The following is a 72,089-nucleotide window of genomic DNA, read 5'->3' as shown; positions in this document are numbered from 1 at the left end:
CCTTTTAACCAAAAAGGAAATAATCAAAAATTCCGCAACCAATTCAATTAATTTATCCAAGATTTAGGAAAGAAATTTTTGTCTAATTACTAAAAGTATGGAACTAATAACAGGACGGCTCGAAAATTAAGTACCGATTACTAACTATTAACTCCATAAATTTAGATTACCTAAAAGAGTGCAATCGTGAGCCGATTTGGGTTATGCTCATTCAACCTTTCAAATTTTTGGCGAGTATTCACTTTCCGGAGCGACGGGCTCTGGAGTTCCTATTTTTAAATTTTTATTTTATTTACATGTCGGTGGCATTAAAATTAGTTAATAGTTGCGTAACATTCAACATTTACCTATAGCTGCAATTAATTATAAATTTAAGTTCATAGTTAACTTGAACATGGCCGATCAAACCAAACTTCTCGCGTAGAGGTTTGGTGGTAGACGAATCAAACCTAAAATTGGCATATTCCCACAAACTAATACAATTGAGAAATATTTAATTGGCCCACAGATTTATAGGTATAGGTATTATATAACTCGTCAGTCATATTCCAAGTGGCTGTCGAGCAGATGCCGACAGGAACACTAAACTCGGCGGCAAATACGGCATAATTTTTTTGCAGCGTGGTCAAACATGGTTTTAAAGGCATGATAGTTTTTCCAACAAATATCCTTTAATACAGAACAGAAACCTCAACCTTCCACACCAATTAGTAGACATTATTTTCCACACAAACAAGCCATATACATTCTCAAATCGAATTATTAGTTTTCACAACAATGTTGCAACTCTTATACATTTTTAATCACATATTTATATAATTTAGTGATAAGAAATTGATAATTGAAGTTCGTTGACATTAAAAATGTTTTTGTAAGAACAACCAAACTAAAAATATGAGCGGGGAACAATATAGGGATAGATCGAATGTCAAGCCACAAAACATTAAACAGGAAGGCTACAAAAAGTTGCTGCCAAGATGAAAAACAAAATGACAACGCGTCAGAACGTATTTCGTTTTGAAATCAATATCGTTACTGACTGATTTATATTGCAGACAATGTGTCTTAATATTGTAGAAAGTACTTAGCTCTATGAATGAACCATAAAATCAGTTAACAATAATAAATGTACATAGTAAATCCGTAACCTTTGTATTAATCCTTTTCTAATTGTTTGTTGCAATATCAGTCGCCTTGACACCACAATGGGTTATTTTAAGACAATAACTATTCCTTTTAGATAATTTATGTATTTGTATATTATCGTTTTCTTATTAATTTACGATTAATCTTTACGCAAACATACGATGCAAATGAACCGCTTCTTCCAAATTTCACCACCACCTGGTTTCACAAATGATAATTTAATGTTAAATAAATTAAGATATTAGAATGTTAGATTATCATTGATTATTACAGGGTAAAACGAAATCCTAGAGTCAGTCTCTTCGTGTTCTTTTCGGTTTGAGCATACGTTCAGCGTGAACTGGGTTTATATGATAAAAAATTGCAGAATTAACCGCCTATTAAATAGCAGCCTGTCTTAGTATACGAAAAACAAAGGATAATAACATCAACGTCCTATTGTTTACAATCTGTTGCACTGATAAAATTTGGTTAACCACTAGGATAAATAAAATAAATAATATGGTTTCATTTCCAAATAGACACGGAGAGAAAAAAGGACGGCACACCAAAAAGACCCGGTTTGATTTGGTTTACTAAATTAATGAATTCATGATTTCATATTTATTAACCCTGCAGCTGCAGCAGTTGAGAGGTGGACGTTCACTAAGGGTAACTTTCGAAAATCTACACGTTAGGATCTAGGATAGTATTTAGGCTTATAAATTTTGTAAATTTAAGTCAACATTTTAACGAAGTTATTTTTATAACAATTATGCGTATTTGGACTCATAAGTAAGGTTGCGGAATGGAAATATATGCTCCAGTTGGCGGTTGCTTACAAGCACGAATGAGAAAAGAATCCAATTCGATTTCTTTAGTTATTTTCACACACTGAGTGGATAATGCTTATATACACATGGTGGTGCAAAAACAACGCATGTATTTCAGTAGCGTAGTGTAACCTGGGTTCCCAATAAAGTGAAGGAAAGTGGTGTTATTTTATGGGTCATAGCGACCAGAGCGTCCAGTTTCGCCAACAATGGCGCAGTGGTCCATAGATGGCTTCGTATTTTTGCTGTTGAGCAGTTTTCCACAATCAGCTAAGGCCCGCCGGGTTCACCAGATCTATTGGGTTATGTCTCTTTTGTATGGGGATATTTGAAACCCAAAGTTTACTATCGCAATTCTCATTCATTTAACGATCTCAACGTTGCAATAAGTGAGTAAGTTGCTGCTGTTCCGCATCAGATAAAAGCAATCCAAAATTGTGAAGAGCGATATTTAATGTGTATGCTCGAAGAAGCGGCTCTTTATCTTATCTTTATCTAATTTTCAAGGCTTAAATTCTGAAATTGAGTTAGGTACTTAGGAAAAAGTGTTGCTGTAAATAAATTTGTTAGCTTGAAATTCATGCGGTCTTTTTGCGCTACCCGGTATATGTTGTTCGATTTGGGTTAGTGTGTCTGTGGGTCTCTTTCTCTGTATGCTATAAACCTTCGTTTCTACAACACCATTTCAACTTTGTTGTTGGAAGGCGCGCTTTTGGCCACTTCATTCGTCCGTCGGTCCGAGCGCGTTAACTACTCCTGCAGTTTTAAAGATATTTAGTTCGTTCTTTTTGCATTCGGTAGCTTATAGTTCTGGCACCTCAACCAAGAACAATCTTGACGATTTATGTGCGCATGCGTAAACTGAGCAATGTGAACGTTCTTATGTACTTAAAGTGTGCACAATACCATCTTTCTTATTTATGGAGATATTTCTTTGAAATTTTAACCACAGATGCTTCTATATAGTAAAGACAGGCATATCGCATAAACTGCGCAATGTCAACTTTCTTATTTATAGACTAAATTAAAGACGCAAGGTTAAACCTAAAGCGATTGATTTATTCGCGATTACCTTTGCTCTCAGCACCTATACATATTGTGATGGAACCGAATTTGCCCGCTAAAATTCGATTTAAATATTCCCGAAACCGACCCTGGCGCGACGAAAAAAAGTCAAGATTGCGCTTTGTTTCGTTTCCGAGGAACACGTGTTTTGTTTTCTTCTCTATATAATTTACAATAAAAGTGTCAAATATTACGCTATGCGAGGGGACTTAATGATCCCTATCGACCCGGTCTCGGAGCACCGTCGATATTAACAATTTTCGTCTAGGATTTGTTTAAAAAGAAGACATTGCGGCAGAGGTATTTGTGCTTTTGTTGAGGGCAGAGGGCAGAAGTAATTTTCCCGTTGTGAATAGTGGGTGCAGCTTCGACAATTACAAAGGTGATGTACTGGTTTTTGTGTCTCTACGTCAATTGCATCCATCTAATAAATAATAATGATATGATCGTGTTCGATTATTTGCCAATTTAATGTTACTCTCGTACAGCATGATTATTGCCATTTATAACGCATTCTAGATACAAATTGCAATTTTAATTATACTGGTCATACTTTGAATTAAATGCATAGAGATTCTACATAAATATGTTGTTGTCCAATTTACAGTACTCCTTTGTTCCAAGCGCTGGCAACATGAATTACTAACCGATTTACGAGTTTTTATTTATATTTAGATACAGTATGTTCCCTTAGGCCTTAGGGCGATAGTCAATACAAGTATGCAGAACTACCTTTTAATTTATAATTGAATTTATTGCAGCACATTTCGCTTTTGTTTGCATGAATATGTTACTGTTTATTTACAGGGTGCTTCATCTGGGGGCGAGTGACGTACGTTAGGTGGTTTATTGTTACATATTGCACTTGGCATTGTGAATTAATTACTTGATACTAATGTTTGCCACGACATGTTCCTTTGTTTTGTAGTACCTAATGTAATAAGTAACGTTATGTTACCTACTATCTATTTGAACCGGGTGATTATGATTAGTAATATTTGGCGGAGTGACTTGTTTCGAATATGTACTGTGTTATATTTGATATTGATATTTGATACCGATATTTAATATTTCGATTTGACGTAGCAGAGGCTGGCTAAAGTTCAGAACTGACATACGCAGAGATATACATTTTAAGTGCTGTTTTTTTTTGTGTTTTTGAAAAGAGCCATCTTGCCGATATTACTAATCAATCCGATTAGTCGATCCCTGACATGTAGTGACCAAATGGTAGAGAGCCTGCAGTTTGGTCATTTATAACCCGGCACTTTATAACTAGTGGGTTGGACTGGCAGAGATGTGTGAATGAAGCCCGGCCTCACTTGCGAAGGGATCCGCTAAAAGCGTGCGGCGTGTTCTCGTTGTGACCTTTTGTTTGTGTTATCAATTATCCTTCCTATGTGAAAGGCTCTTCTGAGAGGCCAACTCCTAGCGGTTTCATACAATGTTGACATGTCATGACCAGAGCAACTAAAGACTACTCGGTGTGGGATTTGGACTGGCCATCCAATATTCAAACCTATTATAGGAATTTATTGTAATGTTTTTAATGATTGTTTTTTGTTATGTGTGTGAAATATTGATTCTTTAGGAATTCCAGTGGAGCCTGGAATTCGACATTGTATTGATGTACTTGACAACATGCATTTATGCCATTACAGACAACTAATTTTGCTATAAAGTTCAATATTAATTTGTTGGCTGGGTTTTTTCTTGGTCAGTTCTTTTTTCCCAGCCTATTGTTATATTTGTACTCGGTGAACTACCATTTTCTAGATTTAATCTTGCAATGGGAATTATTTGGATTAAATCTCCGTTTTTTTAAAGCATGTACTTGTTTTATTTGTATTCCTTACTTGATCCTTACTCCGATGAGCAACACATATCTTGTAGCGACTCTTAAAAACACAACGTAGTAAGTGGTCCTATTATTTTGTTATTCAGGTTAGGTAGCCTTGTCTAGACGATCACGTGCCATGGGGTTCAGTTAGTTTGGGAGGGAAAGTTTTGAATTTAAATCTTGAGTTGCGCAGTCTCTCGGGGCTGGCCTGGGTACATTACAATATATACCGATCTTTTAGTGAAATCCGCCATTTCATGAAACGTCTAGTCATTTAGTAAATCCATAGATTAAATTGTTTTTTTAATATATGGTAAAACTGTGCCAGAATGTACTTTCTAGGGGTAAGCGATCGGGTTCTCTTCCCCTTCGATAGCGATAAATGGCATCCCTTATCAATCTAGAAAGGAAAGGGAAACTACCCCACACGTCAAATCGTCGACGTTTCACTAAATTAATAGGCCTTTCCTGAAATGAAGGATTTCACTAAAAGACTACGATATATAATCCGCCAAAACGAACTCCGCCGAAACATCCACTAGCCGAAACGCCTGAAAAATCCGTGCCCGCCTTTGAGAAATCTCGTTTTCTTTGTCATGCAGTCGGTTTCTGTCGCCTCACCTCGCACATCCGCCGAACTTCACATCGATTTATTAGGATCCTCAGATCCTTTATAGTTTTGTATTGTCGTCCGTCCGTCCGTCCGTGCTCTAACTCTTTTTAAAAGTGGCCGATTGGGTTGAAATTTGGCGTACGGGTACTATGGACATTAAGGACGGACGCTATTGATTTTCAGGAAGCTGGTTCAACAGGAACAAAAGTTATAGGACTTTGAGTGAATCGGGAACAGAAAACACTGCGGGCTCAATATAACAGAAATCAACATCTTTCATTCCCTAGGTCATGTATCGAGTTCGGACTCGCTAGATTATTGCCTATGACTCTTAGATGTGGAACAATTCAATATAACTTCTCTGTTGTCAAGGTCAAAAGTTTTAGAGCAAAATGTATCCAAAATTATTCTTTACATACGAATTTGGAGTTGTAAAAACGTTCAAACGCATTATCTTGATGCTGAAAGAGTACATCACGTGCACATTTGATAACCGCATGTGTGTGATTCAAAGATGTTAAATTATTTTTCTGATCTCACATGGATTTTGATCAAAATATGTCAAAATCATTATTTATGCACCAAGATCGTTGGGAAAAAGACTAGAGGCTTTATCTCAATGCCCAAGATATGAATTTGATGCATTTTTGGCGACCACGTGGATTTTGATCATGTCAAAATCGTTGTTCTTGCACTGATATCGTTGGAGACAAGATTAAGAGCATTATTCAATGACCAAGACATGTATTTGATGTATTTTTGGAAACTATAAAATGTATATTAAAATAAATTGTCGTTAAAAGTGATTGCAATACTGAGGATCTTTCGATATTTCGTTGTATCGGTTTATTGATATAGAAATCTTCGCGAGCATACGTCCAACTATTTCCCAAAAGTTTCATCGCAATCGGATAAACATAAGTCATGCATATACGTATTCCTTTTATTTATATGTATAGATAATTATAACAAAATTCATTAGTCATTATTCAGTTTTTCAGTACGACATTGTATGTTCGCGTTGCAAAAATGGGGAATGTCTTCGGTCTCTTAGAATTTCACCAAAATAGTACCTCAGATTGGTTTGACTATCTTTAGAATTCTCCCGATTTTCAGGCACTCTTCTCGCATACATTGGAATTTCCATTCACTCTCGTCGTTTGGACACGAGACAATTCCTGCGATTTAAACCGTCGATCCTAAAATAACATTAGAGAAGAAAGTTTTCAAATATCATCCGTTATGTTTTAAAATCTCTCAGTTGGTTTTCAACATAAAGTTGGCGAAATTAAAGGAAAGAATAATCGGAAATTTTTTTAATCCTTGGAGGACATTTGCTCAAAACTTTGGGTGGAATAGGAAGAGATCAACCAAAAATAAATAGACAAGAAACTTGAAATGCTGGTACAGAAGTTGTTTAAAATATATTAAAAGCCTCCGTCATCACTTCGTTATGTTCTACTTTAAAGAAGCAAAGGTCCGTCAGTCAGTCAGATTGATAACTAGCAATTTTTATAAAGTAGACACCACCACCATCCTTCATTTATTAAAAACAGCACTGGCGGTTCGATTTTTCAGAATTTTTGAATTTTTCACCACACTTATAATTTATGTATTTTTTCAATTTTTCATATCCTCCTGTTTTTTAAATTTGAATTTTTACGTAATCATTTTATGATTTATTCCCCAAATTTTTGCAATTATTTGATGATCGCTTATTAAAAAATATGCGATTTTCTTCTAGGGTTCCATGCTAATCTTCTTTATTATTTTGTCTGCCATTTAAATTACTACCTAGATTAACGTTTTAGCTTGTTGTATGTACCTGATCTACCAGGTTCTCAATTTTCTAAATTGGCATTCGTGCATAGGCGACACAAAATTCAAATAAGTATGTAAGTGATTTAAAAAAATGTAAATTATTTTCTGTTGTATCCATTCATTCCTTATGAATTACAACACGTGAATTAAAATTTGCGATATATACATCTAAGAACTACTTATTTCATTGTAAGAAGAGGGAATCTTTTGAAGTTCGACCATATTCAGGTTAAGAACTTCTGTCAGAGATGTTTGAACTTATTTCCATAATGTAAGGTTATTTTAAATGCAAAGACAACATCCTTGCATAAATAATTGAGAAATTTCTGAAGTGTAACAAAAAGATGCGAAGGTTAACGAGAAACGGCAACGGCTGAATAGTAAATAGGTACACACATAGTTAGCATATACGCACCCCAAGACACATCAACTACATTTGCAAAATTTTATTCAAGATACCTTCATTTATTTCAAATCACATCAAAGTGAATCAGCCGTTTTGTGTATATTAAATGTAATAAAACGATCACAATAATTGAGTATCGTAATACAATACAGATTGTTTTTAAAACGTAAAGGAAAGGAAGGTAGGGACTGAAATTCTGCGATGCCTGGGTGAATCCAAACAAAATAGTGGTGAAATGAATTTCATTAGCTGTAATTACATCAGCTTTGAGAACAATAAACGCACTTCTATACGAAATGACGCTCATGCAATTGTAGGAGTGTTTTACAGGTTTTTCATGCCAGCGCATGTTAGTAGTGGTCGCTAAAGAACCATAACATTTTACGGATAGCAAAATTAAAACAATCCATAATCATCATCGTTTTATCGTGATATCTAAGCAGGTATCTAAGGGATGATGGAAATACAAAGTGTGTGCAAATAACTTTATCCACAATACGAATTTTTAAGCCAAAATGACGTGTTACCAAATGAATGCAGTTGTTATAATATTTACGGTTTACGTGCCCATTTCATGCTGCATTACAACTTCGACATACATTAAGCGGATTAGGGACATCGACCTCAGTGTGGTATTACGCCAACTCCATTTGCCATTTTTAGATTATTTCCGAGCAATTATAAAAACTAAATAAATATTTATGCATACATATTTCAATATAGTAGGTAAAGCGAAGTAAATTACCACTAGGTACATTGTAGTTTACGATTATACGTCTACAACCGACCATGTGATAATGGCAGGGTTGTACCTAATATACGAGAGTGGAGAGATGCCGCATATGCGATGAATCGATGATGAATGATAAATTATGACACATTGAATAAATTACACATAGTAATACAATTGGTGTTAGCCTTGTAATAGTTTTAAAATTGTTCGACGTGCTGAGGCCATCAATCGCGAGGAAGTTTGGGAGACCATAACGTAAGTAAGTGATAACCAAAAACATGAGCATTCATATTTCACTTGTAGAATACAAACACATAATGCAGTCATATCGCCATTAATAATGTATTGCTGTCTGCTTTCCACCGTCTGCGTCCTACTTCGCGAGAAAAGGAAACTATATAACAATACGAATGTAAGCGACAAAGATGCGCCCGCACTTATATAAGATTGGTTGCGATCAATGAACTACAACTACTCCATCCATTTACATTGTAGTTTGTTGTTTCCATTTTTGGGTCTAAGGTGCGGTTGCAATTTATTTCTCGTCGATCTCGTTTTTAGGCGGTCCGGACCAAAAATTTTGCCAACAAAGAATTTCCCTTCTGCAACTGAACTTTTCGCGAACAAAAACGTACGGGAGCACAAAAACATCTAGATCTAGACCGATAAAAACTAAACCTTTTAATCACGGACAATATATATTGAGAATTTTTTAGCGCACGAGTTTTATACAAATAGTAAATCACTGTCTTTATCTATTATATTTTAAACGAGTAATAGGTTTCAGATGGAGATTATCGATAATAAACCACAAGTTACTTCCCAACATTACTGATGACTTCGTGATTATTCCATTAAGCTTTTTAATGAGGTTTATTATTTTCTTACAACAGAATTGATTTGAATGGAACATAATTTTATATTTTCTATGGATTTACTTTTTCAGGCATATTATTTGTGCACCCAGACAGCAAACGCCCATTAAGATAAAGGTCACCGCTATTCCGAAAACCTACCCTTAGGGTACCGTTCTGGTTCGAATCCGGTGTTCTGGCGTGGATTGAGTTGTGCGTTTGTAGAATCTTGGTTTAAACCACGTCCATTTAAAAATACATACAGGGTGTTTCTAAATATGAAGTACATACGGAAGGGACTAAAGCTCGAAACCCACTAGCACCATCCAACGCCACGCCATGCTACATGACGCGAGACGATGTCAACTGGATCTAAGATGTCCAGACTTGCCCTACGCGCGAAAGAGCGGGTTGACCCTGCCCAGTTCCCGAAACAGTCCACCAAGTTGTGTGTGTGTGTCAAATTTGCTGCTGTACGTAGATCGCATATGTGCAGTAACTTATTAATTAAAAAAGTACGCTGGTACGAATTTGATTGACGAAACATGAATTCGTTTGGAATTAGGCTAACTCAAATGAGACATTTGCAGGGTCAAACTTGGTTTCCACCATCCTGGATCTTCTCAACAAAATTCCAAAGAGGAAGAAAATTATACAATGACATCACTTTGTTTAAAAAGATTGTGTTGCTAGTGGGTTTCGAGCTGAATTATTTCACTTACTTTACGACTAAAAATTCACATAAACAGTTCGTAAATGCTTCGTTAACGTTATACAGTGTGTTATAATTTCACTATTACCTACATATGCAAACACAAGATACAATTTCAAATGCGAACTGTCAAAAAAAATAAAAACAAGAGATTATTCAAATAAAGCCGGGGCTTACTGGACCGCTTTAAAAATTTTACTTTCATATAGCGGACTACCGACAATTGGTTTTTGCTTTTTTTCTCAATAACGGTCGCAGATACAACCAAAAAGTTTTTAAACAAACCAGATAGTTAATTTCTTATTTTGCAATCTACCAGCGGCGCACCGAAAAAAAGTTCAGGGGTAGCAAATGGAACATGGCCCCTTAAAAAACATCACCCTGTAGATTCGCACTATCATGACAAATCATGTAAGCATTTCAGCGTAAGTAATATTCCAAATTTGAATTAAATATTCAAAAACTGAATTTAGGATATAAAGTATAAGAAAAATACAAAAAATTTCAAAAAATTAGCCCCATCCGTATGTACATCATATTTAGGAACACCCTGTAAAGAATAAAAAAATAAAAATTTTGATAATTTAGCTTGCACTTGCTTGCCCATTACACAACGAATGCAACTTTCATAATGACAATAATATGAACAAATAAATGTGAGTACTTATACTAAATATTTTTTTTTGTGTTTTGACCACTTTAGAGTTAACTATCTTATGCACTGCTTTTGAAAATACAAAAATTGCATTTTTTTTAATCGATACCCCCTTTGTCTCTTTGGACCAATAGACAAAAATAAACACCGTTTGTAATTAAATCTCTATATCTAAAATGAACCATTTTTTTCAGAAAGCAGAAAGAATTTGAAACTTTTTTAAATTATAATTTATTATAGACCACGGTTGTCTTGGAACGTTGCAACAAACAACCACCTAGGAATTTGGGCATTGATTTTTTTCGCTGCCAAGAGGAATGTACTTGTTCATTTGATCAGATATAAATTGATGTAGTATAGAAGCTCAATTTAAACTATCCCGGACCATGAGGACCTTCTTTCAGTGGATAACAAGGGTGTACATTTGAAAGTAACACATTTGCGTTTTGCGTTTTTTCCAAAAACTATTTCCTTACGAGTTATTCAGTCTGTTAAGTTTCCGTTGTGCCACCCTGTATATTATGTGCGGCACATGAGCCGCCGATGTTAAAATTAAGCCTGAATTTGTGTATTCTTCGTATAACAATCAAACGAGAACAAGATCAAGACGTCGTCGTACAACCATAAATAATAATGAACGTGATTGTTAAGAAGCAGTACGTCATTTTACATCAAACATATTTACAGATAGATACAACACCATGAATTTCGTCGTTATAATTGCCTTCGTGAAAACTGTCGTTTAACCAGCCGAAATCTACGCTGTGGCTACTACAAAAGGCAATCAACACCATCGTCAACCACCTTCGTTTGTTTATTTGCGCCTCCTTCTCAGAAGACCTAATTCGAAACAACAACAAGTAAGTCATTTCGATTTCAGTCATATTCCTTTCGTAATTATCTCAATTTCTAATACCGGCTGGTGCCTAGCGCGAAGCAGCATAGGGATTTCAATGTTAATTGCTTTATAGTCAATTACTAGTTCCCCTAATTACTTTAGAGCAAAAGTCTAAATACGTTTTTTTCAGAGAAAAAAATACTGCATCTGTTGATACTATTAATAATATTTTTCCGTTTTTCAAAACCGTAGAAATCGACAAAATAAAAAGGTTCATTTTACAAAAAATCAGATATGCCTCGGAATTACCTAAAACAACAGCGATCACGTTTCATTATTTGCCTTTGACGTATATTAAATTTATACTTGTTTATAAATTAGTTAAAGAACGGCAAGTGCAATAACGTCAAAATGTCCGTCAAAACCATCAGGAAAACGACAATACATTCAACGTTTTGGCTGCAGTAGCGGAAAATCCGAATATAAGTTTAAGAACAAATCTTCTTCAAATCAGTTTTTTTTCTTCGATTATGTATAGGTACTCTGGTTCCGGAAAATGATAAACAAATAGTATCTGATCCAGATGCAGCATTACATTCTCTAAAAAAACATTACCCCGGCATAGATGCTTTTTCTTGCGTCGGTTATATGAAACAGAATTAAATATGAAAATCGTTCGACGTCAAACAACGATAACAAATGTTGCGCTTCTAGTTTGTTGAAAGATTCCAAAGCATCACTGATTTATAAAAATGTAACATTTTATTTTGTCGATTTCTACGGTTTTGAAAAACGGAAAATTATAAGTAATCGTATGAACAGATACAGTATTTTTTTCTCTAAAAAAACGTATTTAGGCTTTTGCTCTAAAATAATTAGGGGAGCTAGTACGTGACTATAAAGAAATTGCCATTGAAATCCCTATGCTGCGTTGCGCTAGGCGCCGCCCTGTATATGTGCCGTATCGATCGCCAACCAAGATTTATAATCAATTTGTTTTATTTGTATTTTTTAGTCAATAAACATCATTTGTGTCGATATTATTTCAACCCTCTTACACAAAGGCATAGTAGGCTATAAATTACATTTCATACAGTCTATTAAATATCGAATCTTTGTACGCAGCAATTTTAATATCTGCACCCTGTTTATGTTATACAAAGATACCGAATATGAAAGAAGACGAATTAACAAAGAAACATGATTATAAATATATCAATATTTGGTAGAAAAAAATATATATTTATATAAAGTGTAGTTTTTGCCAATAAATAATTTATATGATAATGAAGAAAACACTTCCATTTCCGGCTAATCGACTAAACCGATTGGAATTGAATACACGCACGCGCATATGTGCGCAGGTTGTGTCTGTGCTAGCCACGGCAAATTTTTCTGTATGTTATGGTACCTGAGAAAAAAATTGAAGAAGAAATCCAAATGTTGAGAGATGTTTAGGTGAATGAAATAAACGACTCAATTCCTCAAAACCTTCCCCATGGATATTTAATTGTTGACAGACAGATATATTGTGAAATGTTACACATGTTTCGGTTGTTAATCATCTTCAGGTAACAAACTAAAATATTTAAAGTTAAACCGTTGACTAGATAGCTATTAACACGATGAAAATAAATGAAACATCAAAATCTGAGCCACGAAAGAGAAAATAAATTTCCAACGAAAATGCGGGGTTGAATGAAACAAAACGGTGGCGTGCCGCAAATCGCAATGAATCCAATGAGCGTAAAGACGGGATTCCACCAAACTGGACTAGCTCGGCAGCATCTCCGGTCTTGCCACCGGCACAACATGCCGCGGACTTAAATTCGACTCCACCAGATGTGTCGGCTTGCAGAGAGTTCTTGACTTCTTGTTCTTCATCCGAGATCGTTTGATTACGATGAAATTTTTTTGTTGAGGTATAATATGACCCTAAAAATTGTTATAAAGAAAAAAAGTTTAAACAAAAATATCCGTTATGAAAAAATACAAACTCAAATTGCAGAAAAAAGCAAACAAAATACAAATATACCACGTAAACAACGTACCGTTTGACACAAATAAGCAAAACTGACTGAAAACACGCACGTTTGCAATGGTTCAGGCAGCGCCTTGTAACAGTTTTAAAACAATGCCAACATGTTGTCTATATTTCACTTTTATTCACTCTGTGTATAACTTTTTGCGCCGCGCTGAATGCAACCCATCTAGTAACTTTATGCATTTGCGTTGGTGTTATTTTCATATCTATCTATGTTCGTATTAGTGATAATTCATTTCCGTTTTCGATAAGCGTTTTGGAGATTTCCTTATATGGTATTGTAAAGGCCGTTCTGTGATTTAATTGGTTGGAGATAAATTTCTTCGTTGCACTAGCCGGAAATTCGGAAAGAAAGTGGGGTCTTCTCGCTAGAACTTGCAAGAGGAACGGGTGTGTTTGACTGGGATTCGGTGTGTGTTTTACCATCTTCATGTTCCGTTGGTGAATTAACCATTTGCGAAAGCATTTTTACTTGCCAACGAACTTAAATGTTGTGTCGTTAATGAATCTAAATCGACAGCAACTTTCCGAAATGGAATTTTAATCTTGAAGCCGAAACACTCATCGATACCGATCCGATCCACGATATAACGCCTTTTACATTACTTGCTGTTTGACGAAGTTTTTTTGTTTACTCTCTACTTAGAGGTTCGTTCGTCTATATTTAAGTGAGAACCAGTCGTAATTAGGTTATATTTTTAGAGTCCTTGTATTGGATAGGAGTCCTTGTACTAGATAAAATCCTTGTACCGATCTACGTACCGAATGGTGTTATTGAGGATGGATTGAACTTGGGAAGTTAGGCGACAGAATATTGCAGAGCAGTGCCGTAAAGTCTAGCATTGCAACGTTACGATCTTGCGGGCTAAGCCGAACTCTTCTAATAACCGACACCTTTTTATTGCACTACGTAGAAGACTTACACCAGGACCCAGAGGAGCCATTCAGACGTAAATATTTGATCCTGTGGTGATGTAAATGTTATAAATTTATCTGTTTGTATTGAATTGGACCCACATTGTGGTAATTGGCATATGCACTAAAGCCAATAGTAATACTGTTAATTAGTCAGCTTGGAATATTGAGATACGATAATTGATAATCACTTAAGTATTACTCCCATGTACGAAGTAATAACCAGTATGTAACGTACGAGCTCGTAACGACTTGAACCACTTCATTGCCCCCAAGCTACCGATTAAGGGATTGAAATCACTTTATCTAATTCATCACTTGTGCCACGGTAACAATATTTGTGTTCTGACCCCAGAGATTCTGGTGGGTTTTATTCCGTATTTCATGGGGGAAATTTTTTTTTTTGTAAATGTTTTATGTTTGAATTAATTTGGAGTATTTATTTTTTAAAGCCTCATAGTTGGACCTAAGTTTTTGGGATTCCCATTGGGGAACCGAAGTTTTGGTTGTGCTTTTATGAAGGTGCAGAGCACCCCAATAAATAATTATTTTTGTGGGATTATAGTTACATATTTTTCAAGCTAAGCTACCTTTCCTAGTTCGGGTAGTGATAAGCGAAATTGGACGAATTAGGTGGCGCCCAAAAGACTCTACCAGAACCTCTAACCGTAAGTAGAGAAGATTGAGTTGAAATCGAGGATAGCTACGGAGCCATTACCAATTGTATTGAATTCTTTTACCTACGTCCCTGTATATTTGTCTTGCTCTCTCCGCTGTTTACCCTTTTGTCAACAGAGCTAGTTGGCCGGTCAGCGGCGTGTGTTTTTTTTATTTAAAAAGCACATGGTATTTTTTGTAGCGCCTTGCCTTTTGCAGCTCGCGCGTTATAGCCTGCCCGCGTAACCTGCCGAAATCCCTTTGATATTTACCGACATTTACCCGCTAGCAAAATTATGCCGGCGGCCGATGCAAGCGGCCTCGAAAGGATGTTTATTTCTAATTTTTCTTCGGCAAAAGCCGCCCGGTTGTGCCGGCGATACGTTGCCGCCGGCCTAACGCAGTTAGGTGGAGTCCCGCCTTTACACATTTCCACATTTATATACCTTCATCGGTTTACTACAAACGTGAAACCAACAAAAGGCGACTTGTTAGTAAACAACTTCCTAATCTAATTATAGTGAAATCTAATACCGGTTATTTATAGACTGCTGGGATTTTCATCACTGAACAGTTACAATTGATCGAGTGCTTGTACATAACCAGAATTTTATTCTGTTCTACATTACTTAGTTCCACTAACAATTGCATTAATATAAGTAATATAAACGAAAACGCATTAAAGAGACGTCAGTTTTAGAAATATAAAACTTCAAATGAAAAATATCAACGTTCACGTCATGTGGTTATTGTAATGAAAAACTTCAGTAATGTTATTGAAGTTTGTAGACTAGAAAAAGAAAAATAAGATGTCCCAGTGATATGCTCAAGTTTTTACACTTACTTGATGAATTAACGTCATTACTGTAAAATTATGATATACTTCTGATTTCACGTGGTATGGCACTGTAATTTCAATTAAATTAATCTTTGCAAAAGGTTAAAATATTATTCAAAGTAATGAACTAAATTAACTTTTAGAACACTTTAATGTCCTTGACTAATTCTTAATATGGTGATGATCACCTAATTATATAGCTTTTTTAACTTTTTATACTGGAGTAATTGCCACGATTTAAATTAATCTCCGAAAAACGATGGCAAATGAAGTTAGTGTTAAAAAATGATAATTATTTCTTATAATGCCCTTCATTAACAGCAGCTGTGAACTATAATTTTAATTATAATTGCTGCCGAACCTGCAAATTGTATACCTAAAAAATGTTGACTTATCTATAAAATGGGAGAATTTAGAAAATTCGCAGCTATTATTTAGTCGAAAACAGTCTCTTAAATTTTAAATGTTGATTTGTAGAAAGCATTTTAAAACATTTCCCGAGGGAAGAACGAATCTTTGCATTTGAGAACTGACATGGACTAAAAAACATAATTTTTCTATTTCGATTTTTAAATGTTCTTATTAACGCACTGTTTTCCGCTCAAAACAGTGCGTTAATGAGACGTATTAACGCACCGTTTTTAAGTTGGTATTAAAGAAGAAAACCTAAATTCACTACCCTATTTGACATTCGATTTTATTTATTTACAAATTAGGGTTATGTTTTGATATACAGAAAGACAAGATTCCCTTTCTATTTGATTAAAAGCGAGACATGTAAGGCTGATAAAGTGTTAATCAAATTACAAGAAGAACAATATGAAAATAGTATATTAAGAAACAAGTTTCATAAGTGGCGCGTTTAACGCACGAGTTCAAGTTTAGAAAACGAGCTCGCGGCGAGTTTTTTAATGAACGAGTGCGATGGGGCGTCTTATGAAACAAGTTTCTTATACTATTTTTTCTATTGAGAAGATATTTTCGAGAAATTTTTATCAAAATGATGTTATAGTAACTTTTTGTAACTAGGGAATTTTGATATAGAAGTTGTATTAGTGCAGGTTGTATTAAGTTGGCAGTACGACGTCCCAAATATTTCACTTATTTAAATACACTCTCATCAATTTTGTTTTAATTAATAAACTTCAGAAATTAGTACATTAACTGTGGAACAATTCATAACGGCAAAATACAGTCCTTCGTCATTTTATATAAGTTATGTGAAATTCAGTTGTGTCACTGTCGATTAACGACATAACAGATTTCGCCCTATGACACTGCTTCTACTTATATTGGTGACTGACATAAAAAGAAAAACAAAGGTTTCTTTTCGCGATTTGCCATTAACGGTCACTAACGGATCGGTCCTTAGTGGGTTGTTGTTACGTGATAGGTGTCACTCATTAGGACGGGTTCGGCTTCGGATTGTCACTTCCTCTTAGGAGCATAACGATACTACACAAATCAGGCTCACGATATTAATAACACAGAACAAGTGCTAAAAGCAATAAGCTGCTTCTTTAAAATATTGTTTAATGTGTTCCGAAGGTATCCTCGTTGTCATCCTTTTCCCATTCGAAATCTCCTTTATAACCTGTAGGTCTTTTTTGGAAGATAGGTACACTATTCGTACTAGTAATCATTGGTCACAGATTGCACGTAGATGTTGAACGTGCTACAAAAAGAGCGACATTAATCATTAATGTAAAAATTTACCTCAAAGCCCCACATTGTTGATATCTCGGTTCTTACGCTACATACCGTAATATTTAATTCCTTTTTGAGTTTTGGGAGAAAGTAATAAGTGGTTTTTTCACATTTCTGCGTAAAACTAGTACAAGCTTTTTATAGTCCACAATATAGAACCTATAATGAAAACATATTCCGTAGTGGAGTTTTTTTTGTGGCAAATTGTCCTCCACAATTTATCTTGCATCAATTTGTTCCTGTATGTATGCAGGGTCTGCCATCTACCCCTCAAATTATAACTCCATTACAACAAACGATGTCGAAAAAAATGAAGAAGCATAATTGCGCACAATTACCGTCGCCATGTTCACTTAACGTTTGTTTTTAAATGAAATGCCCCATATTTTATTGAAGACTTAGAGTTTTTTTTTAATGTAACATATTATACCCTTATAACTTGAACCATTTCGATGTTACAACCATTTTTTTTTTCAAAATTTAACCGTTTTGCATTGGTATGCGACAGTTATGCAACCCACCTTACACAAATTTGACAGCAGTGTAAACAAAAAAAAGACAGTAATTATTTTAGATAAGTATTTTGCCTAGCAGATTCGACTTATTAACTGTGAAACTTTAAGGTGGTTTTAGAGCGTCTTTTCTGAATGTTACTCATTTGCTGTAAATTCAATACGAACATGCGTGAAATTTAAAATTCTCTAGCTAAATTACTAACAGATGTAATTATACGCTAAAATATTTAATTTCATTTCTTCTGAAGCGCATTATGTGTTCGTGCACGAAATGTGACAATAGATTACAAAGTACAGACGAACTCAAAACCGTTCCCATATAATTTATTAAGTATAAAAGGAAGACACTACATCTTTCGAGTCAAAGTCATCTTCAGGTGTTCTACATGATGGAGACAATAATTGACGAGAGCATAATAAGTTACGGTGGAAGGATGAGGGTTTTTATTAAAGTAGACTGTTCTTGCACATCCTACCACCGTTAAGTTACTTATATGCTTTCCTCAATTATTATCTCCATCTTGTGGAACACTTGAAGATGACATTGAGTCGAAACATGTAGTGTCTTCCTTTTATACTTAATACTTACCTTGCGGAAGGTTGGCCCTTTATTTTGGCCCTCTTAAAATCTGAAATTCAAAATTTAATGCCCTGGTTTGATTGAACTCGAATAAATACGCATATGACTTTAGTTGATTAAATTATAGTAATTAAAATGAAGGCGATCGAATACCATTTTTTTCACACGTTCCTTGACGTAAAATATTAGTTAGATTCATAAAAAGGAATAAAATGCGGTGCATATTTCGTGCTTCCATCAAAATACGCTCCTTATCTAAACTGTCATTTTTTCTACATAATAAATTTCCCGTACATTCTCCTGTTACAACATAGATATACCTATGAATCCTAAACACATTTTTAACCTAACCAAAGGACCGGTATTACGGAAATTAAATGCAATTTTACCATCAATGTACCAAAATCCTTTGTTTAGGTTCGATTCTGCTGCAAAATCTGTTCTTGCAAATGGTTTTCATGAGTCGATTCCTTTAGGAGTATTAAAATTATCTACAGACTTGACGAGGGTGAGATTCCTTTCAGGTTACAATTGGTCTTATCTTTAACCGGAAAATGTTAAAAAATTAATTCTCGTTCCGCAATCCACTGCAATGCGTTTATTCACCCACGTATACAATTGCAGGTAACTCTAAATTCTTTTACAAATCCAAATTTGCTTAACCGTTTCTCCAGGACTAATTTCACCTTTTGGAGTTTAACTTACATTTAATATATTTTTACCCGAAGTTAAATTGTTAATTCTCTGCTACTACTCTGATAAATTTCGCTCAATAAATGCGCTCGTTTTACTTTTTGAATTTGAACCGAAAAACTTCACACATGCGCGATTCTCTCGTACACAAAATGGTACGCGCGTGCTTTTATAACTTCGCTAAGAATTCAGTTTCAACGCACTTAAAATGGTACGCCACGGTTCGCGCTCAAATAGTACATTTCGACTCGCGAACTTGTAGCAATTCTTTATGGATAGGAAACAGGATTGACCAGCTAATCGGGGATGTGTTACGTCTCCCACTGAAACAATCCTGAGCGAATGCAAATCCGTATACGGTGGGCGCCAGACAGGCACAAAATCCCGTCACTAAAAATGAATGACCAGCGATAGTGATGGCTACCATATATAATCATTTAAATATTTAATTTCAATAGCAAACTATTAAAGTAATCAATTCCCGTATCTTGTCATATCAATACTATAACACTAAAATACATACAAAGCAATAATCAGAACAGCAGCTGTCCCTGTAAGACCTTGTTTCAAGAAAACCAATACAGTAAGGCGGAATTAGCTTGGAACATAATCGATAAATTTTTATTTTATTTTATTGCCTCACTCAAGTGTTAACGATAACTGTTTCGGTACAGATAAGATATCCGGGAAAGGAAGCTATTAACTGAGTTCCCATATAATAAATACAATAAAGAATAGATGATGAATCCACTTCGAATTTGCCCGGAACATGTGAACTACACTAACCTAGCCTAGATTAAAGTTGGCAAAATCCCTCTCACGTAAATACGTTTAAATAAATAATTTCGGCAATTTTTATCTTCATGCCTCTGAAGTTTCATGAGATTTCCACATCTTTCGCAAAGGAAGTCCCTGTCCTTTCAACCACCAAAGCTAAACTTCTATTACACTCCCTGTTAACACACTGAAGGCGCATTCGGCCAGACACTCCCTATGGGTACATTCAACGCAGAAACGGAACGTTATAAACTCAAGCAAGAATCTGTTTTTTAAGGTACAAGTCTAACTTGTCTGCCCAAAATAGTTTTATAATCCAGTCTCTCTTGCCTTATCTCGCACCGCAGACTTTTATCGAAAGCGTACACGTTGTTATCGCCCGACATACTCTCGTTCACGTTCACTATGAAGCGGTACATGTGAAAATTTCCCTATGTGGACCAAAATACAAATTCAAAACCAAATTTTGGAAAACGGCCAAGCGACCCCCGTGACAAAGCGAAATAACTTACGTATTGGTATAATGTTTTCCACTTGTCACCCGCGGGTGATGTGCAACCACTCCCCCTGTAGTCAATCGAACCCGTTGAGAACCGACTGTAATACGGATTGTGTTTGCTTCCTCTTCGGAAAGCATAACCTATAGATCCGCTATCCGGCATCCGATATGAAAATCTTTAGTTTTTCAAAATGAACTGACCATAAAACTGAAAGAAAGATCAAACCCTGTTACTAATGGCAGAAGAGAGATTAGACACAAGTTGATGAAAACAGTGACAGTACTGGGCACCCCCCCCCCCCCCCCCCCCCCCCCCTCCGCGCCGTAAACCGCAACGATATACCATACAGCTACGCAATAGTGAACCAAGGTTCATATTTTACACCTCAATAGAAAATTAAAATCAATTTTTGACTGTAGATGCTCTACTCAGATTATTTAGAATTTGTTACTCGTGTTTTACTTCCCATTCATTAATAACACATCTGAATACACTTTCAAAAATTATTGTGACTTCAAACGACTTCCAACTTAGTTATCGCATGTAAATTGTAAATCCGGATGAATTCATTTGAAAGATTTACGACAATGAATTAGTGCGATTACTTACGGTATGCAAGGATTAACGAAATTTTTTCTCTAAAGATAAATGATTAAAAATAACAAGCGGAACCATTAATGTATAACCATTTTAATTTTATAAATGGGAAAAACACCTCAACGAAATGATGACCATTATGGTTGGGATTACATTAAATATTGTTGCATAGGCAAACTTCGAAACATCAAATTTTCAAGTTACTAAACTAGAAAATACACATAATTATGATTGTCAATGGTGCGTCTTCCAAAGCAAACGGATGCGAACTTTCGATTAGCTCGAAAAGCTTATCCGTTTCATAAATAATGGGTCGTGTATGTACTTTATACAATTCTAAAATATTAAATCAATGAAATGTTGCCTTTACTCTCAAAGGAGTTCCGTAATGTATTGTGATCGCTAGACTGTGTCGGTTAGATAATAGTCCCGTCACAACAGCACAGCAAGTACGAGGTATCAGATCGCAATACGCTTAACTTCACAATGAACACAAACACCTAAAGCCAATAAAACTAAAGTCTATTTCATTTTCTATAACAAAAAACCTCCAGACTAGTACAGCACCTGTCTGATGAGAACGAAGCGTTTCATATTACAGAGAGAATTACTCCGTAGATGTGTCCCGGCCCGTCATAATTTCCAGACATCACGTGTCCAACATGTTAGAGAAGTTAATACAATTGCCACCTTGAGATACAGCGAAACGTTTGTATTTCAGAGATTTTTACTAACGATGGGGCGAAAAGCAAAAATATTTGAGTAAGCATTATTAATCCTTCCATTCTAAGTGAGGTTGTGTCATTTCTAAATTTACAAACTATAACAATAAAGCAATGCAACCACGTTAATGGCTGTGCAGCTATTGACTTTAAGTTAAATTCCTATCTCTAGCAGTTTAAGACCTTCAAATTTGCATATAATTGTAGTTTCCGTTCTAATCCTAGTTAATTAGGGCTCGGATTCTTTTGTTTCGTAAAATAACAGCATATCGCCAAAATCTAGCGCGTTGCTTCAGTACAAAGCGTTATGTAAATTATGCAAATTAGTTAGCATTGGTTCGAAAATGTTACTTTTTTGTGAAATATTTTGTTTGCGTTGAAATCTGAAGTTGGTTAATGCACTATGTAATTTCGTTAATGTTAATTTTAAATAGGAGTTCAATTAATTTTATTAATGTCTATTGATTTTTATATTGGTAGAGCTAGCTCAATCGGTTCCCAAAAGAGTAAATTATGCTCGTTTGAAAGGCCGACTGAACCCTTCCTTTACACCAGTGCTTTTAAATAATCATAAAGAAATCTTAATCTATGGCATCGGTTGCATTCCTCAAATTAAATCCCTCTGGTTGCTTTTCTTTATAAGTGATTTTGGCTCGCGCGCCCTCGGATTTTGGCAAGGCCTTATCTAAATGTTTATATCTTTTTATAAATTATTGACACAATCTGGTACCTAAATAGGGAAACTTCAAAAATTTAAATATCAACTGGTCCAAAACTAATTTCTCCCAGTTAACTATGTACTATTAAAATAAACAGGAAAAATAAACACCGTCTAATTAAAATTATTCACATTCTAATTTACATTATCGAAATAATTTAGGTGTTCCTTCTTTTAAAAGTAAATTGAATAGATTCGATATAATAAGGGTACGGTCGGAAATTTACTTCAAGTGCTACATTTACTAAAAATACACAAATCTGCGGTTATAAATTTACTGCTATATTACTGAAAATAACATCCTACTTGAATGCACGCATGCGCGAGATTTACTGCAGTTTACTCACTTTACTTCTGAAAAATACCTGGTGTAAACGAAGTAAATGTAAACACGTTTTGAGGTTATATTTTTGTGAAAGTAAAATAGTGTGAATTTTTCTGAAATATGAACATGGAGACGCGAGAATTAGTTTTAGTAGACGTCGAACACAAAAAACAATATAAACTAATGCTGAGTGTTGAAGATCATGCAAGGGCAACACAAGGTATGTTAGTATGTAAACCAAAAAAGATGCATAATTACCTACAATTGTTATGTATTCATATCAATTATATATACAATAATTATGTTACTTTGACTTACTAATATTTCTCTAACTTGTAGACATGGCATTTGCATCTACTTTATTGCAACATGCTGTAATTAATGGAATGCACAATAATGCCACGGAAGATCACACGGATTCAGCTGCTGATGTCGAGGCTGCTGTGCATGATAATCCCACTGAAGGTTACACAGAACCAACTTCGCCACAAAGCGGATACGATACTGATGGTAAGTACACTGATAAGTGAAATATTTATAACAAGATTTGTACTTAGATTTATGCCGTTGGTCCTTTGAAGGAGTAACTTTGTTGTTAAACCTGTATGGAGAAAAACAGGATGTATTAGTGAAGGGGAAGGTGAAACAAAAAGCTTTTTGGAATAGTATTGCCGAATTAATGGCTAAACATGGTTATACGTACACTGCCAGTCAGTGTAAGACAAAACTTGCAACTTTGAAAAGGCAATATAAAAAGGTCAAGGACCATAATAAAGTATCGGGAAATGATAGAAAAGATTGGCCGTATTTGGAAGTAAGTATTTTGTATGGATACACATAAATATTTATGGTATTATAATTAGGCAATGGATGAAATATTTTCTTCTCAACCATGGTTAGTACCAGTTTCTTTAGCCAGTAGTAGTAGTGCGAGCGTAAATAGTGCTGCCAGTAGTAGCTCTACCAGTACATCAATTACACCTTCTACCTCAGCAACATGTGCAATAGCGAACAAAAATTCACCAAAAACGGAGGGGAAGAAAAAACAATCACCAAAAAGTATGAACTCATAAATTTAAATGTTTTATTTTTTATTTCGCTTTGTAGAGAATAGAAAATTGGTGGACATTTTAAACAAGTTGCGAGAAGATAAAGAAAAGCATCATAAAGAAAGAATGGAGAAAAGTACAGAAGCATTAAGTTTATTACGCACACTTGTTGATAACATTTCGAAAAAGTAATGATACTAATACCTAATTATTTTTATTAATGTATAATAAATTTATTTTCATTCGTATCCTCGTTATTTGTAAAAATCATGCACCAATTTGCATAGGTAATTCAGCAGCGATTACATCCCGTTTTCTTATGGCTACATCTCTTCCTCCACCATCCGGTTCTCGTGTTGCCAGTATTTCCACAGCACTTGCATTATTTGAAATAGCTACAGCTAATGGTTGAAATTGGTCTTGTTTTAAAAGGCAGATATTGTGAAGAATGCAACACGTTATGATGTACTTTGGTATAAGATCTTCTCGTGTCATTGGTAGAGTATCTAACAATCTCCGCATTCTGCCTTTGAGAAGTCCAAATGCCCTTTCGATTGCCATTCTTGTAGATGAGTGACACATGTTAAAATTTTTTTGTATGTCTGTTAAATGACCATTGTCTTTAAATGGTACCATAAGATGCTTATGCAACTTATATGCTGCGTCTCCCAAAATGTGTACATCATCTGGAAATTGTGTGTCATTTCTAAAAAATTCTGGTAAATCCGAGTTTTGGAATACTCGCAGATCATGGACAGCTCCCGGATATCCAGTGAAACAATGAATAAACATTCCATTTTCGTTACAGACGGCCTACAATAAAAGTAGTAAGCTAACAGCTAACTACACAAGCATGTACCTGCAGAAAATAACTACCTACCTGTAATTGCATTGAATGATACCCTTTTCGATTCACATAAGCTTCTGCATTATTCTTAGGAGCAGTTATGCTAATATGGGTGCCATCAATTGCACCTATAACATTTGGAAAGCCTTTTACAGCTCGAAATACTCTTATACTTGTTTCCATTTCATCTGCTATTGGCCATTTTATAAATGTATGTACATGATCATACAACGCTTTTACTACTCTTCTTACGGAGATAACGGCAGTTGCTTTTCCGACATTAAAACGATCCGATACAGATCTATTAAAAGGTCATTGAAAATAGGTAGATAAAAGTAGAAACTGTAGACCCACCTATAGGAATCAGGTGTTCCAAGAATCCACAACGTAAGCAGCAATTGTGTTTCTGGGGATACACTTGGTCGTCCAGGTTTTACCACGTTTTCACTAATTTTTGGTCCAATTAAAGACAAAATAAAGTCAAATGTTTTTCGTTGCATTCTACAAATATTACAATTAGTGACTTAATACTTTAATTGACCTTATTCTTATTGTATAGTAGGCTAACAACGACCCACTATACAAACACAGACAGCCGTGCTGTACCAGAGGCTTACTTGGGATTTGAAACCCCAGAACCCTTGTAACACACAGTTTGAACTAACTATATAACTCCATACCTACCTAAAATGTGATTGGAATTGATCATCTGAATATAAATGAACCACATTTTCCACATAATGTTCAATTCTCGTTAAACGAGTGGAATCACTCACATTCATCAAATGTGTTAATACTAGAAATTCATCATCATCAGAACTTGAATCGTCCAAAATACTCAAAATATTATTAACAATTAAAGGAACTATACTTTCAGAATCCATTGTGGCAATAAGGCAATATACACAATAGAGAATAATTGAGGTTAAGTAGGTATCAGTTGTCAAAAGCATATAATTGCAAAACAAGCGGTCGAAAATTATTACAGCATCTTCAGTATTTTGAGTAAAATTTAATAAATAACCGCTTTACTGCGATTGCATTACTTTAATTACTGATACTTTTTGAAGTAAATTTCCGACCGTACCCTTAATTGTAACAGTTTTAAAACAATACCAACATGTTGTCTATATTTCACTTTTATTCACTCTGTGTATAACTTTTTGCGCCGCGCTGAATGCAACCCATCTAGTAACTTTATGCATTTGCGTTGGTGTTATTTTCATATCTATCTATGTTCGTATTGGTGATAATTCATTTCCGTTTTCGATAATCGTTTTGGAGATTTCCTTATATGGTATTGTAAAGGCCGTTCTGTGATTTAATTGGTTGGAGATAAATTTCTTCGTTGCACTAGCCGGAAATTCGGAAAGAAAGTGGGGTCTTCTCGCTAGAACTTGCAAGAGGAACGTGTGTGTTTTACTATCTTCATGTTCTGTTGGTGAATTAACCATTTGCGAAAGCATTTTTACTTGCCAACGAACTTAAATGTTGTGTCGTTAATGAATCTAAATCGACAGCAACTTTCCGAAATGGAATTTTAATCTTGAAGCCGAAACACTCATCGATACCGATCCGATCCACGATATAACGCCTTTTACATTACTTGCTGTTTGACGAAGTTTTTTTTGTTTACTCTCTACTTAGAGGTTCGTTCGTCTATATTTAAGTGAGAACCAGTCGTAATTAGGTTATATTTTTAGAGTCCTTGTATTGGATAGGAGTCCTTGTATTAGATAAAATCCTTGTACTACGTACCGAATGGTGTTATTAGGCGACAGAATATTGCAGAGCAGTGCCGTAAAGTCTAGCATTGCAACGTTACGATCTTGCGGGCTAAGCCGAACTCTTCTAATAACCGACACCTTTTTATTGCACTACGTAGAAGACTTACACCAGGACCCAGAGGAGCCATTCAGACGTAAATATTTGATCCTGTGGTGATGTAAATGTTATAAATTTATCTGTTTGTATTGAATTGGACCCACATTGTGGTAATTGGCATATGCACTAAAGCCAATAGTAATACTGTTAATTAGTCAGCTTGGAATATTGAGATACGATAATTGATAATCACTTAAGTATTACTCCCATGTACGAAGTAATAACCAGTATGTAACGTACGAGCTCGTAACGACTTGAACCACTTCATTGCCCCCAAGCTACCGATTAAGGGATTGAAATCACTTTATCTAATTCATCACTTGTGCCACGGTAACAATATTTGTGTTCTGACCCCAGAGATTCTGGTGGGTTTTATTCCGTATTTCATGGGGGAAATTTTTTTTTTTTGTAAATGTTTTATGTTTGAATTAATTTGGAGTATTTATTTTTTAAAGCCTCATAGTTGGACCTAAGTTTTTGGGATTCCCATTGGGGAACCGAAGTTTTGGTTGTGCTTTTATGAAGGTGCAGAGCGCCCCAATAAATAATTATTTTTGTGGGATTATAGTTACATATTTTTCAAGCTAAGCTACCTTTCCTAGTTCGGGTAGTGATAAGCGATATTGGACGAATTAGGTGGCGCCCAAAAGATTCTACCAGAACCACTAACCGTAAGTAGAGAAGATTGAGTTGAAATCGAGGATAGCTACGGAGCCATTACCAATTGTATTGAATTCTCTTACCCACGTCCCTGTATATTTGTCTTGCTCTCTCCGCTGTTTACCCTTTTGTCAACAGAGCTAGCTGGCCGGTCAGCGGCGTGTGTTTTTTTTTATTTAAAAAGCACATGGTATTTTTTTTGTGTAGCGCCTTGCCTTTTGCAGCTCGCGCGTTATATAAAATTGAAATCTAATAAAATTCTATGGTACCCCTAAAAGACCAATTTTACTTCTTCTGAATCCCAATCCGATGTTGCGTTGACCTCTATAGATTTCCAATAGATTGAACCCGTGGGACAAGGTCCAAGGTCATATATGTACCTACGATGAGCACCTGCTTCAGACCTCGTACTTAAAGTATTGCCCTTTCTGATTGTACTCGTGTAGGTAATTGGTATGGTATAAATATGTAAATGACCATTTTGTTAAGATTGTGACATAAATAGAATCGATGATGATCCCACTTTTTTGTGCTTATCTCGCTAATCCGCACTACCGATCTTATAAATCCCTTATTTCCATAAGTTATTTCAAAATACTTTGTTATGTACCTATAGATAACGCAAATAGCACATAAGTACTTAAAATTCATACACAGGGTGTCCCAGGACAAGCGCTGGCTATCTATACCTTAACATGTTGGAATTGACCCGATTGTAACAGAATATTAAAAAATAGCACACCAAATGGTAAACAAACGTTTAATACTAACATGTTACCATTTTTCTATCGTGGATTTGGCCCGACCCAATCGGAATATTGAAAAATCGTATACCAAATCGTAAACAAACGTTGAAAATAGCGAAACAAAGTAAACAAACGATAAACAAACGATTAACATACTCAAAAGTTTGCATTTCTATTTAGGTTCGGTGAACTCAACAGACGTAGGTACTTATTCTGGCTTTCGATATGGTTTCGGTCAGGTCAAAAGTATTAACACAGAGGATTGCAATCGAACTTTTGAAATGTAAAATACGATCCTTGTGACGATACTTTCCAGTGAGTACCTACCAATTTTTTTAAGATTTTGTACATGTATAATGGACGAGAAGTACCAACGCTGTTACAAAATGAGGACCGTATTTAAGGATCACTTGTCCACGTAACCCAACAACAAAAATTAAAAAATCCTGCCAAATACGACTACTCTTCATACATTGCATGACCCAAATTCGATAACCGCGCAACGACATAAATTTTCGCTAAATGATGAAGCCTGAAGGACGAAAACTAGCATACAGAGAGTTTTTTGGAAATAGCCCAACTCTGTAGCTACTTCCCTAGCTACCCAATACAAAGTAGGTACTGGACTTTATGCAGGAGTAGTAACCACCTTCACGTTAATATGACTGCTGAGAAAGCGCCACGATTTGAAGAACCTACAGCAGGAACCTAGAATATGTACATGAAAACACAATATTAAAATTCACAAATCTTTATTTATTTAGCCTTTATTTTTGATTTCCTTATCCTACAATATCTACGGCGCCAGGATTTTCGCCATTCCTGGAGGCCTTCTACACAATAAAACTCTTAAAAATCGCGAGTGCCCGAGTTTCTCTCACAAAAAACTAAAATCGAGGACAGTTGGTACAGAATTCCTGTAGCCAATCTGCATCCCCCCAATAACAGTAAATGTGTATTTGAATTAAAATCACACACAGATATTTGTAAACGTCGGATTTAGTTGCGAAACGTGCGAAATTATCCACTGGCTCATTATTGCGTAACCCTATATGTGATTTTACCCAAATAAAATAGTTTATATAGTGTTTTTTTATTCCAAGCAGTTGTTGGTTGAGGTTCCCCAATATCTATTCTATTCGAAGGGGAATCCGACCGGGCAGCACTTATAATTACTAGCTTTAGCGAGAGAGACAGCGTAATGACCCTACAGTCAAAAATACCTTACATTTTGTATCCACCACAATATAAATTGCTTTCGGAGTTGCAGCGTCGGTCGTCTCAACAACACTTCGATCAACAACTAGAAAGCAACCTTGGTTCACTATAACACACCTTTCAATTACGATTTTTTTTAACTTACCAATCTGCCGAAACGTCTGTTGATCAGAAAATCTCCTTCCGATTTTAAAAGATCTAGTGACATTTTCTATTATTTACCGGTGAGTAGGTATACTTCGTGAGTTAGATCGCAATTACAGATTGCGTCTGGTTTTTTTTTGTTTTATCGAAAAACGATGAAGTAATTTCATTTCACAAATTTACCCATTGCGAATATGTTCGATGAAAAACCGTCAAATATAATGGCTTAATAAAAATAAAATCAATTATTTTACGGAACAATAACTGTCTGGATAATAATATAATGTCGGAATGAAAACAAATGCCAACAAAACTTGCATTGATTGGATGCCGCTTGCACCCTCGCCCGTCATCCAATTATCGTTGAACTAATATGCAATAGCAGACGGATGTCGGACTAAAAATTAAATCGCGTACAAATACTTTGGTGTCCTCATTAATAATTTTAGGTATTTAAAATCGCCCGTACAGTAAAATGGTGGGGTAGTAATCAGGGTGATGCTGATATTCTTTGTTGTCATCGAAAATGTTGAAGTAAGTACATATACAAACACGTAACATGATATAAAGAATCGTCTAAATAATTTTCATACGGTAACGAATATATTCAAATTTTACCACAAAACGACACTGTTGAACGTCAAAACAGTATTATTACCGTTAACAATTATTGCTCTGATAAGTTGTGTCCAAATACTGAACATTAAAAATTATTTTAATTGTGGTTCATCACACCAAACCGTAGAAGCAGCACTAAAAATATATTTCCTTTATTCACACTTACTATAAACAGTGCGACAAGCATACTCATATAATATTCGCACTAAACATAAACTTCGTGCTGACTATTGTCCCAAAAAGGAGCGTATTGTAAATCACTAACCTTGTTTAATCTTATTCCTGTTCATATCATGGAATTACCAAATATCAAATTTAAACGTGTCGTTAAAATATTCCTAACATGAATATGCTTTTTACACCCTCTATGAATTTGAGGATCATGTGAAACATACAAACATTATGTTAGATGATCGATGCCCTAGAACTAAATTTGAAGCATTTTTTGTGATCATGCTCAATATGGTGCAAAGATGTCAAAATTGGCAAAATTATGTGCACCTATTTCGTTGGAAAAACAGTCAAACGAATTATCTCAAGTCCTAGAAGTGAATAGCGCGACACCTTGTATATTTATTTACGTAATATTATAACTTTAGATGCAGAGAACTGAAAAATTGAGGTGCAATAGTCTAGTTTTCATCCGGAATAATACAAGATTAAAAGGCATTTTACGCATTGTTTAATTACACTTTCCACTTACTTTAGGTACTTTTTACCTTGATATAACGATTCTTATAGTCCAGTCCAGTCAAATTTAAATTTCTGTCGATGACAAAGTAAATAAATAAACCTCACAATCTAAAACGACTGTGTTATTACTTATTAGGTTAAATATACATGGCGAAGCAAAGAATAATTTTTTTAATTTTATGTTAATATTTTTTATTTTTATGGGATTTTTAATACAATAATTTGGATTAAAATGTACAAGGTAGTTCAAATTGGTGACTCACCATTGGGATCTCCGTAACGGTGAGAGATACAGTGCAGATTAAATGGGGGCAAAGATGCCCATTTTTGTGACCAAAAAAAGGCATTTGAAATTTTTGAAAAATCGCCGAAAAATTGAAAAAATCAAATTTCGTTTTAATTTTCCCTAACTTTAACGGCCGTAAAAGGGCGGTTCCCGTTAGAACTTTCTATAGGCACTTTTTTTCGGAGAATCTGAATCTGTTATCAGTATTTCCATAGATGTAGAAGCTACAGGTTACTACTTACTTATTCCTTTCTTATGGGCGTCACATTGGATTTTTACGGAACGAGATAAAGGACCAAAAAGAAATTCATTTGAATGCAGTGCCATTACAGTCATGTTCTTTCAGCAAGATCTAGTTACACGTGGATGCTCTGTTGAGAAATGAATGTAAAATATTTCATGTAAAAAATTTAATCTTGAAATGCTTCTTGCAAATTTAGGTAAAAGTATAGAGTGTGAAACATCCATTATGGTATCCTGTACAGCTGTTTCAAACTAACACACTGCGAAAATTAAGCTCTCCTTAAAAGTACTTATATTCAGCCCTGCGATATCATAAATGTTATTCCTAACATATGGGCGTTATATCGAGCGAGTCAAAAAATTCAGCGTCATAGTTGGCAAAGTAAGTTTAGTTTTCACCTTTAAACACCTTATCACCGCCAACTATGACGCTGAATTTTTTGAATCGCTCTGTATATATATACAGGGTGATTCCTATAGTACCTGCCACCGTTTGGGAGCGTGTAGGTGGTGCGTAGGGGAGTATTTTGATATAGGACACTTGGGGTCGGAAATCTAAAATAAGGGTGCCAGAGCCAAATTTACCTTCTGGAATTTCGCGCCTGTAGGTAGGCAACCCAACCGGCCGGCGGTGCACACGGAGCGATCTCAGGCGGCGATGTGTGGCTGACACTTGATCAGAATTTTGTTTAAACCCACGAAATCCCGTCTGCAACGACGCGTATCAAGTGAATAAACACATGGCAATAGTATAATAATAGTTGGCTAGATGTAGGAAGTGCATTGAGAACAACGGTGGCCACGTTGAACACTTGTAAACGTTATTGCTTTTGACTGTCGTTTTCCCTCCTTCCCTCCCATGTCGCTTCCTCGCGCTAACTCGCTCTGCATCGCTCCGCGCGAAACGTCGGTCGGTTGGGTTGCCTATATACAGGCGTGAAATTCCAGAAGATAAATTTGGTTCTGGCGCCCTTATTTTAGATTTCCGACCCCAAGTGTCCTATATCAAAATACTCCCCTAGGCACGCCCTATACGCTCCCAAACGGTGGCAGGTACTATAGGAATCACCCTGTATGTACAGGGTGGTGACTTGCGTAACGCATCATAGGGATTTCATAACATGCGATTATTGGCTCCCCAAATTATTTTAGAGCAAAAATGTATTAAGGTTTTTTTGTAGAAAACATTTTTTACGTCAATCAACCGTATTAGTTTTCAATTTATTGCATAATAAAGACGGAAAATTGTAAAAATAAAACCCCCATCTTTTTCAATAATCTGTGATGCCATGGAATTTTATAATACAAAAACTATGCCAATATCCGTCATGCCATGGAATGTCTGCTATAAAACAAATCAAATTCTATCAAAAAGTATTATACTTAGAACAGCGAATTCAACATAAAGAAAGACCAAATTACTAAAACGGTTTCCTAATATAACGATTTACAATAAATGTTCGAATAAGTCACCATTAACTCCAATACAGTAACCAAGTCGATCATAAAATCTTTTTGTTTTAGAAAATTCCATGGCATCGCAGATTATTGAAAAAGATGCGGGTTTTATTTTTCCAATTTTTCAGTCTTTATTATGCAAAAAATTGAAAACTAATACGGTTGATTGACGTAAAAAATGTTTTTCTACAAAAAAACCTTAATACATTTTGGCTCTAAAATAATTTGAGGAGCCAATAATCGCATGTTAGAAATTTTACATTGAAATCCCTATGATGCGATACGCAAGTCACCACCCTGTATGTTGTGAAATGTGAATTAAGTGACTCTTTGAATGAAACTTATTTTGTTCAAGTACTCACACTACGCGGTGAGGATCTGTTCCGTCTGTTCACGTTTTCAATTTCTTCTGCAAGCGCGACGTGACGCATACATCACAGGGGTGATTGACGATTGCGATACTTTGATCTTTCTAGAAATGCTTAATCGCAATCGCCTGTACCTGAGAATGAACGATGGGCAAACTATATTGATGCTTACGAAGACTTGGTCTACAAACTTCATTTCGGTATCTATGCAGTTATATTATGGTCAAACCCTAACCCAAGCCGCGGACTATTGGAAAATAAAGATGGTGCTTCCTTTAAGGGTGGTCAAATAATAATATAACATATGGCCCAATGAAACATGCTATTTTCCTGTCGGGTGGTAGGAAGTTTACACATCTAAATTATATTGTATTAGTATTACGTAAATATATACCTCATGGTTTAGTAGTAGAACAACTATTTGCAAAACGGGAAATACAGGTAAATATACAAATGGTAAATCGCGAGGTAAATCGACAGTAATCGATAATCTCCTTGAAAGAGACTTGTTGGAATGTACAAGCCCTATTTAGCAATGTTCCTCTTCTTTTAAAAAAAAAGCGAATGTTATGCATACTTAAATCAAAACTTACTACTTTCAAAATTTTTTAAGCTGCGTAAACAAAATTTCAAAAGATACAGAATTAGAACAGACTCGACAAACTGTAACCGCCATTATCTTAATTAATAAATTTTACGCCAAAGTTAAAAATATAAGGCACAATATAAAACTTCTGTATGACGGAAGAAAGTGTTATACGCGTCTATTTTACTGGGCGTGTCATCAATAGTGGGATACGCGCCCGAATGGGAAAAATTTCTAAACTTGGAATCGGATGTGAATATCAAATTTTCAATAAAATACTTGAATGTTTAGTATTATGGAATTAAAAATTAGTTATTAATAAACATGAGATCTAATGGACTACGTGATCTTCAACATGCGACCAAACTTCCCGGTGTTTCGTTTAGTATAGTTACACACGCACTGGCACGAATTACATAGCAAATACAGAGCGTTTTTCTATCTTTGCCGGAGGAAAAATAGAGACGTGGGCGCAAAACTCAAAGGCGTCACAATTTTAGACAATCTGGTGCGTTAACCCATAAAACATGATAAAAGGAGTGGTCATCCAAACATAAATAAGTAGTAGACTGCTAATTCCTCAATTTTTACTTTCTAATGTCGACTACACACACGGCGTGACACTGAAATAGATGGGAAATTGGATGGATATCGGTCGTCATAAGTGGAATAACGTGATGCAAGTGTCACAGTAGAAAATCTCTCCAATTAATCGATTTATTAAAATATACGATTTGAATTACGTTACTACTTAATCGAATTTTTATCACATCTTTTGTACTTACCAACCAAACATAGTGTGGCATTAAGGAACAGATATTAAATTACCTGAAACAAAAGTACAAATTAATACAAGTTTTGTATTAACCAGAATAGCATCAAGAAAAATTTAAACGTACAAATGGACAGAAAAATTCTGATCGCGAGGATAAATCGCGCCAGCGTAATTCGATACCGGAATAATTCTCACCTACCCATTTCGCTGCCTCTAGTCTAGTCAATTCAATGCCGGGACAATTGCCCAATTTGTAGTCCGGTCAATAATTGCAGTTCTAATTAATTTTTCGAATTTTCCAAAATTAATGTCGGATTTTCGGAAATCTATTTAGAAAATCAAAAAGGACACACTTTGATAAAGCCGCAAATTCTGCATCCTTTTATGTACCTATTGCGATTCCTGATGTGAAAAAATTAAAACGGGCCCCCGCACCATACATTATAAACAGTTGATTTATTTGTAACAAACACTTCTTTTGTTTCTATTCTCACCCATTTTTTTACATAATGTATTTGTTGTACACTGTATATTTTTGTAAATATCTACTTTATGGAAAAATGTTTCACATACAAATTTCAATACATTGCCACTTTTGATTATTTTAATTTTACTAACCGTTGCGTGAAATTGTACCCAAGCACCTCGATGCAAAACATTTCATCGACATCGACCATTCTCTGTTATTTGGTAGCTTAACTACCTACAACTTATTCTATTACACTTTTTTTCGGCAGTGGATAATATCAACGATAGAGACACTAGTAAATATCCGATCCCTCTACTAAAAATTAAAGAAACAGCTGGTTCAGTGTGCTAGCTGTGTTATTAGAGATTGTAGAAACAAAAGTATGTTAGCAGATTATGTATGTAATTAAGTACTGAATAATAAAGTACAATATTTTTTTTTAAATAACTCAAAAAAATTTCTTGTTTTTCCTTAAAAATTGTTTATTGTTTACTTTGACGATCTGATATAGGTTTGTTGACAACTTTTTTGAGAGCTCTCCAAAACTTCCATCAACATAAGGGTCTTCGCCGAATGCCCACAACGCCGACACGATTTTTGGATGGTCCATATAGCAGACTAAGGACACTACGCCGACCGTGCCCACATCGCCGACACGTGTGCAAGGGACACTAAGCCGAACGTGACCACAACGCCGACTATTTTTGTACGAGTTTGCATTTTTTTAAAAGTTAAAAAAAATTGCCGAAACCTACAAATAACCTAATATCCAAAGCTGCTTGGTGTCACACTCCGTCCAGTTTCATTAATAATTTTTGTATGAGTTTGTACTTAGTTCAAAAAAAGTTAAAAAAAAAATTCTAAACCTACAATAACCTAGCGTCCAAAGCTGCTTGGTGTTGCACTCCGTACTATACTGTATGAGTCGACGTTGTGGTCACGTTCGGCTTAGTGTCCCTTGTACACTTGCCGGCGAAGTGGGCACGATTGGCGTAGTGTCCGTCGGCGAAGTGTCCCTAGTCGGCGATATGGACCATCCAAAAATCGTGTCGGCGTTGTGGGCATTCGGCGAAGTGTCCCGGCCCCGAATAAAGTAGTGAAAGAAATATTCAAGTTTTTGGCATTCATACTAAATTAAAAGTTAGCACTTGTATTTTTTATATTCAACGAACCTTCCATCATTCATTCACCAAATAACGATGTTGTTTTTACCGTTCATCCTATCGTATCGTATAGTTTAGCTCTAGGACAACTCGACTCGAAGGGTACTCGGACAAGAAGACTACTTATATAATTACGGAGAAACCAACACCAAACGCAAAAAACCGCCTCTTCTTTACATCATACATAAAACAGAAGCTTGAATCCAGTATTACACGGAAACTAATGCAAATTCATTTGTGAAGATTTGTACGTGAGGGTAGCTAAAATAGTTTCAGTTTTATGACTTGACAAGCGATAATGTAATTGATAGCGAATTAAACAAAATTCAGAAAACCCGCACGATTTCTTACAAAAACTACTTACAGGTCATGTCAAAAATTTTTTTTCATAAGGTCGTCTTCCTGCCCACGCTATGTTCTTACACAACGTATCGCGTTCGTAGTTTCACCATGTATATAACAGATAATATTCCTTAGATATTACATGATTGGTCAGATTGGTGCCTTTAATAAAATACTTGTTCGCGTAGTTTGACTGCCTCCCTGCCGAGTTGCCCTCGCGCCGAGTTGTTCTCGTACCGAGTCGACGAGCCCGAGTTGGCGGCGCCGAAGTGTCCGGATCCACCTATCGTAACCGCACTATACCACTATCACAGCAGTCGCGGAGTACGAACCTCATCATCTCAACAGCTTTCGCCCAATCTTTACTAACAAATTTTGTTACATTTTAAAGCTTTGCTGATGTAAGGTCTGTTGCAATAAAAAATATTAGTTAGGTAAATTAGTAATTGTTACCATTTGTGATAAAGCGAAAATCTAAACTGTTAACGCGTAATGTATTTTATGAGTTTATAATAATCATGAAAGCCGATATTCAGCACTTTCGTGGAAGTTCACTCAACTAAAAGTACATATTCGAACCCCTTTAACGGCTTAAATTATTGAACTCATTACATTATAAGGCAATGGCCCAACTGTTCCAGTTACAATTAACATTGCAATGAGAAAAATTATTATTCCTAAAGCATCCCTTCTGTTCAGAAACATAAAGCGTTCCTCGCATAAAGGCTTAAAATATAAGATAATAAATCTAAGACGACACCATAAAACCCTTCTGCAAAGTCCGTTAATTTAGGATGAGGTAAGACGGGAGTCGGTATAAGGGGGTCATCTCATTAACAACAAGGAATAACCCATAAAAATGTTCCATCACGTCTTTCTTAGAAAGCATACTGTTTAAACTCAACTCCTATGCAAATGCGCACGATTCTCAACTTTGCTTTAATTACGACTCCCAGTTCTGGTTTCCGGCGGTTTCACGATGTGCCATCTCGTTAGATTCGCTTTTATAGCTGAAAAACTTCATTTAGAAAGACTTTAATTTAGATCACAAACGGTGGCGCGAGATCAGCAACCCCTTTTGCTTTTACACATGTAAGACCAACTTGTGGGGATAATCCCTTACTGCTACTCACAATGACTGTAATCGACTTGTGTAGCAAAACGAAGATTGCCTGTAATTAGAAATTATGTGGTGTTTTAGTGATCTCAAGTGGGAATGTCTTAGACTTTGTATTTGTTTGCTTTTCTCATTTCACATTTACAACAGATAACACCTTACTGCGAGAAACTGACCTGACGTAGAAGTACTTACACGGTATTAACGGAATTTTGCTTTTTTGTTCCATTTGACTACGAGACGTTTACGATGATGCATGATAATTATTTCCACTATTCTAGGTACTCTTCATTTAATTACGTTCAGTTTTGGAAGTCCACACACTGGTATTAAACAATAGTATAGGTGCTATAAAATGGCATCCCAGACATCGGGGCGCCATCAAGTGAATATATTAGTTCCCGGTTATATGGAATAAAAGCGGATTCGATGCATGCTTTCCTTGAAATAAAATACGCCTGCTAGGCTTTCAAAAATGTTCCAAGATTTTTTTGAAACTTTCTGTGTTTGTTATACATCAACCTATTTAAAAACTCTTATAAATTCATTAATCATTAATTGTAAATAAATAAATCGCGTAATTAGATTTACCATTGTAACATTACGTACTTCTAGCTTCACTTTATCAGTAATTAAGTATGGACGCGTCCAAAGTAATTTCCAGGCTCGGTTACATATTATGTTTGAGACGGAAACATTTAACGCCGTGCCTAGAGCCCCGTTAAACCGTCGTCCAACGTTCACGTCATAGGATTTTGGTTTTTGCTTTTGTTTTTAAAAAAAAGTTCAGAAGAAAATTTTAAACCTACAAATAACCTAACGTCCAAGTCCGCTGAGTTGGTATACGCATTTTTGAAAACAAATTTCCCAAACCAAGAAACGAACGCGACCTCTCCGGGCGAGTACCGCGTATCGTTACCATTAGACAAACCACGATACGATATATTGTGACCGAATCTCTTATACATATACAAATGTTTGACGGGAGCGCAATTGGTAACCATTCTTTACCGGGACTCTAGACACTATGAACAATTAATTACCATCCCGGGATCCTTAAATTTCGTGCTAATTATCCACAACACCTCAAACCGAACTAGCTCTTTGATCAGATTTTTTTCAGCACATATCCGCAACCCGGCACAACAAAATAATACAAATTTGACATTAAATTCCTGATTTCAAGCAAACAATAGTCAGGATCAAACTCCCTTAAACTCCGAAATGGTTAGTTACCAAATTTTGAAAACACTTTAAATGAACTTGGGGCGCAAATCAATCAAATTAAACGTAATAGAGCATGAGACATTTATCTGAGTCGTTAAAAGGATCGGAATAAACACACGACCTGCATGATTTTACATAGACAAATTTTATTCTACAATGAGACAGGAAATTAAGTATAAAATCCTATTAAGCAAATACCAAGAAATCTTAAAATTATTTCCAGTGTTCGATTTATAACATCCTAATAAAATCTTCAATTCCCCCAAACAGGTTGTTGAAACGTTAATTGTAGTATTTGGCTGAACGAAAAATACGCCACCGATGACTCGAATGGTTGTGCTTTTAATGTGGATGAATGCCTTCAATGAAACAAGGCAACTAACTCTGCCATACTAAAACGTAGATATGCGTCTCTTCTAAAACTTCCAAATAAATCAAACTTAGCCTCGAAACGTGACGAAAAGTTTCATTTATACAACGGTCGGCAAACCGGCCTCACCAGATGAAAAACGACATCTTAAAAGAACCGCAACTCGGCCTCGAACTTGGCAAAAAGCGTCTTCAAAATGAACGTAACTCGATCGCTAACTTGGTAAAAAGCGTCTCCACACCGAGCGGCGACGTGGCTTCGAAACTGCCAAAATGGCTTCTTAAAACAGACGGCACCCTGGCCTGGAAACTGACAAAATGCGACTCTTAACGGTCAACAACTCGGCCTCGACATTTTGGCGAACGGCTTCTTCTAAACGCGTACTCCGGTATTTAAACGGACTTCCCTCCTTTTCATAGCGTCGAAAATTCTTATCCAATTAGGGGTCCTTAGAAACTAGACAAATCAATTAAACACTCGTAACCGGACGCGTGTTTCCTCACGTACGCCAAAATTTAATCGGAACTATATATCTAAACTAAAACATTTCTATGAAAACAAATAGTTTTTTTTTTAATTAAGCCACCTTATATCTAGACATCACCTTTAACCTTTTATGAAGCAAGTGGAAAACCTAATAAATCACGTCGGAGCTGTCGTACATGCATTAGCACAAGAAATTATAATAAAATAAATCAACAAAAGAGATACGAGAAACCGCACTGTGTCGTAAATAATCCCAAGAAATTTGTTAACATGAGTTCTAATGAGAATAGAGCTTGCATTCACTACAACTGTCTCGATCCGAACCTCAACGTCCCAAACCGACATTGTTTATACAACATCTTGGATTATCTTTTTCAGCAATTTGATGATTCTCACAAATTGAACAGCGGAAATCCAAAAATAAATAACGCCAATAATTGCGAAATGTACTCAAATACGCCCTGAAAAAAGCCAAAACCAAACATTCTTGAACGTGCCTCGATTAAAACAGTAGATCCCTAACCGCGATGTAGTTTTAAAAAAATCAAAAAAGAGATTCTGAAACCCTTGGAAATTGAAAGCTAATAACTTGCAATGTGTATAAGTGACCATGCAATGAATCAAGACATTTTAATCTATACAATAGTCAAATTGTAGGTATTGCACAATGCACATGCGGTACAAGAATAAATCCATCAGGTGAGCTTTTAATTGTTATGGATTATATATCACACTTTTTTTATACATACAAATATGAAATGTATTGGATACGAGAGTGGTAGATACATATTTATTTTAAATTTCTAACTATCCAGTAAATACATGAAAACCCCCTGGAAAACACCCAAAACACGTAGAATTTTTCTATTCGAACAAGTACAAAATTAGAAGGAGCCATATACAAAAATGTTAATTCAAGTTCATTAAACTGATGAAAATCTAAATTAAAACGATTTAAATTAAAATTTTAATGAAGGTGTCAATTTACACTCTGCAATAAGAATTGAATAAAATTGTCATTATATTATTGATTTTCCTTTTGTAAACCATAAGTAAGTAATCAAGTCGATATTCTCCATTGTGACAACTGAGAATTGTAATTTCCCAAGGATTTCCTGTGAATGAAGAATAGAGTTTTTCAATGTAAATGTGATGAGTTTTTCACAGTGGAATTAAAAGTATGTGTATTCACCTGGCAGGCTGCAGGCGTTGCGAGAATAACAAACATTAACTATTCTAATTTTTGCGTTGCCCAATAGTTTCTATAAATATTCAGTCAATGACCGCATGCTTAAAAGATACTGATAACTGACACTAGATTGTGCGCCCAGCACGTACGGCTTATGTCATCTTTGGAAAAAATTACATAAGCCTTTGCATATTTACCCGCACAGATTCTCGATTCCGAAAATGGGTACACAATTGCAGCAGTTACGAGACAGGTAAATGAACTGAAACAACAATTCAACTCAATTAAATATTTGCATTTCGTAGTGTAACTTCCAGTTGACTTCTTCACACCAAAGGATTAGAAGTTGTAGAGGATTAAGAACCACTTAGCATTTTGAAGATGCGTCAAGGATAAATTAATGGAAAACATTACATCCTACTAAGAACTATACAGCCTTTATTATCATCATACATATTTAATTAGGGATCGAGCTTAATTATTTTAAATGAATTTCCGGCGATAAAATAGTTCTCGCCTTTATAAATAATTTAATGCAAAAAGAAATGACACTATTGTACTTAGGTACTTTTAACTTATGCAACTATTCTAAAATTGGTCGCTTTCCCCACCAAAAGATTGTAGTGCTGCTGTGAAATGCTTCGGAAAGTTGAATCTCCGCACTTAAAAATAAATTTTTCCTCGCGCTTTTTTTGGCGTGCAGTAGGTATTTGAAACTTTTCAGTTACCGAAAAATTAATTTAATTAGGAGGCACAATTTTAATAAAATATTAAATTAGAAATGATAAGGTCAATAATTACAACCCGTTTCTGATTAATTACAACATTCAAGTATGTACTGAAATAAATACAGATTACAGACCTTGATGCTAAATAAGTGAGGGTACGTTTCATCCATTTTAAAAAAGTGGTGGCATGGCATACCCCCGCATACCACTGACTACAGTGTGGTTAAATTTGCAACCATAATAGTTACAATGACTGGTGACATTTTCGGGTATGCCGTTTTTGATTTTGCAAATTTTCCTTCAAAATTCCTACCACAAAAGCACCCATAAATGAGAGCGCGAAAATAAATTCTTTTTTCGACGAAATTTGGTATTTTTGAAATTCGAAAAAAAAACTCCACCGCAATTCTTGACCGGACAACTAAAATGTAGAGAATTCTACGAAATTTGTTGTATACAGGGTGAGTCAACGATTGCGCGGAGTGACTTAATGCCTTGAACATTCTCCACATTTTAAAAATATTTTGAATTATAAAGGGTGCGTTCACAAAGTAGCGCGATAAAAAGGTACATTTTAAAACACTCTGTTTAACAATTTTATTCCTTAACTCATCAACCATATACACAACAAATTTCGTAGAATTCGCCCCATTTCAGTTGTCCGGCCAAGAATTGCAGTGATTTTTTTAAATTAATTAATCACAATAACATGAACCTGCACATAGTTCACCTATATACGAATCGGGAAATGTAAAGTAAAATTTTTTCCATTTTTTTTCAATTTCGATTTCCCAAATACCCCCCTTTCGCAGGATAGATTGAAAAAAATATTTAAGACAAATATTTTTTTTTAATTTTTGATCGATCGCTATTTTGTTATTTGAAAAAATAAAAAATAATTGCAAATTTAATTGTTTTGTTGTAAAAATTGTTGTTTTTCAAAAGTCCTTAAAATAACGATTTTTCGAAAAACAAAAGAACGCCAATAACTTCGAACCGGAGCACCAAATTAGCAATTGAAACGAACAAAAGTAGTTTGTTTTAATGACTAACTGTCGTTTTTGGGTGCAACGACTTAGTTTTATCACCCCGTATAGGTAGCTCTGAAAATAAGGAAAACAATTCAGATATCAAAATCTAGTAATTTTATATACAGATTTGAAGTTTTTTTCCAATCCATTAATTGTAATGCTCGACTGCAACTTATGGAACTATTTCAACCATCAATCAAGCAATGTCAATTCACCGTTTGGAATAGTTTTCTAACTACGGTGCATCCGCTATGAAAAATATAAGTTTGCACGAGGGCAAAATGTGCACAGGCTAATCAACAAAATGAATGTAACAATTTTGATATATCCATTAATTTAAGAATTTGGTGAAATAATTTACCTAAATACAAATTACTACCCTTCAAATCGCTTCAAATTCATACACGAAATGCTTCTGCAACTGACACTTGACATTTCGAGAAGTATGTTAATTGATAAAGAAAAATATGAAAAAACTATAAACAAATACGTACAAATGTGTTGACTAGGGCTAATTACATTAAATCATGCATAAATAATGTATGATTATCTGAATGTGGTTGCTGTATGCAAATTCACGCAAAAGAAAGTAGGTCAAGACGACATTAAATAACTAACTTTTAGTGCCGTCGCACATGGCACTTACACATAATAAATATTGAATAAATTGTATTTGATAATTGTGTTACGTTAAAATGCCTCCCGATTCTTCGACAATTCAATTCATAAATGCGTACACTTTAAGGGCAATCCAATTAAAGCGCTTTAGAAATTTGCATGAAAAATGTATTAAAAATTGTGAGGAGATGTATTCGGCTGCTGGCTCATCAAAAAGCAAGAAGTTTGATAGTTAATTAGCACTTACCATAAATTTCAAATGAAACGGCTTGTGCGACTAAAAAACGCGGACAGTATTTAAATTTTAGTGTTTCTGCAGATGCACTTATCGTCATAATTCGTTACCTTCATTTTGCACGTTAATTGGCAGAAATTTAATTATAACTAGGTAGTAATTCAACTGTGGAGTGTGAGACATCTAATTAATTAATTTATTCAACATAAAAATCACATGTTTAAAATTAACAAAATTAATCACTTATAATTGCACAAGAGGTTTGTATTTTACCAAGTAAATTTGGGTTGTTTAGGTAATGAAAAATCTGTTGCTTAGCAATTAGACGAGAAAAGGTTCAATTGCTAAAAGGAAACAGATTTGAATTGCAACAACCCAAATTTACTCGGTTTAAATACAAACCTCATTCAGCAGGACAATTTAACGAACAAGAAATTCACCAAATTAATCAATTATTGACAGACGTCAAACTAGTCATATGGGAAAGGATAATGCGATAATTGGTTTGAAAATGAATGTGAAAAAACCACTAGTGCATTTGTCGCTGGAAAAGTTGCAGGTAACTTTTATCGCTGTCAATGTGACAATTGCACTGCGGCTTATGCGATTTTTTATATAACTCTCGCCAGGAAAGATTGCCGGTCACAGCACACCTTGTGTCGATTTACAATCTACATTTTTCTTAAGATGCGAGCGACTTCCGGAATAGGGTCGTGGCAATGTTGAGCGAAAAGTCTTTTTGTTCAACATTGACAGGATACCATCCCGGATGTCGCTCACATCTTTAGAAAAACATAGATTGTAGGCCAGCATCAAGTGTTCTATGACCGGCAATCTTTCCTGGCGAGAGGTTTACATGAGTTGAATTGTCGTAATAAAAAAGGTACCTAGCCTATCTATTATTTAAATCTGCGTTTCATGCACGACTCAAATCAAAGCTTTAGGGTTAGACCGTTGGCAGTCAGAAGTATTTTTATTTTAGTTATTTCATTTTAAATTGGGGGAGCGGGAGGTTAGCAGATAACCGCTATACTAACCTAAAGCGGCGTCCACACTATGCCGTTCCCAGGTAGAGCACGGCGTCAATATGACGACATTTTTTCGTCCTTTTTTTTTCGAAGACGTCACATGCCGTAATCAGAACGATAAATTGACGACAATATGTTGACGCATATATGACGTCATAAAATGACGTACAGATGATGTCATTTAAAAGTCACCTATAACCTATTTTGCTTCAGATATTTGACTGGCACGTGCGCAATTATGGCATTGAAAGTACGAGTTTAAATTACTAAATATCCCTGCGAATTATGAGATCATTTTGTACGGATGTAAATATCCTTAAAACTTAAGCCAAAATTACTCTACTGGCAACGCTGTATATTTGTAAGACAACAGTGCTTAGAACGCCGTGCGGCTGCGCGTTGCGATGTTTTTTAGCCTTCACCACAAATAAGATTTGTGTTGTGGCCTTCACATCGTGATCGGAGTTGTGTTCGAGTTTGTTTGTTGTGTTCGTAATAAATAAAAAGGTACGGTCATTTTTATTCTATTATATATAATATTTAGTTTTGTACCCGTTCAAGGTTTTGGTTTTAATTGTACGTTATGGCGTACGTTATAGTTGAATTTGGAGACGAAAATGGACGAATTGGCGCCGTCCATAAATCTTGGTTGACGCCACTAAAGAAACGAGCTTATTGGCCTGCATATAAAGAGCAGGAGAAATTCGATAAAGCTCTACGTTGCGGCGAAAACGTCGAAAGCTCATGGACATTGTAGAGTGTAGATAGAATATTTTACCAGACAGGTTGGTGATCAACTTGGTTTTCTGCTTTTCATGCATTAACTTTGATATTTTAGATGACAATTTAAAAGCAAGACAAAAATTAAAGGAAGCGGAATTTACTTCTAGTTTAGAGAGTGAGTGTGATGAGGCAGCAAACACTGGTCGTCAAAAGCGTAAGAAAGCTAGCCGAAAGTTGTTTGGTTCTTCAGAAGAAGACTGCGAGGAGGAGGAAGAGTCTTTACCTAGACCACCACCAATTAAGCGACCCACTGTCACATCTCGGAAAGGTATCGTTTTTTAATACATTTCTGTAATTTAATCTTAATATCATAGAAGCTGCCGTATTGAAATCGCCAAGGCATTCACACTTGGTATCGACAAGATTGGTGCAACGACCAACTAATCAAACCGACAATTTCCAAAGTCCTCAAACGTCAAAAGGCACTTTACATCATCGAAATGCAGCGGAGCAGTCTCGGGAGCAATTGACCGTTACAGGTTTGAATGTGGAATTTGCAAAATTTATTTTCCTAATGGACGTTTTAGTTGTAGATAAACTTATTGCCTTAGTGGCTCGTGTTAAAGAGCAAAACGACGAAATTTTGTCTTGGATCGCAAAACAAGACAATAAAAATACCAATAACATCTCATCGTTTGGTATGCCAGAGATTCCATTCTCCCTACCACTTCAAACTCAACAGGAATTACTTGAGTTTAATTCTTATTTAATTAATAATGGAGAAAAGTATACTGCTTTGGTAAGTTGTCAGTTGAAATAGTTCAGTTTTTATGATTAGGATTTTAGGGTTCGTATTTGACTACTCTTGGTGGTGATACTATCACATCTAAAACTAACAGAATATTAAAAAATCTGATATCTGATTCGGTTGCGTCACAATTTAATTTTTACGGTCAGCGGTCCACAAAACAAGCGTTCTCCACATTATTGGTGAAGAGCTTAATCGTTGGTAAGATCTTCATGTAAAGGTAGGATTTAACACTAATTTATCGATGATTTAGATGCTGTTAAGAAGAGCATTTCACAGACAAGGAGTTAAAGTATCATTTCCCATTATTCATAGTTATGAAGAAGTTGACGCTTAATTATTCTTTATTATTTAGTAGTGTAGCTCTTGTATTTGTATTTTTATAGCATAACACCTTTTTTTAAAGCATTGTTTGCAAGCAACGAATAAATAGAAGATGGTTACACATTCGTTTAACTATACCTCACATCAAATTACATTAGTAATTAACGGCCCAATCACGTCATTCACTGACGCCCCATCGTCAGTACATGACGTTCTAATGACGTCATTTTGCATGTGACATATGTACGTTTTTTTAGGGTCACGTCATTTTCACTTTCCAAATGACGTATTCTTGGACATTTCTATACGTCAAAATGACGTCCAAGCCTTCAAAATAGAGCAACATACTTTCGCGTTTGTCCCCTCCATAACTGAATACGGCGCTGTCTGGACCACAACTGACCCCGCGTGCCGCGTAAAGCCAACGGTTGGCACGTCCCCACTCACCGCTCCCATTGGCTTCCTTTGATGGAGACCGACACTAGAGCGATTTTCGTTGGCACACCGTTGGCTCAGCGGCACATGCCAACGGCCACGTCCACATTGTATTGGCTTTGCCAACGGCCAACGTTGGCATAAGTGTGGACGCCGCTTTATAGGACCCATCCCATGGTTATCTAACGATCTTTACGGACACTTAATGTATGCTGCTATCGAGCACCGTGTGGTGACTTTGAAATCTTTATGGCTAACATTGAAAAAACGCTTGCATCTTTACGTAACGCATCTAAGACTGTTATTGCTGGAGATTTTAATGTGCCTTTTAATACCAATGATTCAAAAACAGTTAGTTTGTGTGGTTTATTTTCATCCTTTGGATTTGTTCAAACTATCTCACGCCCTACGCGATATAATAACTGCATTGACAATATCTTTATAAATTTTTCAATAGACAATTTTAATGCCCGTGTAATATCGACCAACTTTTCCGATCATCTTGGACAAATAATCACTATTAATTATAACACCAATGCTATTGATAGTAATCGTGTCTCCGTAACGATACACCGTCCAATTACAACAAAGGGTATAAACTCTTTATTTTTCATGTTAAGTGAGTGTAAGTGGGACTATTTATCAAATAACAAGATAGGTACAAATGAAAAGTTTAATATATTTTTTGATAACTTTTGTTACGCATTTAAAATTGCGTTTCCAGAAAAACTTCAAAAGTGTCGTAAAAAAGATCAAAATATTATATGGTTTAATAAGGACCTAGCACACCTACGCAACACCGTTAAACTTATAAGTGAGCTACACAATTTGTACAAAATTGATGGTCTACTTGACTTAAAACGTCGTATTACGGCGAAATATAAGAAAGCTATCATTAATGCAAAAGTTCAGGCGAATAGTGAAGCTATAAGGACGTCTTCAAACCCTGTAGGTAGAATGTGGGGAATTATTAACTCACATAGACTTTCCAGAAGACAAACAAACACAACATTTGGGCCAATGAATTTAATATTTATTTTGCTAACATAGCTAATAATATTTTGTATGACCAACAATCATTGCCTACCGACTCGTGTATTAACTTTAGTGATAGTGTACCTCATAAATTTAGTTTCTATCCAACATGTCCAGTAGAAGTTCGTGATATTTTCATAAGTGTAAATATAATTAAGCGTAATATTAGTTTGTACGTATTACCTCTTGTAAGACTGGTAAATGACTCTTTTAAAACTGGAATCTTTCCTGATGCTTTAAAAATTGCAATAGTTGTTCCTTTGCATAAAAACGGAGATATTTATGACGTAAAAAACTATCGTCCGATATCGATATTGCCGGTTTTTTCGAAAATATTTGAGAAACTTATGAAAATAAGGATTATGCGTTTTCTGGAAAAAAATAACCTGTTGCATCAAAATCAATTCGGTTTTAGAGAAGGAAAAGGCACCTCAAACGCTATTTTATATTTAATAAGTGAAGCTATAAAATGTTTTGAGAAACATGAATACTTACATGCGACCTTTATTGACCTGTCACGAGCGTTTGACTGTGTCTCTCATACTATACTACTGGAAAAGCTCTCTAAATATAACTTTGATGAAATAAGCATCACACTAATGAAATCGTATCTTAGTGGCAGATCTCAGTGTGTGCGTGTACAGAATACAATCTCGGATAAAATTCCCGTGGTAAGAGGAGTGCCACAGGGTAGCATACTAGGGCCTTTACTTTTCCTTATATATATATTAATGATATGCCGTTATCAATACTAAAAGGCACCACCTGCGTACTTTACGCTGATGACGCCACTTTACTGGCACATGACCATAATATGGAAACTGCACTTCATGCTTCTGAAGCCAATCTTAAATTAGTAAATTCGTGGTGCATAAGAAATGAATTGTCAATGAATGCAGCAAAAACTGAAAAACTGATTATGACTCTAAAAACTCATAATGTTAGTGATAGTGAATCTGTGAAGTTTCTGGGCGTACATTTAGACTCCAAATTATCTTTTAATGTACATATTAGGTCGATATCTATTAAATTTAACCGAAATCTTTTTTTATTACGTAGATTAGTAAATAGTGTTTCTCAATTAGTTGTATTAAAGGCATATTATGCACTATGTCATAGCATATTATCGTATGCAATAATTGCTTGGGGAAATTGTCCACAGTCAAAATATGCCTTCAAGTTACAAAGACGTGCTATTCGGATTATTGCGAATATTGGTTATCGTGATGAGTGTAGGCATATTTTTTCTACACTAGGCATTCTAACTGTACCATGCATGTTTATTTTAGACTGTGTGTGTTATGTAAAATCCAAATTTGAACAATATGCACTAGTTTCCAAAGTGCACAGCCATAATACAAGAAAAAGTCTTTCGCTCAAGATACCATTTTGTAGATTGGCAAAATCTCAAAATAGCACTGAAATTATTGCCTTAAAACTTTTTAATCATTTATCTGATGATGTTAAAGTAATAAAATCACCGCGACAATTTAAACTAAATGTAAAAAAAATGTTAACAGAATCCGCATTTTACAGCGTAAAAGAGTTTCTAGGGCAACAGTGAATTGAATAACTATAGTTTGGATGTTTTGTTTTTATTGTATTTTCCTATTATTTTCTTTTTGGACGAGTGTAAGTACATTGTTTACATTTCCATGAAATATACATTATTATTATTATTATTATGCACAAATATTGTGACCAAAAATAGAATAAGTTAACACAGAAAAACACACTGAAAAACAGAACATTAAAAACAAGCACATGTGACGGCTAAAAGTTGTTAGGTTGCTACTTTTACTATTATACTTATTAGAGGTGAGACACATTAGACGAAAACAGTGGAGTATCTGTAATAGCATTTTACATTATTAGCCAGGTAAGCGAGTTTCTACTGGCGATAGAAGTTGACTGGTCAACCGTTGTTTTTGTAACTAAAAAAACGCATTTCAAATTATTTGGAGAAAATATAGACCACCGTTTATTAAAAATATCTGATTTTCTGCCTAAGGGTCAACTTTAGTGAAAATATGCTAACTACATTTTTTGTAGGAAATTTTCTTCTCGTTAATTTTGCTCGCCACATAAATTCTCCAAAAAAGCACAGTTTTGGAGATATCCGCAGGAAACGGCTTTTGGTGGCCATCTTAGCAAGATGGCAGGCGGCAAGTTTCGAATTGTGAATTTTACGAATTTTAGCTCTACGTACCCAAACCTACAAAATTTCTGTACTTTCCGTGTTATTTCCCAGTAAAAATCATCAATGACTGGCCTATTAGTAGAACCTCTAAAAATCGAAATAATTTCCAAACGGATGTGTTTTGCTGGCAAACTTTCTACGGCACAAACGTAGCACTAACCAATCCACCTAGTCTTGCAATTTGTGCCGACAATGTTCTGCTAACTTCACGGACCCGAAAAATCTCCCTGTGATGTTCCGTAAGTTTAGCCCATTAACAATTATGGAACGAGTAAGACAGATCCGGTTCCGTAGGTATTGATTGGAAAGTGTAAGTTGAACCTCTTCTGCTCGAGTAAAACTGCTAGCTATATTAATATAAACAAAAATAAATTGTACACAACTCTTGTGCAGATAAAGCGCATTTTTTGTAACCGAAATAGCTTTTGTTTTGAGATCACCAATGGATATATTTCTTGCAGACGTCTCGATCGCCCTTTGTGAGTACCCTCTTCCGACAATCCGTTCTTCAGGTATAAGGGAATATACCGGATCACGATAAGAGATCGAGGAGGTTGGTAGAAATTAATTCCTTTCGTTGAGACCTTTCATTAGAGTACCATGAAGGGCAAAACTAGTCCCCCCCCCCCCCCCCACCTCGTACAGGACAGAATGGAGGGCAGTACTTGGTAGAAAACGGTTCCTTTCATTGAGACCTTTAATTAGAATACAATGAAGGGTAGAACATGTGTTTTCCCCCCCCCCCATTTTCTAAAGTTTAATTTGGCTCCACTGAAGGCATGCGTATGCAAAATCTGAGACCAATTGGTTGTCGTATGTAAAAATTATGCACGGTTTACTTTCAACACAGCATTTCAGGAAATAATCCGTGGGGGGAGAGGGGGGCCTTTTAGACAGCGAAATTAGATGGCCGTCTGGCACACCTTCAAGCTAAAGGCTACCTACTGCAAAAAATTCCAGGACTCTAGGACCATTCCCCTTGAAGTACCTACTTCATAACGGCAGAAGTGGGTCCGAACGGACGGACAAAACGAAAACAATAGTACATTTTTTTTTAATTCTTAAAAAATGCGCTAAAAACTAATACTATTGGTGATGATGCTCTAAACCCTTGACCTTCCACATAATGAAATTATAAAAATAGATCGAACACAGTTATAATAAAGATTACAATAATGGTACAACACACAATTTTATAAATAGAATTACAATGAAGTTCATAGTAATTTTATACTGGTTTACGGTAAACAGAGAGATGACAACAGCCGTAATAACTTCGCATTAAAATAAGTCAATTAGATTTAAATTGAACTAAAGCTCAGTGTATAATGCATGAATCGTACTCGTGATTTCATCCCATCCTACTAAATTGTCCCAATTTAAATTGCCAAATCAAAATAATGAAATAATCGGCGGTAGTTTAGCAGCGGCTATTAAATTGCGAATACGTATATATACCAATGCAATAATGATAATAATATTATAAAAATTATCTCCAAAATAAAGTCAACATGTTTACTACCACACTACAATGATGATCTAATTAGAAAAATTCCATAGCGTAATATTTTTGGCGCCTAATTTTGTAACAAAAACAACACTTGTAAAAAAACATGTTCTAAACTTCAATCGATTACATGGAAAATAACGTTCTTTTCTCGTAACGAAACGTAAACAAGCCAGAATCTATTATTGAACTAGCAATGAAGTTGTATAATGACCCCGCAAGGTTTAGGAAAACAGGTACACAAAAAAGTATAAATACACGGGTGAGAAAAAGTTTTATAAATAACAGTGTTTGTGTAACCAATTAGAAATAAAGTAGGTACGCAGATACAATGGAAGCCTGCAACTTTTTGTCTTGAAACAGTTCGAACGTACTCAATCTGGAGCAGTGTGTCTGTGGTTAGGAGTACGTTGGGCCTCTCGGATCAATACTCAACCGCACGCACGTTTCCCATGCGTCATCCCATCCTGATACTAAAGCTGATGAATCATCACAATAATTCTTATTAGACAATAGGCGACATATTTTTATTGATAGGAAGTAGTTTTACAACCGTCAATTACGTAACTACTAAATACGGCAATCACGAAGCAACAAAAGGTTTTCTGTGCAACTGCAAAGTAAAAACTCGCTGCTCGGACGGGATGTAATTAACTAAGGCCACTATGCAGTGACTTCTAGGCAACGTATTTTGCATATCAAACTTCGTTTAAAACGAGGTTTAAAATCATATTTCATGCAAGAGGAAATTGGAAAAAAGAGTACTGTAACCTTTTACCGGTTTTTGCTATAGAAAAAGCAGCCGCCGATGAAAAAGTAGATTTATTTTCAGTTGCGACGAAGACGCGTGGAAGAGACATAAGTAATTAAATTAAACATTTTACTTCACCCTCGAGTATCCTATTTCAATAACAGAAGTTGTATTTTGTTATTACAGAGTTTTCAGCATATTGTAGCAGAGTTCTTTTGAAGTTGCTATCATTGTCGAGTTCGTTTGTACGCTTTAAGGGTGTATTAAATATGAGCGTTTTCACAGAAAAAATTCATTAAAATTTCTTACTAAACGAAATTTAAATGACTAGTAGAACTACAATAAGCTTTTGTATACGTAATATCCTGCAAGAAGAATATCTCTCCCATTAATTGAAATATATCGCATCGCCATAAAATAAAGTTCGTGTCCCAAGCCCAACTTGAATACAACAAGATTGAAAGTGGCATGGATAGTATTCAACGGACATTTACGCAAAATAAAATTAACCCGACAAAAAAATGTGAAGAATAATAACTTAGGATCATTGGCTTGTCTAATAGGTCAGTGTCAAAGAAGGCTTCACATTGAACAATCAGAAGAAAAAAACTTGTTGAAGCGTACAGACAGTGATCCAATATTTTCCAATGTTTATTCTTCACAATTTTCATAAATAATGGACAGGCATACAGGGTGGCTCATGCAAAATGATCCACCTTCAATACGGAACGAAATGTGGTATCATTCTGCGGTTTTCACTAAATATACAACCCCTAAAGGAGACATATTTGAAGTTTATTTCCCTTTTGCTAATACCTCCTGTGACATATCAAGGAATACTCGCAGTCGTAAAATAATGAGCGAAGAAGAAGCGATTTCTTTACGCTTTACATATATCATTTATTAATACCTGATAGATGATGTACTGTTAATCCAATTCTCGAGTATTTATTCTTACTTGCCAAAAGTAACAACCTCAGTGATACAACGAATGTCCATCGAGCAGAAGGTAAATTTGGGAAAATCTTACCGACAAACGCTAATGGAATAAACGCAGTATTTTTTAAATTGATCTAAATCGGTACACAACTATTCCATTTACTTTTTGTACATTGAAAACACTTCCAAAGAATTTGTTAAAAATAAACAATCGCGGTTGTGGCAACATAAACAAACGTAATTAGTTTTATAATTGATCTGTTTGATAGTCTTCCGTAATCCATTTTTAGAGGGTTCGTCACTTTTTACGATTTTACGGTATGTTATAATTACACTTATTAACAAGATCATAATTTTGAACTTCCTGCCCGCCCGTCTGTGCGTCTCTGTACATGATAACTCGCGAACGGTTTCGAATTTCCCACTTCTGTTTTCAAATTAGGCTAATAGATAGACAATGGTCAAGGACTGAACGCACCGTCCTATTAAATATCGCTTATAACGCGACAGAACTTCCTGTAATGAAGCATGGAAATAAATAATAATAAGTATAATAATAAAACTAATACGTTAATAATAATAATAATCTTAAGCTCATTTTTATTTACTCCGAAGTTTTGCTTTCACACCTCGGCTTGGGGCTCAGATCCGGAAGTCCGGCGAATATACAGTGAGTTTTTTTTTAATGCGAACATAGGAGTTTGCATGCAATCTAATTTCCCTATGTTCGATTTAAAAAAAACATCAATCTATGAGGTGTGCGCGGTTCACATTCCCACCAGCAAAACGCGCAACTTGTGTGACTATGAACAGCAACTTGATAGTCTTGATGATGAAGAGCGCTCAGTAAGATTTTTTTTAAAGAAGCCATGTGAGGCCATAGCAACTTTAGGATAATTTTTTCTTAAACTTACAAACTTGACCTCACACGGCACGCGCTGACACCACAACTCATTGTGAACCAACCTTCAATTATTTGTAGGTCATGTGCACCTGGTACTCTACTAATTTGATCTATTCAATACATAAATGAAGAATATGAGAAAATAAATAACGAAAACAATTACAATAAATGTTCGAAGTGTTCTGCTTGACATTCTAAGCAATATCCTAATCGATTTCGTCATTAAATTGGACGGCGGTATTTTTAAAAATGTAGCAGATGTCAATTGTATCTACTACTCATTTGAACTACTCAATAGACTGATGTGTTTTTTTTTAAATCGAACATATAGTCCAGTCAAATTAGCTCTAAAAATAGTATAATAGTATAAACTGGATGTTGTCATTTCACTGAAAGAAACCAAGCGTGTTCTATGTAAAAAAATCAGCTGAATCGGAAAATCATAGTCCTCCCGGCCGGAAACGCCCGGAACATATTGTTATAAACAAAAAACGAAGAAAAAATGGGAAAATGTCGTGTTTTTTCACATTTGACTGCCAATATCTCGTTAACTATTGCTCTGAGGGAAAAAATGAATAGAATCGAACTTGTTTAGAATAAAATTTTATATCAGATACAGTTGGTCCGGAACGCTCATTTTCAACTGTTATTGTTATTTATGGAAAAATGTAAAAAAGTAATCTCGAAAATTAACAGTTTGTTATTACTAAGTAAAATTCATTCGATCTTTTTGAAAATCCGTATTTAGTAACTACTTTTGATAACAAAACAATATGACAAACCAGATCACCGTTCCCCCAGTTTGAAAGACAAAGCATCCCGTTTTCCACTTGTTTATTTAATTAATCAATGAGTATGAAACCTACGGTGATCTGGTTTGTCATATTGTTTTGTTATCAAAAGAAGTTACTAAATACGGATTTTCAAAAAGATCGAATGAATTTTACTTAGTAATAACAAAGTATTAATTTTCGAGATTATTTTTTTACATTTCTCCATAAATAACAATAACAGTTGAAAATGAGCGTTCCGGACCAACTGTATCTTATCGAAAATTTTATTCTAAACAAGTTCATTCCTATTCATTTTTTTCCTCCGAGCAATAGTTAACGAGATATTCGAAGTCAAATGTGAAAAAACACGACATTTTCCCATTTTTCTTCGTTTTTTGTTTATAACAATATGTTCCGGGCGTTTCCGGCCAGGGGGACTATGATTTTCGGATTCAGCGAATTTTTTTACATAGGATGCGCTTGGTGTCGTTGAGTGAAGTGACAACATCCAGCCCAAACCGTAATTTGACTGGACTAATAGGGAAATTACATTGCATGCAAACTACTATGTTCGCATTAAAAAAAAATTCACTGTACGTACGATCCTAGTACCCACAGTAGTGTCAGGACTCGCAGCATCGGTGTTAAAATAGGTGGAGATTTCACATGAGGTAGTATTCATAAGGGACATGGTCACCAAGATATTACCGAGTGTGTAAGATGTTCCAGAAAATGTGACGTGGCACAAATTCTGTTGTAGTTTCAAAACTGAGCAGAATAAATATGTAGGAAACATACTACCACTGCTGTACCGGCTCGTCGTTGAGGACTTTCCGAGAGTTCTTCCCTTAGTAAAAAGAAATAATATAATGTTCCAACAAGATGATGCACTACTTCATAACTGGAGAATATTTTCGGAATTGTTAAGTACCAATTTTCAAGAGAATTGGATTAGTACCAATGGACTAGTATGGTGACCACCACGTTCATGATGATGACACGATGTTTTTGTGCGTTTTCATAATCTCGTTTTTTGGCCACCGATTTCATTATTTAAAAAATAGTCATCAGATAGGTCACATGTTCACGATATTCACCTATGATTGAACTGTCGAGCCAATGCGACGGGTACTCATTGACAAGCTGCAACTGTAACTGCAACCATAGACTAAAAATTGTGGAATAGTCCATGCTACAACCGTTACTGTATCAGATCGTCATCAATGTACTTCACGCGAACCTCTGGATCCACAGTGCTCCAAGAGAGCTCGCGATGGCGATAAGCAGCGAAATGATTACCAGTGCTGCGTATATATTAATCTCTTTTACTTTCTCCCTTCTCCAGGACGCCACGACAGTCACCATTTTTCCTTGCAGATATATCCAGTGGTTCCTTCAAATGTTTTTTATAATAATGTTTTGGATCCCATATTACAGACATGTTTATATATAAGATCGTAACATCTAACAAAGGTATCGGGGGAAAGTAGTGTACTTCTCACTAAGTTTATTATTGTTCATCTCAACATCGCTGTGCTATAAATAAAGATAGGTATAAAGCTGACGGCAATGAGCGTCGTGGAAACCACCCTCTAGAGTCTAGACTGTTTATAAGTGCATAGACGTTTATAAGTTAAATATTCCACTGTACAAATGCATTAAAGGAAGTTGTGTAGAACCAGTGGCGTGCGGTATTTACTGTTTTAGAGTAGGTACATACTCATATCACAGAGAAAAACACTTTCAATGCTGACTTTTTCTGTTTAAATATTTATAAGATATACTTACTATCCAGCTTTATACCTATCTTTCCTTCCTCCGATTCTTTTTTAGATGATATGATCTATAATGTCAAAACTGAAATAAAAAGACCGCAAAACACAGTTGAAGTTCATCAATGAGTGCGTGGCTTTTATAATTCTGGAAAATGGCTCTATTGTTCCAAAATAATATAATTAAAAATGGTGAAAATCGAATAGCGAATAAACTTATCTATTTTTAGCCGCCAAAGATATACTAGGAGAGTGGGGGAATCAAAATACTATAACAATAGTTGACTTGGTTACCAATTAATGTAACATCTCGACTTCTCGCAAAGCAATAGATTATGAGGAAGAGGTTTGCCGACCTCATTAAGCAACAGTTTCGCATGAACATTATAAACGCGTCACAAAAGTAAATTATATACGTTTTTGATGGCGTGAATGTTGGTCAAAAGATGTTAATGTATTTTTTTTATTTACAATGTTTTATTTAATCATTTAACAAAAGGTTACAACATTAACATATTGCAAATAAAATTGTTTAAAAAGATTTAAAAAAAATTTACCGTATACTTAAAATATAAAAAATTTCATTAAATGCTGTCGGTGGCGGTAGAGTGCCGTAAATACAAGCCGCATTTCCCTGCTGAACAGCTAAACTGAATCTTTGTTTTAAAAATTCAAAACAACACGTTTTTCTTGAGTTTTTCAAAAAAAATTTCTGAAGCAATTTTTTTTGCAGATGGACCCCAAGCGCCAAGTGTTTCAATAACGAAAGGGTAGAAAATAAAACGGTCTAGTAGATTACCATATTTTACCATCTTTTTTTTCTGCGAATTCTGCGGCGGATCCAGCAGCTGACGTCAATGAAACAATGTTGCTTTGGCTAACGGTATCTACACGTGTTACGTCCTATATTAATTGTGGCCCGTTTTGCCATGGTCCATATGTCATTCCATCTGGGCGTTTCCAGTCATTCCGTGAACGACTAGAGGGTTCCAATAATGATGGAATTCCTGCAATTTTTAAAGCTAGTTGTAAAATATGTTTAACGAAGTGTGTCGGCTCAAGCGACCTGAAGCCATTTTTTTGCAGGATTAAACCGTGATACGAGACCAAAGGAGACTAGACGAAACGAGTCGAGACGAGACTGAACCAGGCCGAGAAGAGACTTTGAGTTGGTCTCGTCTCGAGGTCACGAGACGAGACCTTCAAAATTCTCGTCACGTCTCGCAACACTATTTACATTAATTATTAACCAAAATTCAGGTCATCAAAAAATATAAAATCCCATTTTTGACCTTTTGAACTTTGAATCTACATGAAAATGGCCAAACAAACAACGATTCTGTGGAAACTACAAACACCTCTTTTTCATCGAAAATTACATGTCCACCAACAGTTCAAGCAAATGCCAGGGTAGTGTTGAACAATTTATTTTTTTTAACAGTAAAAACGGGAAAGCGATGGTTTTTTCAAAGCAGACAGGAACTAATACCGTTTTAATCGAAAATTGAGATTCCACGAAAAGACTCCTGAGAACGTAGCACAGAAAATTTTGATTGATTGAACGGGTAGCTATGTCAAGAAGGATAGGAGCTATTTTTTTATGAATTGGTAAATGAAGAGCGATACTGTGAAATTATACTTCAAGCTATGGAATTTACACCACGATTTATGCCCGGAAATGAATGGTGGTTATTTTGAGTACCTATTTTTTGTAAAATTGAAATAAAAGGTAATAAATTATATTTCTTTTTTCTATAAGTACTATTTGATGTTAGAGTCGCCCTCTCAATAATCCTTGGGTTTCACTAGCAACTTGCATATGGCAAATAAATCAGCGTTGGCACCTGTGAATCTTTAGTTGCCTAACCATCTGTGGTCACGTGGAGGTCAATAATTAATGAAAGCCCTGTAGTACATCTGTATTTTTTGTATACAGTGATATTGATGTAGAAGTAAACATATTGATTTCCTATGTCTACTTTCAAATGATAAAAAGTCTTCTGAAGGACGCCTAATTTTATGCAACCAAAATAACTTCTTGAAACAAATACAGATCTGGCTGTCATATTATTAATTATTAATTCGAATTTTGATGCTTTGGCTTCACAGAAAATAAATCTCTTAACCTCCTTTAACTATTACCGGCACTATACCAATTGGAAATATCACCTTTTTCTTTAGTGAAATACATTGCACACGAACGAAAATTAGAATACGGAAGTCAAAGCGATAAAATTAATTAATTAATTAATACTGTAGCGTTTCGTAGTGATTTTAAATTGTTCCCGCGTAATTTGTTTTAAAAATTTGTGAAATCAAGGCAAGTGGTTGCCCTTGCATGTACATGTACGATAAGCAAAGCGGTTTTCCACGTGAAGTTCGGCATTAGATTGAATGTGGTTTAACCGAACGCTGTAAGCTGATTCTTTACCCACATTTGTTAAAAAAATTGCCTTTGTTAGTTTGTTTCTTCAGGGTGATTTTTGGGTGTTCGTGTCGATATTCGGCCGTTGGGTACAGTTATAATTATTGCCTTTAGTTTGAAAATTGGTAAATACCCACCTAATCTTATCCAGGGTGGATTGAAAAAGGAAGTTCCATTTCCCATTACTCGGGTTACGAATAAAAAAGAAGAACAAGTAGCTAAAGCATAATCGCCCAGTCAGGGTCGGTCCAGTCACGGGAATTACCGCAGGTTGGCCCACCGAGTCCCGTTTTTTATTGTGAAACAACGAGAGAGCAAATCAACTCTCCGTCCAGCTGTCTTATCACCTGCCGGCCACCCAAGGACAATCAAAGTTTCGGAAAGCAAATTGTTTCTTATCATCATTATCGGCTAGGAGACGGTCGAACTGCAGGTAACCTTTGCGAAAACCAGCGGTCATGCGAGATATTAAGTATACCCAGAAAAGTTATTAAAAGTTGTGTTTTATAGGCGTCTTGCCATTTTATATTTGTTTATGTAATACCCACCGATAGTCCCACATTTTGGGCTACTTTGTGTACCTAGGTATTGTTTTTTTTGTAATTTAAATGTGTGCATGCGTGAGTGAACGGGAAGTAATTCATTATACATTATGGGTATCTATGTTTGTAAAGAACCACTATTCTTTTGTTTATTGTATTTTCAATAAATTATTTGCGAGTTTGAGAAACTCAGTTTTACTTAATCTAAACATCACAATACAGACAGATCCTCATTATTTTGTTGTAGGTAGTTATTTTGGTTGCATAAAGTTAGGCGTCCTTCAGAAGACTTTTTATCATTTAATAGTAGACATAGGAAATTCCTATAGAAAATCCCTACTTCTACATGAATATCACTGTATATACCTACATGTAGAAATCAGAAATAGTGTTTTGAAGTGATTATTTTCTGTTATACTATATCATTTTTTAGCGCATTTTTGAAAAAAGATAGATACACTATTATATTCGTTATGGCTGACTGTCTGGCTGGCTGAGATCTCAGCAGTTATAATAACCATAGACTTCAAATTTTCACTAAAACCTTTCTGGTATAGTGTAGATGTGCATAGGCTCTAGTCTATTTTGAGTTAGATTACTTGTGAGATCGATAATTTTAAACTTTATGAAATTTTTCTTCATGCATATGCTGGTTTACATAACTTGTTTATGTTTGAATATAGTTATTTATGGTATAGATACTTTTACTTTAGTTCATATTCTAGCAGTCATGTGTAGGTAATTTTGCCAAAACAATAATCAAAGACAACCCTTTACTACAATAATTTATCAGGCGTTCATCATGTAAGGTGGATTACACATACAACTTTTTAGCGGTTTAGGTAAGCCGATCCGTCTGACACGCAAAGCAACCTCCATGTTCATTTCCTATTTCCTAAATACGTGACTTATTTTCATTGTGTGATGTCGCATTTGTAATTATTTCTTGTCATGTCATGTCAATATAGGTTGTTGTGCCTCACTCCTACCTAAACTTAAACTTTCGGTTTATTATTTGGCATTTACATATATACAATTTATGTGCAAAGGTGCTACTAGTACATAAAATCAGTTACAGCATACGGATTCCAAGTTTGTAGCCAAAAACAGTACAGTAAATTTCACTTCGCGTAGTGCTAATGTACCATCTAGATAAAGTTCCTTATAATACATCATTTTCTAGTTACAATGACAGGTGAAAATGAATGCAACGTTCCATAATTCAATTAGAAATTTCAAAGTTACTTCGACAACTTCTCAGACAAAGGATACCGTAAGTAGAACTTAATAGTCTATCGCGGAGACGCAAACAAGATTGATATGAATCCGGAGCTTTTTCCATCTTTGCATTGGAATAATAAAAATATTTGAAATAAAATACACAACAATCATTTTTATTTAGAAGAGATGAAAGACAGAAACGATACACTCTAACAAAACAAACAACATATGAACCGAATTTATGACGGCAGCTGCCATGTTGTTACAGAGCACATATGCGAGAATTATTAAAATATCAACCATTTTTTATAGCACTGTTAACTTTTATGGCTTTAGTTTTTCATAGTTCTGTGGGCAATGGCCCATTTCGTTTTCGAATTATGCATCTTACATCATCGCGCCATTCAAAACACTTTCCGATGTCCAGAATGGCCGAAATCGACCCGCATAATTCTTTTCAATCGAGAACATAAAACATCGGATAACGGCCATCAAACAATTAATTTCCAAGAGATTATTTATTTCAATTAATTGATTAGACATTTATATAAATACAACAACGATAAAGAGCGTTTATGTTAAATTGTAAAGACAAAACAAAATATTTCTGAATGGTTTGTTTACTATCAGAAAACTACTGGTTGGTAAAAATATTTTGAAATAAATCGCCTCCAAATTTATTACTTTTACCTTCAACGAAGCTTGAATTCTTGCGAGTACGACCCTCCACATTTCGGGTTTTATTAATAAAATATTACCGTTATCGTGTGTACATTTCTCTTATACTACTACCACATACATGCATTTACATAAGAGACATATAAATTAATTACAAACAATAAAACCACACCAGTTTATGCCGGTAATATGATAGCCGAACGCCAAACAGTCTCATTTCAGTTATGTATGCCGCGGCCGTGTTTATATCCTGGAACGATTTGGCGTCTTTTTCAGATGCAAACGTAAAGCAAATATTAACTGCGGTATTATATTCCCGTACACAAAGACAAGGGTTTTGGTTTTTTTTTCGTGTAGAGTAGTCAAAAATGAAATACTCATCCTACCAAAGTGTTCGCTCGGATACATTTCATTCCCATTTACAGTAATCTCTAAATAAAACGTCGGCACATTTCAGATGAATTACAATTTCCTCCAGTCTGTCTATTAATTAAGAAGGTATTGCATATTACTTACTATTCGGGTGATTTGTTAATACCAGGGACCCGGACCCAAATGAAATATCCGTTCCGGTTCTGTTTATATTTAAGCGAAAATATTTATAACGGTTCCGGTCCGGTTTCGGTTCTAAAAAGAAATAACGGTTCGGTTCTGCGCATTTTTTTCGGTCCATAACGGTTATTTTCGGTTCTAGTTTTTCAGAAAGTATGGCATTCAAAAAATTCATTATATCAATGTGATTTGTTAATTAATAGGTGTGAAGAAAATGCCATGAATACCATATGTATTTACACTTAATTTATTTCTAAAAAACAAAAAATTTTATTTTCTAAAACCTCGCCCCTCCTTTTTTATTTGTTTTAAGTAGTGGCTAAATTAGCGCCACCGCCACCCGTTATGCCTTCAATTTGGACACCTTATTAAAAATTTATAATCCACCGATGGCAATCATAGAGTAATATTTTATCAATTTTCAGGACGTGGTTGCCGGCGCGTCCTTCAACTTCCAATAACCTATTAAGAACCGTAACAAACCGAAAAGAACCGAAAAAAGTAATATGGGTTCCGGTTCTCAATACGTTTCCATTTCTGAAGTAATAACGGTTTCGGTTCGGTTCTTTTTCGGTCCGGTCCGGGTCCCTGGTTAATACTCGTAAAGTGAGAAAATTGCCCAGTTGAAATACACAAATTTGGCCTTTAGTAAATCTTTAATCAACAACGTGGATGACGCCGGGTGCTCAGTCCCACCTAAAAGGGGTGTGCAGAACTAAGAAAGTCAATAAAGTATTCACAAAATTTAAAGTAAGTATAATCAAAGCTTTTTAATATCAACAGTACTAATTTGGCGTATGGATTAGTTAAGACCAATAAAAATTGTCAGAAGCATTAATACAGTTATTTATTACCGCACACGATAATAAAACAAGTTTAAAAAGTACATAAATGACAAGAGCCTATTTTCCTCCTAATAATATTAATGCTAGGACCACGAAAAAATACCGGTAGGCACGGGAACCTTACCCCATTCTCTTTCAAATGAGCCGCCTATCGTCGAAGTCTATACAGTTCAATGAAAAATAGTGGAGCCAGGGCCGGCTCGTGGGGTGAGGCGGTCGCCTCAGGCGGCATAATCTTAGGGGCGGCATTTTTGAAATTAAAAAATTTAAAAAAATGTTTTATTATAATAATGTAGTATAATAATAAATCTTTGTAATGTCAATTGACTGAAAGCAATTATAAAATATAGCCACCTCCGCCAGGCCACTAATTTGCAATATACAGTGAGTTTTTTTTTAAATGCGAACATAGGAGTTTGCATGCAATGTAATTTCCCTATGTTCGATTTTAAAAAAAACACATCAATCTATGAGATGTGCGCGGTTCACATTCCCAAATCGCGCAACATGTGTGACTATGAACAGCAACTCATAGTCGTTATGATGAAGAGCACTCGGTAAGATTTTTTTAAATAAGCCATGCCAGGCCATAGCAACTTTAGGATACATTTTTATTAAACTTACGAAAACTTGACTTCACATGGCACGCGCTGACATCACAATTCATTGTGAACCAACCTTCAATTATTTGTAGGTCATGTGCACCTGGTATTCTACTAATTTGATCTATTCAATACATACATGGAGAAAATAAATAACGAAAACAATTACAATAAATGTTCGAAGTGTCCTCCTTGACATTCTAAGCAATAACCTAACCGATTTCGTAACTAAATTGGACGGCGGTATTTTTAAAAATATGACAGCTGTCAATTGTATCTACTACTCATTTGAACTACTCAATAGATTGATGTGTTTTTTTTTAAAATCGAACATAGGGAAATTACATTGCATGCAAACTCCTATGTTCGCATTTAAAAAAAATTCACTGTATGTAATAGGATAGCATGGTTTTTTTAATTACTTTATCGTACTTGATAAACAACGAATAAGCTAGCGCCGGCGATGATACACATACACTAATGTCGCTGCTTCGCTTATTACTGCTTAATCGTTATAGACGGGAAGTGAAGGAATCGTGCAAAGCCACAAAGGTAAAAAAACCTTTAGAAATACTGAACTATATAGAGCTAAACAGTGAGAGTGATAACTTTCCAAATATAGTAGTATCTCTAAGGATACTCTTAACTATTCTAGTCACTGTGGCCAGTGGAGAACGTTCTTTCTCAAAAAAAAATAATGAAAAATTATTTAAACCTCTTGCCAGGAAAGATTGCCGGTCACAGAACACTTGATCTCGGTCTACAATCTATGTTTTTCTAAAGATGTGAGCGACTTCCGGGATAGTATCGTGTCAATGTTGAACAAAAAGACGTTCAACATTGGCACGATCCTATTCCGGAAGTCGCTCGCATCTTAAGAAAAACATAGATTGTAGATCGGCACAAGGTGTGCTGTGATCGGCAATCTTTCCTGGCGAGAGTTTATATGTTCAACAATGACACAGGACAGATTAACGGATCTGGCCATTCTCGCCATTGAACATGAACTAAGTTCTAACATAGACTTCGATGATATTGTTAACAATTTTGCAAATGAAAAGTTAAGAAGAGTTCCTATATAAATATAGGTATTATTACACTAGTTTGGTATTTTTGTTTGAATTTCCGTTTTTTGTATGCTTATCTAAACGTCATTTTCTGATTTCTACGATTTTATTTAATTTTCTCGTTGTTTGGTGGTACTCATATTAAAGAACCATCAATTAACAAACAAAAAACCTTTTCATTCGGGCGGCAAAGTTAGCGCTTACCTCACCCATTTTTTTTCGACGAGCCGGCCCTGAGTGGAGCGTGTACAAATACATACAAATTTTGAAATGGGCATTAGTTTTACTTTTATTCGAAGTGTCTACATTAGAAATTTCATTGAATACCTTCATAAATAAAACATACAGCATGCGTAAACAGTAATGTAACGGAAATGCTCCAGACATGACGTCGCCTTTGGCGCTCTGGAATTTTCTACGCGCGCGATAGTAGGAACATTCGAGAATGTACTGGACTTACATTGCTTGCGTGTATAAATGGTTGCGGACCGAACATCGCGGCAGTCTACTACCGATCGAGTACGGACGAAACATAGAGCGCGAAAAGCTGATATAAATTTCGAAGTGTGTGATATAAATAATCGATATAAATTGTACGGATTTTATAGTGTTTTAGTTTTGTTTAATAAATATTGATATAAATCGAACCCGAATTAATAAATCACGTTACAGTAATTTTGAAACTGGTATTAGTTTTAGTTTAATTCAAAGTGCCTACATGATTTCATTTAACTGTTTTCATAAATAAGAAAGTTGCCTATGCGCATGCCCAAAACCAAAATTTAAAACTGGTGATTTGCTTGTATTCCAAGTATCTATGTATTAAATTTCATTTGAATTTTTCCGTAAATAAGGAAGTTAGCATTGCGCATGCGCAAATCTAAATTTTGCAATTGGTGTTAGATTTGTCTTTATTCCAAATGCCTATGTATAAAATTTCATTTAAATGCTTTCATAAATAAGAAAGTTGGCATTGTGCATGCGCAAAACAACATTTTGAAAACGTCGTTAATTTTACTTATATGCGTAGTGTTCACATAGAAAGTTTCATTTAAACAAATTCATAAATAAAAAAGTTAGCATTGTACATGCGTTAAACCAAATTTTTGACAAAAAATATCGGTATGCACGGAATCCTTAGACCAAACCCTTTCAAATGAGCCCTATAATAGCCAAAATCAGTTCAGTGGTGTAGAAAGAGTACGTGTGACGGACGGACGGACGACATAGTGCAGCCAATAGCGATTTTTCACTTTGAGGAAAATACCCTAAAAATGAGATCAACAAACGCGTTTATAAGGATTATCTTTTCTACGATTTTGCGATTTTTTACAATTCTGAATTTTTTCCGCTTTATTTCGAATTTTGAAATACATACACATGTTTATACAGGGTGGTGCTTACCGCGACGCAGCATAGGGATTTCAATGGTAATTTCTTTATAGTCAATTACTAGCTCCCCTAATTATTTTAGAGCAAAAGTCTAAATACGTTTTTTTCAGAGAAAAAAATACTGCATCTGTTCATACGATTACTTATAATTTTCCGTTTTTCAAAACCGTAGAAATCGACAAAATAAAAAGGTTCATTTTACAATAAATCAGATATGCCTTGGAATTACCTAAAAAAACAGCGATCACGTTTCATTATTTGCCTTTGACGTATATTAAATTTATACTTGTTTATAAATTAGTTAAAAAACTGCAAGTGCAATAACGTTCGAAATGTCCGTCAAAACCATCAGGAAAACGACAATATACCTATTCATCGTTTTGGCTGCAGTGGCCGAAAATCCGAATATAAATTTTGTTTCTTTTTCTTCGATTATGTACTCTGGTTCCCGAAAATGATAAACAAATAGTATCTGATACAGATGCAGCATTACATTCTCTAAAAAAATCATTACCCCATAGACGCTTTTTCTTGCGTCGGATAGTTGAAACAGAATTAAATATAAAAATCGTTCGACGTCAAACAACGATAACTTAGATGCGATGCGCTTGTAGTTTGTTAAAAGATTCCAAAGCATCACTGATTTATAAAAATGTAATTTTTTATTTTGTGGATTTCTACGGTTTTAAAAAACGGAAAATTATAAGTACTCGTATGAACAGATGCAGTATTTTTTTCTCTAAAAAAACGTATTTAGACTTTTGCTCTAAAATAATTAGCGGAGCTAGTAATTGACTATAATTTACAAAATTGTAAAAATACGTCCAAAACTAGTCAGTGAAAGATTTTTTGAAAAATGACAGTTGGCTTCAAAATAGTCATTACAAGTTCAAATGTTCGAAGCGCGGCACAACGTTGCCCGACGTCAGCTGCCCGCGTCTAACACCGCCCAGTCTTTGTTGTTTAAAACAGATGAAATGGAACAGGGATTTCAAAAAGCGGACACACAATTTATCTAGTGTAGACGCTGCACGCTTTTATGGCCCTCAGCAGCATCTAGTTTTCTTCTGGTGTTAAAGCAATGCGGTAAGTCCCTGCACTGAAATGAGTAAGTAACACCACCGCCGTGGCGTTCCGATTCCGTTTCGTCAACGTTTCTACAATCATTTTGTAACGAAGCATCCGGGATTTCTACGTGTAGTTTGCCGTTTACAAAGACCACCCTGTATAGTCACGATTGGTTTGGGCTTCGTTACGCAAGAAGACCGCGATATTTTTGTAACCACCGAAGGATGTTGTCCTGGCGAAGATGAGGGACAATTAACTTTCTTTGGTTTCAGCGCCGTTAATTATTTATAAGATGTTTTAGATTCCCATAATAAGTAAAATCAAGGATAGAACCAGTTCAAATCGAGTTGTTTACAAGTTTTGCAGTCCCGTCCGTATGCCTGCATGTTGCGATAAGAGTGTTAAAGCGATAGCGCCGTTTGAGAAGAAAAAGTCCAAGGGAGCTAGTTGCAGATTGGATTGATCAGTACTTAGGTTTGATTACGCTTAATTAGGTAAGCGCTGTTAATTAATGCCATGTTAATGGGCAGTAGTAAACCTGGTCAGAAACCGTCGAGAGAGGTGTCCACAGAGGCGCTGTAATTTTTCTATTTGTTTGCAAGTTGTCCCTGATTTTTAAGATAACCACAGAAGCCGCAATTAATTAAAAACCGAATTATTTTCTACCGCGCTCGGTACGAGCACCGCCCGGGTTGGAAATTCCCTGTTCCACTTCTACCAAAATTGGTTTCCTTTAAAAGGAAAACGCTCAATTTGGGAGGGATCTTTTCTGCTTCATACTTTCGAGTTGTAAGTACGCCTTTTGATTTTTCTAATTTGCGAAACCGTATCATTCCGAATCCTCCGAACCCCTTTTCCTTTACCGTTTTACCGTTTGAGCGACCGTAAGTCAATCCGTTGTCCTTTCCGTTTAACTACCGTTTTGAGTTTACCTGTTTTTGCACTACCGTAACCTTTTGCCACCGTTCCGCTAAGCTTCATTATATTCTGTTTTCCTTGCTTTTCCGCTTTTCTTTCCCCTAGACACCGATATTTGATTTGTGCGTTATTGCTTTATTCCCTTTAGGAAATTTACCGTCCGGGCCGTCGGCCATATTTTGTTTTAGATAATCCGGAAGTGGCCGCCGCCATTTTGTGGTGAACTCTTACCGATCCCTGGTAGATTCCGTTCTCCACTAGAGGATACCCGGAGGCTTTCCACCCCGTCCGACAAGACCGCCCCTTTCCAAAGACTTAGGGGTACAGTTTAAGTCTTGGTGGCGCCCGAGTGACCGACCGACCGTCTACGGTGTGAAAAATTGAATTGTACAATTATATTATTGTTCGACCATTAAAGGAACTTGAAATAATTGTGCTTTCATCATTTAAGCTACCGTTGGTGCACGAGCAAAGGGGGAAGTTCGTCGCAATTTTTTGAAATATTGTTTTGAAGGTATGAAAAGAAAATTATGGCGATTCGACCGTGTAATGTGTTCAGGTGAAAAGGAAAGCAGAGTACACCTCAGCTAAGGCAAACAGAGCGGATCACCGGTGGGGTTTAGTGGTATGTTAAGGACCCCAAAACCGACTTATATACCAAATTTCAGTTTGTCACTAACTTGTTCACAATTAGACTAGACTGAACCTGGGTTACCTAGAGCAACACAGTATTTCATCAGACACTAGGCGCCAACACGTGTCACAAAGTTTACTAAAGTTTCTGTTCCTTATGCGTTCCACGAAGACGGCGAGACGCAGCGATTCGTGTCTGTTTCCGTATGTTGCCGATTTTCCTTTGAAGTTTACCCTCGAAATGGAAACCGATGACAAGAAGGAACAATCTGAATTTCGAACAGAAACCGAGTGGAGCATTTAGAAACTTAAAGGAATTTTGGGGAAAATGGAAACAGAAACATTAAATTTCCTCAATGTTCCTTTGGTGGAAACATACCTTTAGACGTGGTGTGGCCCAACTGAACCGCAGGAGCGGGCAGCTGATGTCACTGTCCCCTGTTACTGTTTTCTACCTCTTTCCAATTACGAAATGATTTTGCCCATTCCTCCGAAAATTAATTTTTTTCAATCATTTGATTTGTGCCACGTATTAGTGGGTAATTAAGTCTTCGGAATATTATAAGTAAAACAGAAAATATGAGACCTGATGTCTATTAGTAAGGGCGATAGAAGATTATTGTCTCAATTCATGTCTAATTCTTAAGAGACAGTATAAGATTTACAAATCAAATTGATCTTATGACGTAAACTTTTAATGTTCTCCAGTAACCATCACAAGAACGTTTCGATTAATGTTTATTTAGACAGGAATGAACCAGAAAGGCTTATTTAATGATCTGATGAACAATACGTCGAAAATAACTCGCATAGAATTTTGTATTTGGTGCCAAAAAATGAATGGTGTACTAAATTACATATTCAAAACGAACTGACTGAAAGTGGAATTATGGCAAAGCACTTCCGCAAATACCATAAACAGTAAATGATAATCGTAATTGTTCGATGTTTACTTCAACTAAAGAATTTCAAAGAAAATTCAGTATGCATTTAGTTTTGTATATTTATTTCATTTTCCGCATATCAAACTGTTTGCAGCAAAGACATATTCAATAATAGTAAAGCCGAGTGTCCGAATAGTATTTTCTATGCGTGACTTTAGACATGTGTAAACCATTATTGTATTATGAACTTTTATTATGCATAAATTAAACGGTAAAATGTTGCTGTTATTGAAGGGCCTATACCTGCAAAATAAAATGGAATGGCATTAGCTTACATTGCGATTGAAATATTGTGGCTTCGTTTGAATCTGAATATAGGAAGCGTATAGTTCCAAGTTCGTCCACGAAATACAGGGTGTTACATGACCGCATGTAAAAAAAAATTGGGTGATAGTAATAGAGGGGATCAGACAAGCACTTTATTCAGCACAAGCATCTTATTCCGCATTTAGTTAATTGAAAATGTCGCAAATACTTAACAAAAATATAACGATTTAAGTCGATATTATGATTAAATGATCACAAAAAATTCGATATGTCGATCATGCTATTCAGTCTGCAGATTCGATTCCAAAAATTCTGTGTGCTGCCGGTGGTGGGAAAATGCTTTTTAGGTAGAGTTCCATTACAATCAATAAGCACTATTGCAAGTATCGTAATAACGCCTTAAATCGTTATTTTTTTGTTATTTGCGACATTTTCAATTAACTACATGCGAAATAAGATCACTCACTAGTAGGCGGGGGACACTTTGTAACCCGTAGGTCCAAGTTTCAAATTTTAAAAAACTGTTCGACAATTTTGTTCCTTAACTCATCAATTATGTACACAACAAATTTCGTGGGATTCTCTCCATTTTCGTTGAGCAGCCAAGAATTGCAGTGGAACTTTTTTTTTGAGTTTTCAAAAACTAATTCCAGATTCGTCATTTTGATATTCAAAAACCCCCAGTTCCCAAATTTCGTCGAAATCAGAATTTTTTTCGCACCCTCCAGTAGGGGTGTGCCCTTTCGTGTTAGGAATTTTGAAAATTTTTATTCAAAATTGGATAGGGCATACCCGAAAACCTATTCAAAGACGTGCCACCCATCTTTGTAACTCTTATGGTTGCTGAGAAAAACATTAAAGAATAAATCCAAATTTCACCACTTCTTTGGGGGTGGCTCCCAAACGAAACACGTTGGACCCTAGGTTTATTTGGAAAAAGTGCTTGTCTTGATCACCTCTAACACCCTATTTTTTTACATGCGGTCATGTAACACCCTGTATAAATAAATAAATGTAAATTAATTCATAAGAACATATACTACCCCATGGGCCGGTTGTACAAATGCAATTTAAACCTCGCTTGAAATTAACCGGTGGATTAAGCTCTAACGTTTTACCTTTCCAAAAAAACGAAAAAAACCAAAATATTGTGTGAAGTTGGACCCACCCATGACTCGTTTTTAACAAAAAACTAGTAGCATATTGTGACAGTGACCGGTATAAAGTGATCGTTGACGAAAATATTACCTAGTGAGGTTAACACATTTATTAATAGCGTAAGTGAAAATAAAATTAACGCTGGAACCTATAAAGCACGTTGCAAAATACTAGAAAATATTTTTGAACAACGTATTTTATCTTCGGATATTATACATATAGATTGTAATTGCAATATTAGTTATATTACTTCAAAATTACTGCTATCATCCAGAAACAAATGATTGTTGTTCTTTATACACAAATGGAACACTTAGAAATTGTTTCTATATGACAGTAGATAGCATTTTTTATGAAAATATTTCAAACTTGTCAATTGCAATAGTATCTCCGCTACAATAAATTCTTAATTTAAAAAAATGTTGCAATAATCCTTACTCCAGAGAAATTGGAAAATTTGGACATATTGTTTTTGATTTCCAATCACAAGTGATCTCCACTCAAATCGCAACACCTTTAAAATATAATATATTTACATTTATTTGGTGTTACATTTCAGTTAAAATAATGGTGTATAATACAGACATACACCATGGTTAAAATGTAAATAGAATTTAATTTCTCCATTGGACAATAACAACATACGTCATTATACAGCATTCTGTAAACGAGTAAATGGAGAATGGGAACTGTATGACGACTGTAAACCAGATAGCCTTACATAGTTGCACAAAACAGGAAAGTTACCCCGCATACAGTATTTTACACAGTATAGGTACTACTCATTGAATGTGCACTTTGCTGTTTTTGTAAATAAATGCTTTTTTTATTTTGCCTTTATTTTTGAGTGGGCGGGGTTTCAGCCAAGGCTGCTCTACCAACCCACTATACATTTACAAATTTCCATGTCCGGACCCGGTTTCGAACCAGTGATAAATAAATTTT

General features: G+C 35.4%; 3 protein-coding genes across 4 annotated transcripts; 2 read left to right on the top strand and 1 right to left on the bottom strand.

The window, feature by feature from the left end:
- Positions 1-23,538: 23,538 nt before the first annotated feature.
- On the top strand, positions 23,539-24,381 carry LOC116164222. Its single transcript, XM_031478365.1, has 4 exons — positions 23,539-23,593; positions 23,641-23,897; positions 23,947-24,142; positions 24,191-24,381. Exons 2-4 carry the CDS (start codon positions 23,763-23,765, stop codon positions 24,322-24,324), a joined length of 465 nt encoding a protein of 154 aa, XP_031334225.1. The 5' UTR covers positions 23,539-23,593; positions 23,641-23,762; the 3' UTR covers positions 24,325-24,381.
- Positions 24,270-26,080, bottom strand: LOC116164220 (putative nuclease HARBI1). Of its 2 annotated transcripts, none has more exons than XM_031478363.1 (4): positions 25,664-26,080; positions 25,334-25,480; positions 24,992-25,280; positions 24,270-24,945 (listed from the first exon to the last, which is right to left on the bottom strand). In XM_031478363.1, the coding sequence occupies exons 1-4, from the start codon at positions 25,930-25,932 to the stop codon at positions 24,400-24,402; spliced, it is 1,251 nt and encodes a 416-aa protein (XP_031334223.1). In that variant the 5' UTR covers positions 25,933-26,080; the 3' UTR covers positions 24,270-24,399. The 2 variants fall into 2 exon arrangements, with proteins under 2 accessions (XP_031334223.1, XP_031334224.1); XM_031478364.1 differs by having other exon boundaries at positions 25,013-25,280; positions 25,664-26,079.
- An 18,609-nt stretch (positions 26,081-44,689) lies between these two features.
- LOC116163986 lies at positions 44,690-46,629 on the top strand. Its single transcript, XM_031478113.1, has 6 exons — positions 44,690-44,702; positions 45,500-45,712; positions 45,759-45,923; positions 45,972-46,183; positions 46,231-46,393; positions 46,446-46,629. Exons 1-6 carry the CDS (start codon positions 44,690-44,692, stop codon positions 46,481-46,483), a joined length of 804 nt encoding a protein of 267 aa, XP_031333973.1. The 3' UTR covers positions 46,484-46,629.
- Positions 46,630-72,089: the final 25,460 nt, after the last annotated feature.

Source organism: Photinus pyralis, unplaced genomic scaffold (genome assembly GCF_008802855.1).
Source record: "Photinus pyralis isolate 1611_PpyrPB1 unplaced genomic scaffold, Ppyr1.3 Ppyr1.4_LG2, whole genome shotgun sequence".
Taxonomy (NCBI): domain Eukaryota; kingdom Metazoa; phylum Arthropoda; class Insecta; order Coleoptera; family Lampyridae; genus Photinus; species Photinus pyralis.
This window is presented reverse-complemented; position numbering and strand designations above follow the sequence as displayed.

What these genes read in the sequence shown, in the direction of transcription:
- LOC116164222 (XM_031478365.1), top strand. Translation starts at nt 23,763, where the DNA reads ATGGCTAAACATGGTTATACGTACACTGCCAGTCAGTGTAAGACAAAA. An exon ending in AAGATTGGCCGTATTTGGAA is followed by an intron (nt 23,898 to 23,946) that starts GTAAGTATTTTG and finishes TATTATAATTAG; the next exon opens with GCAATGGATGAAATATTTTC. An exon ending in GAAAAAACAATCACCAAAAA is followed by an intron (nt 24,143 to 24,190) that starts GTATGAACTCAT and finishes TTCGCTTTGTAG; the next exon opens with AGAATAGAAAATTGGTGGAC.
- LOC116164220 (XM_031478363.1), bottom strand. Translation starts at nt 25,932, where the DNA reads ATGCTTTTGACAACTGATACCTACTTAACCTCAATTATTCTCTATTGT. An exon ending in CAATTCCAATCACATTTTAG is followed by an intron (nt 25,481 to 25,663) that starts GTAGGTATGGAG and finishes TAATATTTGTAG; the next exon opens with AATGCAACGAAAAACATTTG. An exon ending in GGAACACCTGATTCCTATAG is followed by an intron (nt 25,281 to 25,333) that starts GTGGGTCTACAG and finishes ACCTTTTAATAG; the next exon opens with ATCTGTATCGGATCGTTTTA.
- LOC116163986 (XM_031478113.1), top strand. An exon ending in GGAGCAATTGACCGTTACAG is followed by an intron (nt 45,924 to 45,971) that starts GTTTGAATGTGG and finishes TGGACGTTTTAG; the next exon opens with TTGTAGATAAACTTATTGCC. An exon ending in GAGAAAAGTATACTGCTTTG is followed by an intron (nt 46,184 to 46,230) that starts GTAAGTTGTCAG and finishes TTAGGATTTTAG; the next exon opens with GGTTCGTATTTGACTACTCT.